Genomic DNA, 72,089 nt, shown 5'->3' with positions numbered 1-72,089 from the left:
ATTGTGCATTTATCAGGCACCTACTGAATGATTGGCTTCTTACTAGATTCTGGGGTTCTCCAGGATGCGAGACAATAAATGGTTCATATGCTCAAGCCACAGGACTAAACATCTGATCCCAAAGCTAGCAACAAATGTCTACACATAAATATATCCATGTAGTAGTTGGTTCCTTACACACAATATCCTTAATAATCCTTACAAGTTGTCTACATGAAAGAGACTTCTATAACCCTCATTTTATATCTATGTGTGTATAGTTTGAGGCATAGAGAAGTAGGTCATGGGCATGAGGCTGCATGTCTGTCAGCTGAAGAGCTGGGACCAAGCAGCCCACCAAACTCTGCCGTCTCATTCCATACATGCTTCCCTTTTTATTAACAAGCTTCTGTTCATTTCTATGATTTAAATGGTCTTTACTCCACAGAGACAAGTAACAAATGAGTGGATGCCAGAGCATCAGGAGTATCCAACATGTAGCACCTCTCTCTCTCTCTCTCTCTCTCTCTCTCTCTCTCTCTCTCACTCACTCACCATTTGTGTGTGAGTGCATGTGTGCGTGTGTGTGTGTGTGTGTGTGTGTGTGTGCGCGTGTGCGTGCGTGCGTGCGTGTGTGTGTGTGTGTGTGTGTGTGTGTGTGTGTGTAGGCCTATTGGCACATGTGTGGAGATGAGAGGAAAGATGAGTATTAGTTCCTTCTCTGACTTTATGTGAGACAGAGTATCTTGCTGTCTGCTACAGTGTATGATGAGGAAACTGGCCTACAATCTTCTAGAGATTCTCTTCTCTTCTTCTTCCATCTTACTGTAGGAGCGTTCAGGTTTCAGACAGGTGTGATCATGTCTTTACATGGTTTCTAGGGGACCAAACTCAGTTCCTCCTCAGCCCACAATTTTTTTTGTGTTTTGATTGAATTGCCTGATTCTTGAGTATGAACTTTGTAGATGATAACATTCTGTCAAAATGAAAGGTTGAACACCCCTTCATAAATCAGTGGCCATGGTGGCCCTGTGTACGGAGTTTCCATTTGGTATCATGTTAACATTCTTGAATCGGTTCTGAAAAGGTGGGGAAGTAGGGATGGCTTCAGGGTGGGCAGCTGGACAGGAAGGATAAGCGCCAATGCTCTCTAGCACTGTGGAGTGATGATTGTTGACAATGAATGGAAAATCCCAAAGTAGCCATGAGAAGACTTTGAACATTCCTATCGCAGAGAAATGGTGTGTATATGAGGTGACAGACATGCCAATCATTCTGAGGTGGTTACAACACATTGTATAGGTATATTTTAAAAAATCACATTTATCCACATACATGTATAATCACTCACTCTGTGTGGACTTAAAAAATGTACATGCAAAAAAATGTACATGCTACATACCAAGCATGGTGGTGCTTACCTATAACCCCAGCACTCAAAAGAATGAGACAAAAGGGTTTGAAGACAGCCTGGGACACTCAGTGAGACCTTATCTCAAAAATAAAATAAAAAGTCAGGTGTTCGCCTTTAAATCCAGCACTCGGGAAGCAGAGGGAGGTAGATTTCTGAGTTCTGAGTTTGAGATCAGCATGATCTACACAGCAAGCTCCAGGACAGCCAGGGTTACACAGAGAAACTCTGTCTTGAAAAACCAAAAACAATAAATTAATACATGAACCAGAAATTTAAATTTTCTTTAAAGTTTTATCATGATGACTGATAAAACATGCTTAATACAAATAATCCCAACCCATCTTAAAGTGGCTAAAATGGTAAATCATTTAAGAGAACCCAACACACACACATACACACACACACACACACACACACACACACACACACACACACACTTTTTCCCTTTAATCCTTAACTCTAGAGAATTTGAAAGTCCTCAGCAAACCTGTCTACCACTGGTGCTCACAACGGAGCCCATTTCACGTTTTATCATCATTGCTCTTGGGACAATGAAAACCAGAAGCTTCTAAGAATGTTGAAGGTCCTCGAATGGTCCTTGCCCCTGACAGCTGCTGTCTCAGGGATTTCACATGTTGACTTATTTGTTGCTATTATTGTCACCTCTATTTTCAAGAATTTGTTATTATTTTTAATTATATGTAAGTATGTGTGCCTGCCAGTGAGTATGTACATGTGAGTGCATGAGTGTGGTTGCTCCTGGAAGCCAGAAGCAGCTGATCTCCCGAATCCGTAAAATGGGGGCCCACTGGACATTAACACCTGAGAACATGAAGCTGGACCCTGGGGTTCTGTGATAACAAGGCAGGAGCTAGGACCAAGGTGAGGAGGGCCAGTGATCAGAGGCATGGGCTCAATGGAATCCTGGGACGGACTCCAACTCTGCCGCTTAGCAGCTGGGAGACTTCAGGCAAATTATTTCCTCCCTCTTTCTCAGCTTCTTTGCCTATAAAATGGGGGTGTAATAATATCTTTCTTATAGCATTGCTGTGAAATTAAACTACTTGTCTTTGGAAAGCACTCAGTGCCAAACCGGTACTCAGCACACACCAGTCAGGACACACACATCAATGTACCAACTGAAGAACATAGCCAGGACTTGATGTATCTTGAAGGAGAAGTGGGGAAGCAGTGCCCCAAGTAAGGGTTCCGCCCCTGAATCTTTGGATGAAGAAAGAGCTAGTGGCTGGTGTCCAACTGAAACTTCCCCTGCGTATCAAGCAAGCCATGTGACTCCATACGCTGCCTTGATCCTCCTGACTTCCTATCCACATGTGTGTGGGGGAAGGGGGAGGGACTTCGGGTCCCCCAGCCTCAAGCTACCTATGTGTTGATATTTAATTAATCTTTTCATTTGATCCTCACATTTGCTCAGTGGCTCCCTTCCCTTGATGCTCTCTGGGGTCTGAATACAGTAAAATTCAGCCCTAATTAAAATGGTTGAAACACCAGCAGTCTCCATTAATAAAACATCAGAATAAGACTTTTTTTAAAGAGCTTTTTCTCTAAAGCTCTGGGAAGGTGGGCAGAGTAAGGAAAGAAAAAACTTAAAAAGTGAACTAAACTCTTTTATCCAAGTATGAGAGAACAGCGTGTCTACTTCCCTCTCCCACATGTGGGCAAATGCCAGCCTTTGTCACCCAAAGAGCCATAGAGTCAGTGTCCCCAGTTACCACAACCCTCTTGTGTGGCCTCGGCTGGCACATCCCCTTCATTGGGTCTCGGTTTTTTCTTCTGCAAACTGGGACCACCATACAACTTCAGATTTTGTGAGCTGAAAACATCAAGTCCTTGCATTTGCTTGGTCAAGTTGAGGAATTCTTTGGTTTTTGTCAATCACCCTAAGAAAATGGCCCCCAGTAACCCCTGCCACTGAAATCCACTGGGCCTTGTGGTCATAAGGGTCTGTCCAGGTCAGTGTCAGTCCCTAGCAGATTCCAGGTCCATCTAAGGGGTCCTACGGGAGGACTTGTCTCAGGAATGTTCTGGATTGGATGGAGCCAGCCAACCCAACAGGCTCGTCTTTCTTGGGGGACATTTTGCAGGTATCTCTCTTGAGCAGAAGGGAGAAGATGCAAGGAACAGCTCAATGGTGGCTACAAACATCGTTCTGGGAGCCAGACAAACCTGGACCTAAAATCCTACAGGTAGCACCCTATTGTGCTCAGTGCCTCAGTTTCCCTATATGTTAATGGAGACATTAAGTCCATTGTTTGTGCCATTTCAATGAAAATTCATAAGATACATCCTGTAATCTACAGAGCAGAGGCCTGATACACACTGGCATCCACTTATGGGTATCTTCCATTACTATTAACAGAAGTAATGGAAGAAATAAAAGAGGAGGCAGAGCATAAATCACAAAACTTGGCTCCAGGAAGAAAGCCCCTTCTGAAATCCCATCTGTGTGGCCTGAGGGATTTTACCCTCTTTTCTAGCCAGAGTGAATGAGACATGGGCCCCAGGCAATCAGAGCTTCATACCCTCCCAGCTACCATTCTTGGTCCAAAAGGAGACGCAACTTGCTCGTGCTGTTTGAGTATCACCCCGAGATACCCACAATTGCCTTCTCACCAGCATCTGGGTGACTTCAAGTCCCATTGACCCTTTTGCACATTTTGAAAATCCCCCAGAAATTTGCTGGAGGATCATGGAATAGCACCAAATGGCAAAACAAGTGAATACCACCATGTTGTAATTTCATTTGTAATTTGTTCTCTTTCCCTCTTGCCAGTCAGCCACCCCAGAGCCATCTTGGAAATCTCCCTTGAGATTCAAAAGACAACCTTTATCTCTGAACACCAATCAGTGTTGTCCTAACAGAGGTAGCTACTTCTTTGGAAGCGCACTTCTGGTTGGACTAAATATACTCTTGGTCTTGCAGAAGTTCCAGGTAAGGTAATGTCTCCATCAGAGGTCACTTGTCACTGAGAACATTGCTTGCTGATCAGGAGAACATAGAAGATGGAGCACTGTATTGCCAGTCCAAATTCATCATGCCCTTAGTTGAATATTCTAGTTAGTATACTAAAAAACAGCTTTTTAGGGTATTTTTCGCAAGCGTATATCAGCGGATTTGCTCATATTTCTCTCCCACTAGCCTCCTCTGCCTGCCACCCTCCCCTGCTGGTCCCCTTCTATTCCCCCTCAGTAGTTCCCTTTTATGTTTCATGTCATTCATATATGGCATGTACATGAGAAAAAACACGCGATCTTTGGCTTTTCTTCCCCACCATCCCTTCTTGTTCTGCCTTCTCTCTTCCCTTTAGACCCCTTCCTTCACCCACATAGCCACCTTGTACTTTTCTGTCATATATGTGTGTGTGTGTGTGTGTGTGTGTGTGTGTGTGTGTGTGTGTGTGTGTGAGAGAGAGAGAGAGAGAGAGAGAGAGAGAGAGAGAGAGAGAGAGAGAATGGTATATTTGTAGTCAGAGTCTGGCTTATTTTGCTTAAAAAAAGATCACTCCAGTTCCATCCATTTTTCTGCAAATGACATAATTTCATTCCTCTTTAGGGCTGAATAAAACTCCACTGTGTATATGTACATTTTCTGCCCCCATTCACCTGTTGATGGGCATCTAGGTTAACTCCATGTCTTGGATGTTGTCAACAGCACTGCCATGAACATGGACATGTGGGTCTTGATGGTGTGTTGACTTATATTCCTTTGAGTGTTCACCTTTTATTTTGCCTAGACTTTGTTCCTATCCCTGGAACCAACATCTCAGTCAGAGGGAACAAAAGGCCCCCTCTTCAGCTCCTGGACACAGAGACTGCAATGCTCAGCTCAGCCTGTTCCTCTGGAGTTTGCAGGTCTTATTGCCACCAGAAGTTTAGAGGTTAAACATTCTGGGTGAGAGCTGGAACCGGCTTCTCCCGGCTGGTTAATATAGCGGATTCATGTGAGCGGCATCCCCCTCCATCGATGATGAGGGGCCTGCTTCTCCCCACGCCAGCCTTTCTCTCTAGGAAAGGACAAGCAAGGCTTATTGAATTCTAATACATCACCCCTGCAGCAGGCGTCAACTGAGGGAGACAGATGTGAAACCAGAGCAGGGGCCTGAGCCTCATATCCAGCCCTGGTAGTCCCTGCCGGCCCCTTCATAGCTTTCTCGGCAAATCTACTCCGCACCCCTAGGGAAGCTGGGAGTTCATTATGAACAGCAGCCAAAAGTCAATAAATACATGGCTGAGATTTCAGTCACCTACTGTGGCTGTCCTCACCACGACAAAGTAATTGCTCGGCCCCAGACTGGGTCCAGTAGGCTGCTGGGGCAGGGACAAGCAGCAGGCAGCTCAAAGGAGTTCTGTAGCCAGAATGAGCTTTTTGTCAAGGCAAATTTGATCATGTCAAATATTTCCACCTCACTCAAACCTCTCTAGTGGCTCCCTGTGGCTTCTAGGATAAGGACCAAAACATTTAATACGGCTTGTGAGATCCTGCAGATTCTGGCTCCTGGTGACCTCTTTGGGTCTACATACAGATACTGCCCTCCCACACTCCCACCTACTCCAGTAAGGTCTCTTTTGTTTTTTAGTTGCTAACTGGGCTTCCGGGGCTCAGAGCAAGTATCACTTCCTCAATCGGGAAGAAATCTTTCCAAGTCTAGTCTTGTAGAGCTTTGGGCTTTTCCCATGTTGTATTTGTCATTTTGGTATCTATAGAAATAGACTGCCAGTTGATTGATTGGTTGGTTGGTTGATTGATTGATTGACAGGTAAATATATAGATGACAGAGATTTAAGTAGGTAGGTAGATATGTAGGTAGGTAGACAGACAGACAGACATGATGTTTTCTCTACTCACCATTAAATAACATCAGGTTTCTGGTGTTCTTAGCACAGTGCTTGGCACAAAGTGAGAAACAGTAGGTATTTGCTGAAAGAATACATGAATGAATGAGCTGTAAAGAAGGAAATATTCCTGTTAAGTCTAAAGGAAGCTTCCATTTCCCAAACTCCAAAAGACAGTCCATACATCCAGAACTGAGCTCAGCCTGGACTACAGGAGGATTTCCATATCCAGGTCCATGCTGGCCTCCAGGGTCCCTCAGCTCCTACTCACAAATACCTGTCATACATTTCAAAGGCTCCACACCAATTTCCTGGCCCTTCCCTCCCTCCAGTTACCCATGTTCCTTGTTATATTCCTGTTCTCACTGTGTGTTCTCTATTTTCTAAGCCCTGTTACCCTCCCCTCTCTCACAGACAACCCTGGCCATGTCTGCTGATCATGTCCAGTCTACTGCTTTCTCTCTCTGCTCTGGACTCTTTCAGATGCCTCTGGCTGTTCTCTCTTTCCTATCTACATAAAACCTTCCCACACCATTGATCAGTCATGTCGTCAACTTATACATCCGGTGCCGAAACCCTCTTGTACACCTAGTACCAAACACCTGGGAAAGGCACAAATGGAACCTTTTCCGAATCAAATCAAGCTGATGATTTTACTCTCCTAACCTGTCACTCATTTGTTTCTTCTGGCCTCTGCCACTCCCAATATTCAACTCCAAATTCCAGAGCCCACTTCTTCAGCCATTTCTCCTCCACCTGTTCTGACCATCCTCCTCCTCCTCCTCTCACTCTTTCAGTAAGTGTCCTCTATGTCGCTCTAGTTCCTGGAGCCTGCTGCGGTCTCCTGGGGCCTGTCATGTGGAAAGGCTATGTCTCTTGGCACACTGAGACTGCTTGCTGTCTACTTCTCAACTGTGATCCAGGGCATCACTTGACTAAGACACTTACCCTCTCCCTTGATCGGAACCTTCCCTTTGGCAAGATTGCTGTTTGTAACCCTTTCCCCCCATGTCTCTCCCATCTTCTCCTTGCTCTGCTCCTGGCTCCCTCCCACCTGTTTCTCAACTCGCTCCAAAAACTTGCTTGTTCTATTCCTCTTGCTTGTCTGCTGGAGCCTGAGCTCATGGGCTCTTAATCTATTTCCCTTCTCTGACTCAAAGATTTCTTTAAAGGCTCACTGTCTTACTACAAACAGCTTGGTCTCAGTACAGCTCAATGACCAAAGAGGGCACACTGGATTTTCAAAGCCTCACAGATTGTAACAGTTTCTGCCATTGCATAAACAGATGATCCTAACATCTCTTATCTCTAAGCTTTCTCTACTCTCCACTCTCAGAAATCTCTTATTGCTAAGCCTTCTTTACACTCTGCTCTCAAACACATTTCTTAAGACTACTGTGTAAACTTTCTGTATTTCAGGATTTGTAAGTGTTTGGGGTGTGGTTTAAAAAAAGTCTATAAAATCTATAACAAAAAGTTAACTAAAAGCTTGTAACAAAAAGAGTTGATAGGTTTTTTTTTTTTCAAAAAGAAGCTATACACAAGTAATTTTAAATTTGCTACAGCATGCTTGTATGTAAGTTATATTCAGCTCTTGTTCTAAAAGAATAGATCTGAGTCAGATACAGTGGTGCACACCCTTAAACCCAGAACTCAAAAGGCAGAGGCCAGTGGATATCTGAGTTCAAGGCCAGTCTGGTCTACAGAGTGAATCCCAGGATAGCCAGGGCTACACAGAGAAATCTTGTCTTGAAAAAATAAACAAACAAACAAACAAATAAATAAATCTGCTATGGCATGCCTCATATAACTTAAATTAAATTCTTATTTATGAAAAATAGGACTTATTAACAACAAGTGATTGATGGTTAAAGTTTTTTAATTCCTAAGGTTGTAAAGATCTATTCAGGCTAGGAAAATTGACTTGAAGATGTATGTCTAGCCTCTTTGTCTTTGCTAACTTTGTTCAGCTTTAGTATTTGGATAAACTGAGTTATATAAGAAACTGTGGTATTCTGTAGAAGTACTCTATAAAAGAATCAGGAAAACAAGTTTCCCAGTCTCTCTATGGACTGTATTTGTGATTTAAAGTTTTATTTTGATGCTAATGAATCTTCAGGTAAATCTTCAAGGCAAAATTTTAAGACTCAAATTTAATAGGGATAAAACTGTAAAATCCTAATCTTAAAACAGCTACTAATGTTGTAAACTGGTAAAGATAATGAAGACATTCAAGCTAATGATAAATCACCTTATAAATGATTAAATTTTTAATGAGAGCAGAACTGTGCCTGTCGTCACAATGAGCACATACACGGACAAGCGTTAGCCTTCTGCTTATTTTGTCAAGGTTAAACCTGAAGCAAATAACTAAAAGTTTGTTTAAAATCAGGTATACTTAATAGATTAGGTGATGGCCCTCCAACCTCTCAGAGAGATCTGCTGAATATGACATTAAAGATGTTTAATGAAAAAGGCTTCCCCTGATAGACAGAAATACCGGTGTCTGGTAACATTAGCTGAGGCTATCTCCAAAGGCAACAGGCAGCAATGAACCCCACCTGAAGCTTGTTCCCAGTGCAGTAACACTGACCACTGGGCAAAGGACTGCCACATGCCTCGCCCAACACCAAGACCCCTGCCCAAACCATGGACACTGTTGGCTTGACTGTCCTGCTCTGCCTCACCCAGGTAAGCCAATTTTCCCAATTTCTCCTCCACAGGAAAATCTGTCAGACCTTCTGGGCCTGGTGACTGAAGGCTGATGCTGCCCTGTGCCCCAACAAAGCCATTGATATCACCATGGAGGATCCCAGGCTAGCTTGCCAGGTAGTGGGTAAGTTTCTGACATTTTTAAGTGATACGGAGTGTTATTTATTAAGTGGCACAATGTTATTAGGCGGTGCTGTTTACCATGCGAGAAAAGCCATGAGACACAACAAAACCCACTATAAGGAGTTTGTTAAGGGGAGGGAAGAGGGAAGATGTGCATAGGCCTATGGAATGACTGTGCAGGAAGAAGAGGGGAAAGAATATGTGGAATCCACTTTTATAGGTCCCCCCCCACATGCATAAGGGCTTATGTAGCTATGCCATGCATGCATATAGATTATGTGATCACACTGCAAGCAAATTGCATGATCATACAATGCACAGATTATGTATCATGTAAGGCCCTGGAATGACTAAGCAAGCATCTTGCCTGGTTACTGGACAGTGAATGTGCAGTCATATAGCTGGAGGAGTGGCTAGGAATTCTAACACAGAAGTCATTGGTTTATATTTCCTGCTCAAAAGCCTTCTCAGATCTCAGTGATAGTGTTGGTGGGTAGCCCTTGCTCTTTATCAGTTTAGTAGCTATAGGTGATTTTTTCTTTTTATCCTTTTGGCTCTTCAGGGGACCCACTAACCAGCTCCCAAATAAATACACAGGCTTATTATTTCTTATGAATGCCTGGCTTAGCTTGTCTTGTTTCTAGCCAGCTTTTCTTAACTTAAATTATCCTGTCTAACTTTTGCCTCTGGACTTTTATCTTTCCATGTCTGTATCCCTTTCTTTACTTCTTACTCTATGGCTTGCTGTGTAGCTGGGTGGCTGGTGCCTGATGTCCTCTTCCTTTTCTTGCTCTTCTATCTTCTCTTCCCAGATTTCTACTCCTATTTATTCTCCCTGCCTGGCAGCCCCACCTATCCTTTCTCCTGCCTAGCTATTGGCCATTCAGCTCTTTTCTAGACCACCAGGTATTTTAGACAGGTAAAGTAACACAGTTTCACAGAGTTAAACAAATACAACATAAAAGAATGCAACTTTGAATCTTTAAACAAATGTTCCACAGCATAAACAAATGTAACATATCTTAAAATAATATTCCACAAGTAGCAGCAAGCTGAGCTTAGCCAACTCCCCCACACCCCCACACAAGGCTGTAGCTTCAGGGTCAGTCTACTGAGTCTTTCCTTTTCCTGGAGCTACTAAGTCTCCTGCTGAGAAAAACAGACTAGTAGACAGTTTACTGGGCTTCATGCTGAGAAAGATAAACTCACAAGACAGGTTTCCATGAAAGACAAACTCTACCTGTCATGCTGCCATTACTAACTAAAATTTGCTTTTTACTATTCCTTTATTTAAAAGAACTCAATAATTGCCCTCAGTACTCGAGTATGAATGTCTCGTGGTAAATGATTAGATGTTTCCAGATGAAAGAGGATGAAAAAGTTTAAAGTTTATGCAAGTTGTAAAGGTCTAAGGATATGATTTGAGGTATATGAAAAATGAGACTTGAAGATGATACATGATGTTAAGATTTCAAAGTTCAGAGTTTTAAGATATTAATCAATGGGAATTCTGACAAGCTATTAATCTAGCTTTGGTAAATCCTTGGCTACTATTATCAAAGTCACAGGCTCAAAATTTTAAATTCCCTTTGGTTCCTTTCTAAATACTGGCTTAAAAGTACTTCTCACTGTGCAGAAAACACTTCTATCTGATCTATATCTAGCCAGACATACTTCTATGTTGTGGAACATTATTTTAAGATGTGTTAAATTTGTTTATGTTGTGGAACATTTGTTTTAATGATACAAAGATACATTATAGTCTTTTATGTTGTATTTATTTAATTCTGTGAAGCTGTGAATACTTTGCCTGTCTAAAATACCTGATTGGTTTAATAAAGAACTGAATGGCCAATAGCAAGACAGGAGAAATAATAAATAGAAGGAGAACATTAGAGGAATGAGCAAGAGAGATGAAGGACTGAGAAAAGAAGGGGCCATCTACACAGCCAGCCAGCCACACAGCCACACAGCCACACAGCCACACAGCCACACAGCCACACAGCCACACAGCCACACAGCCAGCCACACAGCCAGCCACACAGCCACACAGCCACACAGCCACACAGCCACACAGCCACACAGCCAGCCACGGAGTAAGACTGAAAGTAAGATTACAGAAGTAAGAAAAGGAAAAATCCCAGAGGCGAAAGGTAGACGGGATAATTTAAGTTAAGAAAAGCTGGCTAGAAACAAACCAAGCTAAAGCCAGGTATTTACAAGTAAGAATACGCCTCTGCATGTGTGATATATTGGGGATCTGGGTGGTGGACCCCCTAAAAAAGACTAAAGAATGAAAAAAAAACTACACTTCTGTCATATTGATAACTATTTACAAACACTTGCTAACTACTTTTTCTACAAGGAGAATTTCAGGGCAGATTATAGGCAGTGATCATGCTGATATATCTAAAACTTTTACCTGTGTTTTTTTTTTTTTAACTTAAAAAATTCATGTAAACTTTCAGAGAGTCACGACTTGGACTGGTCTATCACAGGTCAAAGGGACTCTGGGATGCCTTGTGTGACAAGCACTCTTACCAGTCAACAGTTTAAACTTCCTGCCTACTGCCTATCCCTGAGGTAAGCTCTTTCCTTCCTCTGGTCTTAGGGCTCCTTTCCATCCCCCAGCTCCAGGATCATGTAACAAACCCAGAAGTTTTAAGTATATCCCCATGATAAAGATTTCCCCTAAGCACCTTAACCTTCTGTCCTAGTTTATATCTGCCCAGCAGAGTGGTACTCAGTTGACAGACACCATCCAGGACTCAGCTGTGGCCTGCAAACCGCTCCAGAGTGGCCAGCACTTACAGCAGTCCTCCAGAACCAGTCAGCCCTGAACTTGCTGGAAGCCTATGGAAACCAGTCCAGTCAATGTGATTGCTCCCACTCTCTTCAGGCTGGGTGAATGAACCAGATGCTACTGATGAGTGCCTCCTGCAATTGCCCAAATACCCTCCCCTTCCTGGCCTTTGACCTGCATTCCAGCCTTCCTGAGCCCCACCAACTACCCCCCTCCCCAGTGCTGAAGCAGTCAGAGATTATTGTCATCCTTTATCATCAACAGAAGGCTGGATTACCAGGTCCAGAGGAAATTCCAGTTCTCCACACCCCAAAAGGCAGTCCAGATATTCAGAAATTAAGCTCAAGCTGGACTATAGGAGGATTTCTAACTAGGTAAAAGCCAGCATTCCTCAGGCACTTGAGAAGCATTTTCCGGTATGCCAAAAGGAGTCATTTCCCTTATTTCTGGCTAACTGGGCATATGGCTCCCCATTGGCATATACCTGCGATGCCTATCAGCATATCTAGGTCCATGCTCGTGTCCAGGCTCCCTCAGTCCCTACTCACAAGTACTTGTTATACATTTCAAGGCTCCATGCCAGGCTCCTGGCCCTCAACCCCACCCCCACTCATCCTTCTTATAACCCAGCTATTCTCGCTATCCTGGGCTGCTGCTTTTCTCACTGTGCACTCCATTCTCGACCCCGTTATTTATTCTCTCCTCTCTCACGGCATGCTGGCCCATGATGGCCACAGTCAGTCTACTTCTTTCTCTCTGCTCTGGACTCTTTCAGATGCCTCTGGATGTTCTCTCTCTCCATCTACAATGAAAACCTTCCCCTTAACTGTACAATGGAGCGGTCGTGTCGACAGTTTCTTTACTGCAGCTCCTCATGTGCAGTGGATGCTGAAACTCTCACATACAATTCCAAGAACTGCAAGCAGAAGATGCACACAGCAAGGTGGGAAAAGAGACACGAGAGTTAGCTAGAGATGATCATAGGTCGGCCATGACTAGGTTCCTGCTGTGCACCAGCTTCTGTTCCAGGCAGTTGGATTATAGCAGTGAATAAAACAGACAAAAGTGCTTGGCAGAGCTCCCGCCCAAGGCCACTCCCTTCGTGTATTGCAGGTACCCACAGGGTGGGACTCCTCTTGGCATGGCCCTATTTTCTAAGTTGTGGCAAAACATTACAATCACAGCCAGCTGTGCAGGGGCATTCCATAGGTGGCTCTCAAACAGGAGAGAGAAGTAAACACTTCAACACATCCCCAAATAAATCCACTCCATTCCCCGGTCAACAGATGTAGAAAGGTTTCCTGGGGATTGGGAGGGCCAGGGAGGGGAAAGGAAGAAGGAATAAACAATATGGCTTGCACTTTGAAATGATGCAACTTCCCTCCACACAGTACCTCTGCCTTCCCCACAAAGCTCCCAGCCACTTCTTTTTTCTCTCTCCTACAATGCTTTCTCACCTACACAGACATGAAATGGCCTTTCATGTCTCAGACATGCCCTGAATTGGCTTACGTTGCCATTCAAGTGCAGGTCAAATCTGGCGGGTCTCTCGTGAACGGCTTGCATTCACCAGAGGACCACTGTTCCCACATGGTGGGAGTTGTCATTACTTGAATAAGAATCTTGGTCTTTGTCCCAAAGACCACATGGGACAGTTTCAGCAGAAGTGTAACAACTGGGCAGATTCTCTGCCTTACCTGAGATGTTGCCTCAGCTGCCAGGGAGAATCTAAACACAGCTGTGTGTCCTCCTAGTATCAATGAGAGCTGCACCCTGGGTCTAGCTGCAAAGGAAACCATGGGGTGAACTCAGGGGAGAGGGAAAAGCACCAAAGAATCTACACACATCCCCAAGCATCTCAAACCTTCCAGGATGCATGTGTCTTCATGATGGAAGTAGAGCTGGGGCCTCCTTGGAGAAAGGGTATCTGGGTACTACAACCAGTTGTTGGCTTCTGTCCAAGAAGTGCATGGACATAACCTAGTGAAATGTCTACTGTCAGGTTCAAAGAGAATCCTCAATCCCCTCAAAAAGAACAAACCTACTCTCTGGGCCCAACATGATAGTCCAGTCTCAGCTCAAGCTGGACTATAGAAGAATTACTGGCAGATAGAGCAAAGCCTCCAGTTAGCATTCCTCAGGAACCTGTGAATGGGTTTCTGCTAGCCACAAAGAGCCAGTTCCCTTGGCATATACCTGTGGTTACATATCAAAGCCCAAAGCTAACCTCCAGGCTCCATGTCCCCGGTAACATGTTACGAATATCAAAACCCTCATGCTAGCCTCCTGGTCCTTCTTACCTCCCCAGCTCTTCCCCGACTGTGCTAGCTCTCAAGCTATTCTAGGTTACAGCCCACTCCTCTCCACAGTGTCTCTGCTCTCTTATAAAGGCAAAGTGCCCCCCCACTCCCCTGCTTCTGGCTGTTAGTCTCCCTTTGCTATTTTCTCTGCTCCTGAGAGGTAGCCCTGGCAATCACTATTCTCCTGCTCTGGGCTCCTCCAGATACCTCTGGCTGTTCTCTCTCTCATATCTCCACAAAAACTTTCTCCTCGACCATGGATGGAGTGGTCATTTCAGTAGTTCCTCCTCTGGGCCCTGCTCACACCTATAAAGTACAATTACCCTTGGTCCCCTCTCTTTATGTCCTCTCAGGCTGGCGACTGCAGCCAGGGCTCACGCTTATGACCTGGAATTGGGATGGCCCTGAAGAAAAAAAAAAAAGTATGACTACTATTTTTGAGACAATAATACTTCAATTCTTCAGATGTCATTTTTAAAGCCACTGACACGTGGTGAAACTGGGGCTAAACTCATCTTTCAAATATTTGAGAAGTTCTCCTTTAAAAGTCATGGGATTAATAAAAATAAAATTTTAAAAGTGGGGGTGGGCCAGGCAGTGGTGGCACACGCCTTTAATCCTAGCACTCCAGAGGCAGAGATAGGCGGATCTCTGTGAGTTCAAGGCCAGCATGGTCTACAGAGGGAGATCCAGGACAGGCACTAAAACTACACAGAGAAACCCTGTCTTGAAAACACACACACATACACACACACACACACACACACACACACACACACACACACACACAATGGGGTTGGAGCAATAACTCAACAGTTAAGATCATGGCTGCTTTTCCAGATAACTTGCTTTCAGTTCCCAGCACCCACATGGCAGCTCACAACTGTTCTTCATTTCACAGGACCTGATGCCCTGCTCTGGTCTTTGTAGACACCAGGTATCTTATGGTACATAAACATACAGGCAGGCAAAACACCCAAACACATAAAATAAAAAACAAAAATAAATTTAAAAGCCATGTGATGGCAAATGGGTCACTTCATTGATCTTTCTGCACCAATAACTTTGGCTGAGCTGAGTCACATGCAGTCTTCCTCTGAAATGTACCCCTACTTTCTTCTCCAAGCTTCACACTCACCATCAGGGTCTTTCTGATGTCATTCTTTGGGCCAGGGCAACAGATGTGTTCTAAGTATTTAGGAACCATGGACAGTGGAAGTCTGAGGGTCTAGGAACCCTGGGGAGTGGGGACCGTGACAATGCAGGATCTTATATCAGCAGCCCTACCCACACTAGCTTCTGGGGATTCAGCTTTGCATCCTAGCCACCCTGATTTAACACCCCAAAAGGAAAATCTGATCCCACTTCTCATCTGCTCAAAAACACCACTAGGGCCAGGACTGTGGTAGAAGTCTATCATCTCTGCTTCTTGAGATGTTAAAGGTTGACAAGTTGAAAGACCTGCCAGCATAACTCTTGAGAGCCTCTCTGAAAATCAGAACTGTTTAAAGGGCGGAGGATGCAACTTGGCCAGTGTTCAGTGCACACTCAGCATTCAATCTCCAGCACTAAAAAGCAAACAAACTAAATACCACTGTTTTTTTTTTTTCCTACTCTACAACTCACTGGTGGCCATTAATAAACATGAAACACAGCAAATATTTGGGGGGGTGGGGTAGGGAACCTCAGAGTCTCTGTGATAGTGATGGGAGTCAGTAAGAACTGGTAACACAGACTGGAGGAAGACATTGAACTCAATGAGCCAAGTCCCAAGAGAGCAGCTTAGTGGGTGACATACAGAAATCACACAGAGCAGAAACCAGGAGCTGAACTGCAGTTGGGAGTCTCTAGCTTCCATCTCTTTTATCTGCGGGGGTTATCCTCATGTTCACCTTTCACATCCACTTTTATGGGGGGTTGGGTGGAGGAGTTATAGTCACATTCACCATTCACATCGGCCTTTACCCAGGGTAGCTGCAGTAGTTACAGAGAATGACCAAAACAGAAAAGTGAGCTTTCTTTGAGTTGAAGAATTAGCAAAAAGAGACAAAGCAATAGTCGCCAGCCACCAATAGAAGTCAGGGTTAATGAAGGTCCCATGGGCAGAAGAGAGTCCCAATATTAAGGTGACGTTACAGTTCTGGTTAGATAGTGGTTTATCTAAGTTAGCTATTCTCTCATGTCATAGCCCAGGTCTAAGCAGGGCAGGACTAGCAAGATGAGTCCATTTTTTTTTTTTTAACCCAGGCCCCTTCCATATCTTTGCTCTGCTCTGACATGCCAGGTGTCATCTGACCTTCGTAGCCTAACAATACTCACTAACACCTGCCAGCAGTAGGAGGAAAGTGGTGAGCTATGATGGCTAATTTTGTCAGTTTGATCGGACCCGTGGAGACTGGATCAGCAGGTGCCCAGGAGATTAGTGAAATGCACCTCTGGCTGTGTCTGTGAAGGTCTCCAGAGACAATTCCTCCATGAGGGCTCTGACCTAATGAATAAGTAACTCTATTGATGTATTCATAATAGGTGACATTATTGGAGAGTTGGTAAAAGCAGGAGGTTTGTGGTAATTGGAAGAAGATGGTCCCTGGTTTCCTTGGATGCCATACCTTGCTCTAGTCCTTCTCTGTCTGCTGTGAGGTGATCTGCCCTTGACTGCCATGTCTTCCTGCTCCTTGATGATTTGCCTCCACAGATGGGAGCAACCCCTGAAACCATGAGCCAAATTCTCCCCTAAGATGTCCCTAAGGTGACAAAAATAACCTGATCTATGAGTGAAGGAAGCACTTCTTTACCTTAAGGGCACAACTCTGAAATCACACACTTCAATTCAACCTACATTCCATAGGCTAGGAAATACTTCCAGGGCCACACAGAGCTGCAAGGAATGCTGGGAATTATAATCTTTATCTGAACATCCATTGCCACACTAAAAATCATGAGTCTTAGTACTATGATAAAAGAGGCTATTGTTCATTTGCGGTTACTGGTCTCTCGGCCACAGCCACTCAAATACAATTAGCCCAGGAAACAGAAACAGGAATATTGCTCGGGACCCAGAACATATTCCATCTCTGTCACTCTCATCTTCTTTTATGGTCAGATTCATTATTTTCCGTCTTCCAAAATTTCTTAGCCTCTTTGTTCCCAAGGTAGGTAGAAGATGCCCACCTCACCATTTCCAGGCTGATAGATAACAAAGGAAAAAGATGCCACTTAGCTTCCCAGCACAAATTGGAATTGAAATGAACATTGCAAAACAAGTTAAGTGGATTTGTGACTTAACTCTGGGCAAGAAAGGGGCTAATGAAAACATAAGGAGGCCAGGGTATTAACTTATGAGAAACAAATGTAAACTCATCTTAATAGAAGGAATTCTATTAAATTCCCATGCAGAACAGAATGATTTGTTCATGGCAAGGAAATAAATTAACTCTTAGGGTGATATGAGGAGATCAGTGTCATCTAAGATACTATAGGTTGTAAACAAATGCTGTTGTTTGTTTTTTGGTTTCCTAGCTTCTCTCTTTGGCAATCAGTTTTCTGACAGTGATCTTATGGCTGTCTTCAGTGGCCTTGCCTCTGGGTATGACTACATCCTAAACTTCAGTCCTTACGAAGTTGCTAGGTATCTTGGACTGGGACCTATCTTGGTGTCTCATCTTAATTACCATGTTAAAAACCTAAACTCCAAAGGCATTCTCAGGGGAGGCCAGAACTGGTGGTGAAGCTTCGGCATATTAATTTTGGAAGGACACAGTTCAGCCCATAACACCCACAATGAGGAAAAATACTTGACTCTCAATTCCAATACATATCTTAAGGGAGAAAATTTGAGGTTGTTACAAAGTCTTGGGGAAGATATCCACTCCTGTCCTGCTACATCCAGTTGATTCAGGTTCATCTCAAGCAAACATGGCTGTCCAGATGCCATTCCAGTCACCTCTCAGACCGACTGAAACTCCAGGACACACAGAAGCCTCCATGTTTTGCTCCTCACTGCCTCTCAGCCTCATTCTCTACCATCCCTGAGTGGATTCTAGATTTTGTCCAAGCCAAGCATGCCTGCCTTACTATTTCCTTCCTCCAAACCTTGCACAAGCCTCCTTTCTGTCTAGACAGCTTTTCTCTCTACTTCCTTTGTCTGCTGATCACCTGAGTCCTCACATTCATATTCCAAAACCTTACTGGAGCAGTGTCTTTGGGAAATCGTTCCCAACTCCTTGCAGAACTGAGCATCCTCCATTATTAAATCTTGCTTTGTATTTATTACTTACAGCACAGTCATTTCTGTTAGATTGTCTTTCTCTTTAAATAAGCTTGTGGGTTCCAAGAAGACATTTGCTGTACTTACTCCAAATTCTAATACAAAGCATGGTGTACAACAATTTACAACTGCCATGAATGTGTGAGTGAATATTATAGATGATCATGGGGTGTGCAGTTTATGAATAAAACACAAGGAGTTGAACTTGGGAATTTCTGAGTGAGAGTGGCCCAGAAAGACACAGATAAGATGAATGATCATGTAAATAAACACAATTATTCTATAGGTGAGAGACTTTTCTTTGTCCATTCCCTAAAAGTTTGCCAATTTAAACCTATAAAACAAACTGGCAACAGATAGATGAGCAGGAGGAAAGGCATGGTTATTTATCAACAGATAGGTGCACAATAACCACAAAAAGTATGAAATTCAGATTAGATAATTGAATCACCGTACAGAGACATAGATGTGCAAGGTAAATTTATTCTTCCTATGCTAGCCAATCACTCATAAAAAGAAAGACCCTAGCCACAATACAAATTTTGTCTCTTGACAGATAAAAATATTAAGATACTTTAAGCCCCACCCCCACCCCACTGGCATTATCAGCCCATACAATAGATGACTGTTCCCTATCAAGGATTTTAAAGAGACACATAAGACACGGGGGGGGGGGGGGAGATGGATCAGCTTGACTCTATCTAAAGATTAAAATCTCTTGTTACAAGGTCAAAATAAGTTCATTCCTGCTTTCTGTAAAACTTGATAATGCTAAAGTGTCTTGATCCATTTTCTGAAATTTGATATGTTTCACACCCTCTGCCCTAACCTACACCTTCATCTCAGCACCATATGGAAGCTTCTCCAAAACTGACCACATGCTCAGTCTCAAAGCAAGTCTTAACAGATACAGAAAAATTGGAATAACCCCCTGCATCTTATCAGATCACCATGAGTTAAAGTTAGAATCCAACAATAACACAAATTACCAAAAGCCTATGAACTCATGGAAACTGAACAACTCTCAACTGAATTACCATGGGGGTCAAGGAAGAAATAAAGAAAAAAGTTAAAGACTTTCTAGAATTCAATGAAAATGAATGTACAACATACTCAGACTTATGGGACACAATGAAAGCAGTGCTGAGAGGAAAGTTCATAGCACTAAGCACCTTCATAAGAATTTGGAGAAATTTCATACTAGTGACTTAACAGCATACCTTTAGAACAAGAGGCAAACATGTCCAAGAGGACTAGGAAGGCCTCCCATGAGTATCAGCAAAACATGGTGTATCAAGTTGCTATAAAACTAGGCCTTATTTGCAAATGTTTATTGCAATGAGTCATTGGTCTGGTTCAAAGCATCTGGTTTCTTGTACACCATTATCACTGGGCCCTCACTGAATCTCCTCTTGGAGCAGGATGTAGATGAAGTTGATGTTAAGGTAGGCCAACCCAAGGTCCTAGATGTGGCCCTGGGTGGCAGCTGGGCTACTTAGTTTGAGCTACTGGGGTTGCCCCGCTCAGGTGAGGGGCAGAGCCAGCTCTTCTATGCTTATTCCATCAGGACCCACACTGTGGTGATAGGTGGGGCCATCTCTCCCAAGTGCAGGGGTTGGAGTCAGCTCTCTTGCTGCAAATTCTATTGGGGGTGCAGGGCCAGCTTTCCCAGGGGCAACAAAGGGCAGGGCTGGCTCAGTATGGCCCTCTGATTTCATCACACATGGTTCTTATGTCCCCATGTAGTAACATAGGCCACTGACATCAACACAGACCCTAGCTGCTTCAGGACCATGGACCTAGACATATTTTCCTTGAATGTCTTTAGAATTCCTTAGACAGGTATAACTCACATGCAGCCAATGTGAATTTAGTCATTATTCTAGATGTGAAAGGAACAAAACATCACAGGACCTTACTTTCTCACCATCCCAGCTTCATCACATTCATCAGGCAGGAAATACTATCCTATTTATCTTGGTGACCATCAGCAGACCACAGTTCCTCTGTATTTTCAACTACAAACTCGGGGGGAGGGTGCTGATTTTATTTTTAAAATCCTATACTCCCAGGAACCTATTTCCAACACTCTCTGTTATAATGCTATTTTAAAGGAAATGATGGAGCATCTTTCTTCAAGTTCAATACCAAGCCTACACACACACAGTACCCAAGGAAGACACTGGAAATTCTTTCTACCTAACTGCTCCTTGCCCCATCCCCCAGCAGGTAATCACACATTGCTCTGTGTTCCTCCAATGCTCAGCTCATGCTTCATATTAGCAATGGTGTCATTCATTGACCTTAAAGGTATGTCTGTGTTTGGGCATTCGTGTGTGTGTGTGTGTGTGTGTGTGTGTGTGTGTGTGTGTGTGTGTGTGTTGTGTGTACACATGTATTTTATGTGTATGTACATGTGTAAGTGTGCAACTGCCTTCTTGTTAAATGAAGAGCTCCTAAGAATACAACCTACATTTTACTCATGACACTTAGTCGTCAATTGTATTGTGTTGACATTTTCAAGTGATATCTGACCTACACAAATTACAATTTCATAAGGTTCAAGATAGTAGATACCCATTAAACATAAACATATTTTCTGTTATATAATGTTTGTATTCCTGGAAACCTTATGTTCTACAAAAGTGTTACCCAGACTTTTCTGTACTAGACTACACAATCAATGTTTCAGACTTAATGTACCATGATGTCTTTGATCCAACTCTTCAACTTTATTACTGCCACTGAAGGAAATGATAACAAATTTATAAATAAACACTATACAGACAGAAATCTTCAAGAACAAATACTACAAGACAATCCAGCAATATATGAAAAGGATTTCATAGCATGACCAAGTAGAACTTATCCCAGAAATACTAGGTTGGTTTAGTATATGACGGTCAAAAATGAAATATACCACATTAGTAAAACAGAAATAAAACACAGCCAGCTGAATAGACCATGGAGAAACATTCAACTCCCTTATAATTAAGGATTCAATAAGCTTGAAGTGGAAGGGAACGTCCTCGAGTTCATCAAGGGCATTGAAGCTAAATCCATACTTAATAGAGAAAGACTGACTGTTCTCCCCCAGAGATCATGATCAGGACAAAAATGTCCACTCTCAACTCTTCTTTTCAACATTATGCTGGAGGCTCTTCTCAGGGTGATTAGGTAAGAAATAAAGTCATCTGCATTTTTTAAAGGGGCAAGCTGGGCACAGTGGTACATATCTGTAATCTCAGCACTCTGAAGCCTTTTAACATAACACCCAAAACTTTGAAAATGCTAATGGAAAAAGCAGAGAGTACATGTCAAGATCCAGGCCCAGGTAAGGACTCTCTGAATAGAACTTCCATCACTGGGGAAATAAAGCCAGTCATTAATAAAGGGGATCTTGTGAAGTTAAAAAAGCTTTTTATACAGCAAAGGAAACCATCAGTCAAGTGGAGAGGAGACCCACAGAATGGAAGAAAATCTTTACCAGCTATATATCTGACAGGAAGTTAGTATCTAAGACATAGAAAGAAGTCAGGGAAGTAAACACCAAGAAAATAAACAAAGATAAGTGATCCTCACTCTCCCCGCCTCCCGCTTTCCACTCCAACCCCTCAGTGTCTTATCCCCAGCTTTGGAGCAGCCCACCTGTTGAGGGTTCCCCTTCCTCTCTGCCTCCATTCCCAGGGATCATACAGCTCTTCTCCTACTGCCCTAACCCTTTGCCTCAGCCACCAACAGCCAGAGGCACTCCTTAGAAACCTACTGGCCACGTTGTCCAGGGTGTCAGATAGGAGTTCTTTACTCCTCCCTGACCTCTGGATCAGATCCTGCTTCCAGGGTTTTCCTTGTTTGAGTTCTTGTCCTGAACTCCTTAAATAATGAACAGTGTTGTTTTAGTGTAAGCCCAATAAACCCTTTTCTCACCAAGTTGCTTTTTATTGCTTCCATGAGGACCAGCCTTCAGCAACTCAGGGATTGAAGGGAATCCATGGAGTCAGTGAACTAATCACGTAACTTGACTTTTCTAGCTGAAGAAATGAAACTTAACTCTTTGGAGCCAGCAAAAAAGGGGGGAAAGCCACACACACCTTTAGAGTCTCTCTATCATCTTTTCTCTGTCTTTATCTTTCTTTTATTTTTACAGCTTATATACTCCAACAAAATCTTTTAGGCAATGTAAAAATTATAGTGTGGTTACATTCTATTTTTCAAGTGAATGATTATAATGAATACAGGTGAAAAGCAACATGTTTTTCATTTCCCTTACATGATTAAACAATACCATCCCAAGAAATCACATACATTCATACCCAAGCAACTTGTTATAGATAAACAGAGTGTGAGTAACCAAGGTATTTTCCTCAGCCAGTTCTTTTGCTGGCACGTATAAAGAAAGGACCAATCACTCATTTTATTATTTATCTCAAAATGCAATCTTATAAGAAATCTAAAAGAATCACAAATCTAAACTTTTATATATAAAAACAAATAGCTCTATTTTAAATTCTCAGGATACATACCCACTCATCAATAGTTTTTGTTTTTTTGGTTTTTTTTTTTTTATATCAGGAAGCTGAGGACAGAAATGGATACAATGAATTAATCATTACCCCCTGATCACTAACCCATTCTAGCAAGAAAGGTATGTCACTCAGCAATAGCCAGACCGCCATTGTTCTTGCTCTCTGACCTTAATGAGTCCCTTGTTAAACTATTAAAAGTGTGTCTTTATAAACTTTAATTGTTCCCCAAGTTTGTCTACCTCAAAGCCATTAACAAAAACATCTTAACCTCATCTTAAGTCATTATGTAAAGCTTTGTTTTAGCTATGATGAACATTGAAACTCGTGAACACATCTCCCAGCATTAGGATTAAAAGAACTTGACTTTCCTTAACTTCTGGGACTCAGTTGTTTTTCATAATCATTAACCTAAGCCACAGTCTAGCTGCATGATACTTTCTTGGTCTTATTTTCTATCCTTGGCAGCCCCTGCTTTATCAGGGGCAGGTGCAACATCATATCTTGTCTTTAATCTATATTAATTTTTCCATTAAATTAACCTCTATCATAATCCCTTATTATATTTATTAAAAACCCTAATCATAAAAATTCTATTTAAACTAACACTATTATTGTACAAAATCATTGCCTCAGTTAAACAGTGCAGTTTAAGAGGAAATCATCTTCATAATAATCCACAAGTAAAATGCCCTGTATAACAGGATATTTCTATGATATAATCACATTACATTAAAGGGAGTGGGGATCCCCCGCCACCCTTTCACACCATGCTAGATACCAGAGAAAAATGGCAGCAGCAAACAAGTAAAGGCACAGCAGTAGCAAGAGACATTCTGGAGCCAAAACCCTTGGGGCCTTGCCTATCCAAGATTCACTCATCTGTGCATTGCTTCCTGGTGGGCTGACCTGCAGAACTTCAATTGTCACCTGCTGTTCCTCTGACATGGCCACTGGCAGCTTTTGGTCATGATATTTTTTGAAGCAATAGAAACCCCAACTAAGACACACATTCTACCCAGGACCCCAGGACCTGCACCTGGCAGGATCTCAGAAGCATTTCCTTCTAGGCAACACACAGCCACACTATATTCTCCTAAGAATCAGAGAGGGCAACAGAAACCATGGGATGGAACACCACCCAACAAAGACAAGACCAGATATCAGCACTTAGAATTACAATAATCCCAAACCTAGATGCCTATATTCTAGCATAAAAATATTATCAATAACATCCATAACACAATGTCTCCAATAGAACCTAGCAACCTGGCTATAGTAGGTCCTGAGAAATTCAATGTAACTGAAACACAAGACAAGGATTTCAAAACAGCTACTATGAATATGCTCAAGGTCCTAAAAGAGGGTAGGAATAAACTCTTTATTGAAATTTATAAAAACACAAATGGAGCAATAAAATGAAGACAACATTTCAAGACTGAAAGAGTAAATAGTATTAATAAAGAAAATCAAAAGTTAGGGAAAAGAGGAAATGAAACTTTTAGGAACTCAAACAGGAACCTGAGGCAAGCCTCACCAACACAATACAAGAGATGGAAGAGAAAAGTCAGCTTTGAAGAAAAGAAGAAACAGATGCCATGGTCAAAGAAAATATCAAATCTGAAAAAGTTCTGGTACAAAACACTGAGGAAATCTGGGACACTATGCAAAGATCAAGTCTAGGAATATTAAGAAAAGATGAAGGAGAAGAAATCTAGGTCAAAGACACTGAAAATACTTTCCACAAAATCATAGATTCCCCAACCTAAAGAAGAAGATGCCTATCAGGGTATAAGAAACATACAGAACACCAAATAGATTAGACTAGAAGAGAAATTCCCCTACGACACTTAATCAAAATACTAAACATACAAAGAAAGAAAGAATATTAAAAGATGTAAGTGAAGAAAGACCAAGTAACATATAAAGGCAGGCGTATTAGAATAACACCCGACATTTCAATGGAGAGTCTAAAAGCCAGAAGGACCTGAACAGATGTTCTTAAAACTCTAAAAGACCACAGATGCCAGCCTAGAATATTATACCAAGCAAAACTTTCAATCACAATAAATGGAGAAAGACATTCTAGGATAAAACCAAATTTATACAGTATCTATCTACAAATCCAGCTCTACAGAAGGTACTAGAAGGAAAACTTCAATCTGAAGAGGCCAAACATACTCAAGAAAACACAAAGAATAAATAATCTCAGATCAATAAATCAAAAGAGGGATCAAAACAAAACAAAAGCCCACACCACAACAATAAAATAATAGGAATCAACAAACACTGCTCATTGATAACTTTCAACATCAATTGTCTCAATTTCCCAATAAAAAGATACCAAATAACAGGGTGGATGTGAAAAAAGGATCTATCCTTCTATTGCATCCAACAAACACACCTTAACATCAAGGATAGACATTACCTCAGAGTAAAAATATAGAAAAAGTTATTCCAAGCAAATGGCCCTAAGAAGCAAACTGATATAGTCATTTTGATCTCTGACAAAATAGACTTCAAACCAAAACAAAGCAGAAAAGATAGGGAAGGATACTACATACTCACCAAAGGAAAATCCACCATGGGGTCATTGCAAATCTTAATATCAATGCATCAAACACAAGTGTACCCAAGTTCATAAAAGAAACACAACCACAGCTGAAATCACATATTGATCCTCACATAGTGGTACTGGGTGACTTCAATACCCCTTTCTCACCAATAGACAGGTCATTCAGAGAAAAATTAAACAGAGAAATGCTGGCACTAAACATTGCAAACTAAACGAACCTAACAGAAATTTGCAGAACATTTCTCCCAAATACAAAAGAATATGCCTTCTCAGTACCTCATGGAACTGTCTACAAAACTGGGTAAAAAGCAAGTCTCAACAGATGCATAAAAACAGAAACAGAAAGCTTGCAAACTCACAGAAAATGAACAATTCACTATTAACTGAAAAATGGTTTCAGACAGAAATTAAGAAATAAATTAAAAACATTTTAGAATGGAATGAAAATGAAAACACATCATACCCAAATTTATAGGACACAATGAAGGCAATTCTAAGAGGCAAGTTCATAGTTCATAGCACTAAGTTCCTACATAAAATAAAAAAGGATAGATCTCATACTAGTAACATAATGGCATACTGGAAATCTCTGGAACAAAAATAATAACACCCAGAAAGAGTAGAACAAGAAATAGTCAAACTCAGGGCTGAAATCAATAAAAAAGAAACAAAAAATTTACTAAGAATCCATAAAGCAAAGAGTTGGTTCTTTGAGTATATCAATAAGATTGACAAAACCTTAGCCAAATTAAGTAAAAGGCAGAGAAATAGCTAAAATAACAAAATTAGAGACAAAGGGAGGCATAACAATAGACATCAAGGAAATCTAGAAAACCATAAGGACATACTTTAAAAACCTGTACTCCACCAAACTGGAAAATCTAAAAGGAAAGGATAATTTTCTATATATATTCTACCTACCAAAGTTAAATCAAGACCAGATGAGCAATTTCAACAGACCTATAACCCTTAGTGTAATAAAAGCAGGGATTAAAAGTCTCCTAAACAAAATAAGTCCAAGGCCAGGTGGTGTTAGCAAAAAGTTCTACCAAACTTTCAAAGATGAATTAATGTCATTACTCCTCTAATTATTCCACAAAAAGAAACAGAAGAAACGTTGCCTAATCCATTTTATGAGGTCACAGTTACCCCGATGCCCAAACCACATAAAGACAAAGAAAAAGAATTACAGATGAATTTCCCTTATGAACCTAACTGCAAAAATTCTCAATAAAATACTTGGAAACCCATTCTAAGAACACATCAAAAAGAGATCATCTACGATGATCAAGTAGGCTTAACCCCAAAGATGTATGAATGGGTCAACATATGTAAATTTCTGTGGATGTCTTTCTGTACACTATGAATATGTGTTACTCTGATTGGTTGATAAATAAAATGCTGATTGGCCAGTAACCAGGCAGGAAGTATAGGCAAGGCAAGCAGAGATTAGAATTCTGGGAAAAGGAAGACTGAGTGAGGGAGATACCAGCCTGCCATCCAGGGAGCATGTAATAGCACACAGGTAAAGTCACAGAAAACATGGCAATATATAGATTAACAGAAATGGGCTAAGTTTAAATGTAAGAGCTAGTCAGTAGAAAGCCTGAGCTAATAGCCAAGCAGTTTTAATTAACATGAGCCTCTGTGTTTTTATTGGGGTCCTGAGCAGCTGCCGACCAGGAGGGAAACAGGAAAATTCCAACTACAAAATATAAAAAGGCTGAAAAACAAAAACCACATGATCATCTCATTAGATACAGAAAAGGCCTTTGACAAAATTCAACATCCCTTCATGATAAAAGTCACGGAGAGATTAGGGATATAAGGGACATACTTCAAAATAGTAGAGGCAATTTACAGCAAACCTACAGTCAATGTCAACCTAAGTAGAAATAAACTCAAAGCATTTCTACTAAAATCAGGAACAAGCAAGGTTGTCCACTCTCTCCATATCTATTCAGTATAGTACTTGAAGTCCTAGCTAAAACAAACTGAAGGAGATGAAGGGGAATACAAATAGAAAGAAAAAAATAAAAAAAAAATTATTTACAGATGATATGATGTGATTGTACATACAAGTTGCTGTAAAAATTCCATGAAAAAACTCCTACAGTTCATAAACACATTCAGCAAAGTAGCAGGATACAAAATTGACAAAATCAGTAGCCTTCCTTTATACAAATGACAAGTGGACTGAGAAAAAATCAGGGAAACAACAGCTTTCACAATAGCTTCAGTGCCCCCCCCCCAAAAATCAAAAACAAAATGGGGGTATCTCTAAACACACAAGTCTTTCATAAGACTTGTGTGACAAAAACTTTAAGTCATTGTAGTAGTTTGAATGTAATTGTCCCCCATACACTCAGGGAGTGGCACTATTAGAAGGCGTGGCCTTGTTGGAGGAAGTTTGTCACTGTAGAGGGGGTCTTTGAGGTCTTCTATGCTTCAGTTACACCCAATGAGACAGTTCACTTCCTCTTGCCTGTTGATCAAGTTGTAGCTCCTTCCCCGCTCTCAGCTCCTTCTCCAGCACCATGTCTGTCTGCATGCTGCCATGTCCCACCATGATGATACTGGACTAAACCTCTGAACTGTAAGCCACCAAATTAAATGTTTTCTTTTATAAGAGTTGCCATGGTCATGGTGTCTCTTCACAGCAATAAAACACTCACTAAGATAGTCATTGAAAAAAGAAACTGAAGAAGATACAGAAGACAGATAGATTAGAAGGATTAATACAATAAAAATGGCCTTTCTACCAAAAGCAATCTACTGATTCAATACAATCCTCATCAAAACTCCAACATAATTCTTCCCAGGACTTGAAAGGACAATTTTTAGCTTCATATAGAAACACACACATACACACACACACACACACACACACACACACAACCAAGACAGCTAACCAATCCTGAATAATAGAACTGCTAGAGATATCACTGTCTTCAACTTCAAACTATACTACAGAGGTATAGAAATAAAAACAGCCATGGCATTGGCACAAAATAGACTTATAGACTTATTGGCCAATGGAATCAAATTAAAGACCCAGACATAAATACATACACCTATGAATGCCTGATTTTTTTTTATTTATATAAAGAAGCCAGAAATGCACACTGGAAAAAAAGACAGCATCTTCAACAAATGGTACAGATCAAACTGAATGTCTGTGTATAGAAGAATCAAAATAGATTCATACTATCACCTGTGAACAGCTTGACTTCAAATGGGTCAAACACCTCACCTGATAGAAGAGAAAGTGGGACATAGCCTTGAACTCATTAGCATGAGAAAAAGACTTTCAGAACAGAATATTGTTAGCACAGTCACCAGGATCAACAGTTAAATGGAATCCCACAAAAGTAAAAACTTATGCATGACAAAGAACACTATCATTTGGATAAAGTGGCAGCCTACACAATGGGAAAAAATTTTACCAACTATACAACTGATAGGAACTAGTATCCAAAATATATAAAGAAATAAGAAAACTAGATACCAAGGAAACAAATAACCCAATTTTAAAGCGGGGGTAGGGTACAGATCTAAACAGGTAATTCGCAAAAGAGGAAACTCAGTTGGCTGAGAAATACCTAAAGAAATGTTCAAAATTATCAATCATGAGGGAGGTGCAAATCAAGACTACTTTGAGATTCCATTTTCCACCTGTCAGAATAGCTAAGATCAATAGAACAAGTGACAGTTCATGCTGGTGAGGATGCCAACTAAGAACAACACTCATCCATTGCTGGTATGAGCATCTACAGCCATTATGGAAATCAACGTTGAATTTCTTCAGGAAGATAAGAATCAGTCTACCTCAAGATCCAGCTATAACTCTTGGGCATATACTCAAAGGGTGCTACATGCTACAACAGAGACATTTGTTCAACCATGTTCATTACTGCTCTCTTAATATTACTCAGAGATTGGAAATAGCTTGGATGTCCATCGACAGATGAATGGATAAAGAAAACATGGTACATTTACACAATGCAATATCACTCAGCTGCTAAAAAATAAAATAAAATCATGAAATTACCTGTGTAAAAGGATGGAGCTAAAACAAAACAAAACAAACAACAAAAAGAAACATCCTTAGTGAGGTAACTGAGACCCAGAAATACAATCATGGTATGTATTCACTTATATGTAAATGTTAGCTGTTTAAGTTTTTGATAAGAAAGTTACAATCCATATAACCACAGAGGTTAGGTATAGAATAGGTGACCAGTGGACATGGATGGATTTTCCTAGGAAAGGTAAACATAACAGATAGTTATGGAGGGATGGGGACATTGAATAGGAAGATCAAATAGGGAGAAGCAGAGAAAGGGGGGATGAGGGAGGGAATATGGGGAGGGACAGCTAAAATTAAGGGCCATTTAAGGGATTGTGTGGAAATGTAACACAGTAGAAGCTTCCTAAGTGATAACATACATGAAAGCAATCTGAATGAAACTCGCAAATAATGGGAAGACTGGACATCTCTCATCACCAGGAATGGTTTATATCTCATGTACAAATGAACTCAAAGGACTAAGGCAGCATACACAGGGGCCTGCATGGGTTTTCACCAGATGGAGTCCCAGCAATGAGAGGGGAAGTGGATACATGCCCCCAACCCTAACCCAGAAGCTAGCTGCAGTTGATAAACACTTGCAAATGAAAAATTAGTTTTGGCCAATGGAGTCTCACTAGGGACACAAACTACTCTCAAGTGTAGGCCCCATGCCCAAGATACTAAGTAGCCAAAACAAAACAAACTCAATGGCATCTTTTGGGGTTCTTTTTTTTCATGTTTCATTAGGGTATTTTTTTAAACTTACAGGTCCTTTGTGTATATATTATGCTTTCGAGTTTTGTGGTTTTATGGAATTCCTGTATGTGTGAACACATGTGTCTCTGTGTCTATATGTGTTTCCTGTGGCTTTTTTCTTCTTCTGCTTGTTTTCTTTTTTTTTCCTATTCTAACTTGTTTTTGTTTTATCCTATTTTATTATAATTACTCTTTAGATGCCCTTTTTTTTCCTATGGAGAGATAGGAAGAGTGTGGATATAGGTGGGAAGGGAGGTGGGAGAGGATCTTAGAGGAGTTTGGGGACATATAATAAGAATATATTTTAGGAAAAAATCTATTTTCAATAAAAGAAAAGTAGAAAATTTCAAAATAATAGAAAAAAATCAAAACCTTGCAGTCAGGATTCATGGAGTGATGTTCCCATCTCGCAGTAACAACTCCAGCCAGTTTGTATATCCTTCCAGTGGTCCTGTGTGACTAAGGTTTAATTCTGTTTTAAAAAAGAAGAGATAGAAAAGAAACCACCACATCACAAAATGGACTGTAGAACTGAATAGAGGTTTCTCAAAAGAAGAACTACAACTGAATAATAAGTATGTTGGAAGTATTCAACATCATCAGCCATCGGGGAAATGTGTATTAACACTACCTTGAGATCCCAGCCCAGTCTCAATGGCTATTGGAAAGAAAAGGGATATTACAAATGCAGGCAAGTATGTGAGGAAAGGGGTGTGCTTATCCACTGTTGCTGGGTGTAGCCAATATGGAAATCAGTGTGGAGGTTGCTCAAAAAGCTAAAAATAGAACTACCATATGATCCAGCTATACCACTTCAGGGCATATACCCAAAGGACTCCAAATGCTACCACGGAGCTACCTACATCTCAATGTTCATTGCTGCTTTGTTCACAATAGGAAATGGAGTCAGCCTAGGTATCCATCAGCTGATGACTAGATAATGAAAATGTGGCACATATACACAATGGGATTTTATTGAGCTATAAAAAAATGAAATTGTGAAATCTGCAGGAAATGAGATTAGCTGGAAAACAGTGCACTAAATGAGGTGACCCAGGCCCAGAAGGACAAATGCCTCACGTCCTCTTCCATAGATAGATGCTAGTGTTGAATCTTGAGATTTGTGTGGTTGCTTTGGCGTGTCTGTAAAGGTCAGTAAGCTAGAATCGGCCTGTGAGAGAGACGCAGTAAAGAGACCTTAAGGGGTGAGAAGAGAGTAAATCATATAGATAAGAAAGTAGGTAGAAGGGGAATATTCAGGCTAATAATTTAAGTGGGGATGTGGGCAGAAGAGGAGGCAGGGGTAGGCTAGCCAAAGCTAAGGATATATGGAAAACTCTTATGGAAATGAATACTTTGTAAGTTTAATTAGAAATATATACTTGCCAGGCAGCAGTGGCACATGCCTTTAATCCCAGCACTTGAGAGGCAGTGCCAGGTGGATCTCTGTGAGTTCGAGGCCAGCCTGGTCTACAGAGTGAGATCCAGGACAGGCAGCAAAACTACAAAGAGAAACCTTGTCTCAAAAAACAAAAAACAACATACATATATACTTTTTTTTAAAAAGTTTTGACAAAGGTTTCCTCATGAGTTGACAATGATTCCCCACAAAGACATGAAAATCTCAGTGCCAGGCATGTGATACCTCCCTATGAGTAATAAGTCAAAAAGTTCTCAGAGACCTCTCAAACAATACAGGCTCTCGCCATTGCTCCTGGTTGCCCACTGTAACCAGACGGTGCTGAAGACACAATACACAGTGGTTGTGGGACATAGAGACAAGAAGCTGCAACTGGCCTGAAAACTTCCTCCCTGCTGACTAGCTTTCATGGTGCTTTGTGGGTTATGGTTTTACCCAGCAGCAAGACCCACAGTGCTCCAATACTCTCCTGCCAAGAAAGTTGTGCCCACTGGTGGCATGAACATTATACAGGTAACTGATTAGATTTGAGTCCCCAAGAGAAGATTCATGCCTGCCATTGTAACCCTGTTCTGAAACTCGGGCTCATAGGCACGGGATGGGGGGGGGGGATGACTCACCTGCTACTGCTGTTTTAATAAATTGACACATTGTCAAACTGCCTTCTGAATATTTATATTTCTGCCGATAGATTGGCACTGCTCTTGGCCTTGAGGAGAGAAGCTTCCCCTTGAGTGGGCAGCAGTCAATGCCAAGACTCACACCTGGTCAAGATGTTGAAAATAGTGTGTGTTAAGTGTTCAGCCCTACATGGCACATCAGTTTCCCAAGGCTCAGGGAACACTGGGGACCTAGGGACAGAGAGAATACAAAAGCTGGGAAATGGGGAAGAGGGTTCTGAAGTACTGTCTTCCGGACATGACTTGGCCATTGCACTCACCAACTCTCTGCAGCTATGGTTACCTGTGCAAGAACAAACCATCAGGATCAGTTAATATTTTAGCAGGCAGCACTAGATGGACTCAGTAAAATTACAAAAAAAAGGGGGGGGGACGTGAAAGGGAGGACACATGTTGGGGTTAAGGGGAAGTGGATGCGGGGCTGGGAATGGGTTGATCTAGATATAGTGTATGTATGAAATTGTCAAAGGATAGATAAAAACAAATTAATAAAACTTTGATAGCATCTTTTATTCTCCACCAGCTACTTCCCCAAGGCTCTTGTATTACATATGTCTATTTATTGATGTGCCTGGTTTTCTCCTTTCAAATACAAACTATGGAGGGAACAAGATTGATGGGGCTTATTCACTGTTACATCTGAAACAAAGCAGGATATCAGTACATATTTTTTGGACAAATGAACTAATGAAGGGAATTTCCAAATACAAGGAGATCAAAAGATGCTGGGTATCCAACATTTCAACCAGGACTCACTGCAAGAGCCTGGGAAAAACACAGAACCAAACACAGCCTGGAAAGACTCAGAGAGCTCCCTAGAAGAAGCAAAGCTAAAAGCTGAATCAACATGACACTCATATTAGACAAATGGGGATTAAGAGAACAAGATTTAAGCAATGTGTGGGATTCCAAGGACGTGTTATTTTATGGTTCATTCTTACTGTTTTTCAAATCATGTTTCTGTGTCTTTTCTGTATGAAGGAGGCCTAAGTGTGGACCAGTACATCTTCTGGATCCACCACCAAAGACCAAGATACAGTTATCCTGTCATTTGTTGTTCTGTGGATTGAATCTGAAATGTCCTCCAATGGGTTTATTTGTGATGTGTGTGTGTGTGTGTGTGTGTGTGTGTGTGTGTGTGTGTGTGTTTGTACCATGTGTATGCCCAGTGCCTGTAGAGGCTAGAGGAGGGTATCAGATCCCCTGGAAACAGTTATAGTAGTTATGACCCACCAAGTGGGTGCTGGCAGCCAAACCCCAGTCCTCTAGAAGAGCCACCAGTGTTCTTATCCACTGAGCCATTCTAACCTCCAAATGTTCCCTCCTCAGTTTGTGGTTCCATTTTGAAGACTGTGAAGGCTTTAGGGAGTTCAGCCTATCTGATAGAAATAGGTCACCAGGGATGGCCTTCTAAAGGTGATATGGCTGCTTTGTTCCCATTCTGAGCTCTCTGCTTTCCCAGCCCAGGCCATGAGAACAGCCACTGCTGCATGTTCTTCCTGCAAGGCTGCTCTTACCTTCCTCACTGTGATGGATTGTGACCCTCTGAAACCAAGAGCCAAGTTAAACTTTCCTCCACTAAGTTTCCTCTGTCTGATGTTTTGCCATGGCAACAGGAAAAAATTAGCCAGTATTGGTGGCAACACAATGCAGACTAGTCAGAAGAGCATGATGTTATAGAAAATTGGTAGGGACAGAGACAAATATGTAACACATGTTCTGACTCATATGTGCCATTCAAAACTAGATTTCATAGAAACAGAGAACATAGTAGTGGTTGTCAGAGAGAGGCTGGCTAAATGGCTTCCTAAATACCACTGGATAGGAGTGATATGTTAGTGCTCTATAGCACACTGTTTGAGATGAGTCTGCTTAACAATCATTCATTGTCTACTTCAAAGCAGCTAAAAGAATTTTTTAAATGTTACTAACATAAAGAATTAATAAGCATCAAAGATGATGGATAAGCTAATTATCATGATTTGATCACTATATATTACACATATATACATCAAAATATGCTTCCCCCAGAAAGATGTGTCAACATAACGTGTCAAAAATTGTTTGAGATTTTCTGAGAAAAAGTCTCCCTATGTTGTCCTGACTACTCGTGCGTGTGTGTGTGTGTGTGTGTGTGTGTGTGTGTGTGTGTGTGTGTGTGTGAGAGAGAGAGAGAGAGAGAGAGAGAGAGAATGCTTGGGGTGGTGTGCATGTGTGCACTTGCATGTGAAGTCCAGAAGTTGACACTAGGTGTCTTCTTCAATTGCTTTCTACCTGTTTTTTTGAGACAGGATTTCTCAGCAAACCTTGAACTAACCAGTTAGGCTAAGCTGACTGCCTGCGAACAGCAGGGGTCCTTCTGTCTTAACACCCCCTCCCTCCCTGGTACTAGGATAGCAGGTATGCAGTACTGTGCTCTACTTATTTTGCAGGTGTGCTGGGGGTCAAACTCAGATCTTCATGCTTGTGTGTGGCAAGGACTTTATAGACTGAACCATTTTCCCAGCCCCTTGGGTTGACTTTAGACTTGAAATCCTCCTGCCTCAGCTTCTCAAGTAATGGATATGTATCTCCACACCAGACCTTTGTAGATTTTACAGAAGAAGAATCAGAGCTTGGAAATTTGTAGAATCTGACCAGTTTTGTCCCAAGAGGTGCACACAATGGCACCTTTGTGAACCAAAATGCAAGCTTTTAGAAAGACATGGACCCAAAGAGAAGGGGGAAGGGGAGGAGGAAGAGCTGCCGCTCTGAACATCAGTTTGAAGAACAGCAATCAGAGCAGGGAGAGAATAAATAGCAACCAGCTACACAGCAAATGAGTTTTTCTTTGGCATAAAGGTGCTTGTGTTATTACCTGGATAGCTTTGTGTTTAAGTGATTATGTTGCCATAGAACTTTTCATAATTCATCAACATTCATAGGTCGTAGAAAGTCAGAAAAAGAAGAGTAGGTGGCAGGATTATTATTTGAAGTTCAATTCAATAAATATAATTTATTTTTCTATAGAGTCCTTCACATGCAATATTGCCAGTGGCTCTATGGTCTAACAAGACTAACTTTGAATGACTTAAGTTATTTGCTTTCAGGCCAAATGGGCAGTTATGAACATTTTAACGTCCCCTGTACTAAATGAAGTGATATACTGCAGTTCTTGATATGATTTCTGTCACTCCGCTCTCTTTTGTCACTACAGCTCCCTGGCTGAGCTCCAGAATGACATGAAGTGGTAATTGCTGCCAGGCATTTCTAGTGGAGGGGAATGCCTCACCTCTTCCAGCTGATTACTCCCAGAAGGGCCTTTTGCACAGTGCTAGGCAGGGGTGGAAGGAAAGAAGAAAGCTAGGGAAGATGCCACCGTCCAGGCAGTGCCTTGGACTACGCCTGCCACTGTATGTGACTGACTCAGTCACAAGCACCGGCCAAATGGTGCTCTAGACCCTGGGGATGCAAATGTGACCCAAATACAGCCTTGTCACCTTGCCTTACCACACCTCCTTCTGACACTTGAATAAACAGTCATGAGACAATTTGCATCTTTGCTGCACTCTTGGCAGAAAATGACAAGAAGAAAAGATCTGCATACTGCACAGCAAAACCCCCAAATCCTCCAGCCTCCCTGACTTCTCCCACCACACTCCTTAGAACCTGCACATCAATCAAGCCTTCCTGAGCTTCCTGAGTCCCTGCTCTCCCTGCTTAGACTCAGCTCTCCCATCTTTCTTCACTATTATCCCCCCATACCAAGAGAACAGGGGGCAAACAAAGTGGGTCTGGGGTAAGGGGGCCCTGCAAGGATTTATGATACTGCATTTTCCTCCTTCTGGAAACAGCTATTCTGAGCATGTACACCTAAACTATCAAATACTGTTATCACCAGCACTTCCCATTGCTTTAGAAATGCACCTTTGAATTAGATCAAAAAATAGAAAAAAATAGGGGAAAGGAAAGCAACTATATATAATTTTAATAAAGCAACAAATATTTGATGACCTTCCATACAAACACCTCCTTCTGGAAGAATGGAGGAAGTCCCAGGAGGAATGGACTCAATCTTCTCTCATTCTCAGAAAGGCCAGTTCTTTAGAATCAGCCTAAAAGTCATGCTGGCATTTTTTATATTTTTTTTCTTTATTAAGAAACTTTTTATTCATTTTGTATACCAACTGCAGATCTTCCTTCTTCCTGCCCCTCAAGCCTTTCCCCCTCAAACCCACCCTCCATTCCTCCTCCAAAAAGGTAAGGCCTCTCATAGGGAATCAGCAGAGTCTGGTACATTCAGTTGAGACAGGTCCAAGCCCCTTCCCCTGCATCAAGGCTGTGCTAGGTGTCCCACCATAGGTAATGGGCTCCAAAAAGCCAGCTCATGCACCAGGAATGGATCCTGATCCTACTGCCAGAGGCCCCTTAAGCAGATCAAGCTACACAACTGTCTCTCTTGTGCAGAGGGCCTAGTCCAGCCCCATGCACATTCCACAGGTTTGAAGTTCATGAATTCCCACTAGTTTGGTTCAGTTGTCTTTGTAGGTTTCCCCATCATGATCTTGATACCCCTTGCTCATAGAATCCCTCTTCCCTCTCTTTGCCTGGATTCCTGGAGCTCAGCCTGGTGTCAAACTGGCATTTTTAAAAATTTATAGTAAAATACACATAACATAAAATTTGACATTTCAGCCCTTTTTAAGGGTACAGTTAAGTGAATTTCCTACATTCACAATGACACATAGCTCTCCCCATCATCTATCTCCAGAACTTTCCTGTCACCTCATATGGGAGCTCTGCCCCCATTAAACACTCTCCACTTCCCTCTCCCCAGGCTCTAGAAACCTCCATTCTGTCCCTGAGTCTGACAACTCACAGAGAAAAAATCATACATCAATAGCTGCTCTTTGGGTTGTCATATTTCATAATTTCCTGGAGATTCTTCCAATTCTTCCAAGTGTCAAATTGTCCCTTCCCAAAGGCTGAACTACATTACGTTGAATGTGTGCACAGTGCCCTTTTCTCTTTACTCATTCTTCAGTCAATGGACCTGGGCTTGCTGCTACATTTTGATCATTGAAAATGATGCTACAATGAACATGGGTGACTTAAGTCACTTCTTTCCTCCAACAGAAAAGTCTGAAGTTCATTCCATTCTGTCCAGAGTTTTATTGGATAGAAAAATAGCACCCGCTGGGCAGTGGTGGTACACACCTTTAATCCCAGCACTTGGGAGGCAGAGCCGGGTGGATCTCTATGAGTATGAGGCCAGCCTGGACTACCAAGTGAGTTCCAGGAAAAGGCACAAAGTTACACAGAGAAACCCTGTCTCAAAAAACAAAAATAAACAAACAAACAAAAAATGTTCAAACCCTTTACCTTGTGAAGCAGATGTTTGTGGGCACTCACCATTTCTCCAAGAACTTCTTCCCATCACATCTGATTCCTTCAATATAATTGTCTACACCAATATCTGGACACATGTAATTGGATAGGAACCAACCCTGGCCAGGGGCTGCCAAAGTATTGGCTGGAATGAACCAACTAAATCTCTCCCCTTACAAGTTTGGAATCAGCACTTGTTGGGAGGTTTGGTTGGTTAATGTTGAGCCCTGGACTTGTACTGAACTTGAAGTCAGGAACAGTGGGACATGCTTAGACCAGCGCCTCTCCTCTGAAGACAGAAAAATAGGCAAAGACAGTCTGAGGAAGAAAGGTAAGCCTTATACAGAAAGAAAGATAGGAGATCAAGCGAAGCAGAGAAACTTCCGCACTCCCAAATGAGGTGCAAGCACTAAACTAGCATTTCTCAGCTTGGCTTTGCTGCCCAGGTGGGGCTCATTTCCCACCCTCTGGGTCCCAAGAGATGCCCATGTGTCTTTCCAAGAAGTTTCTTAATTTCCTTAAACTATTTGAGTCATGGCCTTCTCTGTAACCCACTGGGTCAAGATAATCCATTGAGATATTCACCTCGGTCTTGTTTCTCATCCAAAGGAAAGAAACATGAAAAGATAATTTTCTCTTTTCTTCCAACTCATGAAACAACAGCCAGATTTTTATGCACATGTGTGTAGCTCTTCTTGTGGGGGTTGCATGAGAATGTGTGTTCGTGACAACCTCAAGTGTCATCCTCGGGAACGCCATCCACCTTTTTGAGACAGGGTCTCTCCTTGGCCTATAACTCACCAATCAGGGTAGACTACCCAGCTAGAGAGCCCCAGAGACCCTCCCAAATCTACCTCCTCAGGACTTGGGTTACAAGCACATGACTACCATGCCCAGCATTCTTAAGTCGGTTCTAGACATTAAACTCAGGTTCTTGTGCTTGCAAGCAAAGCACTTACCAATGGAGCTACCTACCCAGTCACATTTTGGTGATATTCCTTTATTATTGTTACATTTCACTGTCCAATATGGTAACTACCAGACTAGTCTAATCTGTGTAGAATTAGACAATACACATTAATCAGTACCAACATTGGATATGAAGCATCTCTCTGCTAATGTTATGGCTTCGTGTTGAAGAGATGTCTTAGGATTTCTATTACTGCAATGAAACACCATGACCAAAAAGCAAGTTGGGGAGGAAAGGGTTCATTTGGCTTACACTTCCACAGTGCTGTCACTGAAGAAAGTCAGAACAGGAACTCAAACAGGGCAGGATCCAGGAGGCAGGAGCTGATGGAGCTGTTTACTGGCTTGCTACCCATGGCTTGCTCAGCCTGCTTTCTTATAGGACCCACCCACCATGGACTGGGCCCTCCCCCATTGATCACTAATGGAGAAAATGCCTTACAGCTGGATATCATGGAGGCATTTCCTCAGCTGAGGCTCCTTCCTCTCTGATGACTCTAGCTTGGGTCAAGTTGACACAAAACCAGCCTGTGCACACAGTACATTAGTTACTTTCCTCCCATGTGACCAAATACTTAGCACAAGCATCTTAAGGGAGGAGAGGTTTATTTGGCTCACAATTTTGAAAGTATAGTCTATCATGCTGGGGTAAGCATGGAGGCTGGGGTGGTTCAAGGCAGCAGGTATTCGAAGCTTGTTCTTTTTGTGACTCATCAGGAAATAAAAAGCTCTACCCAGAAGCAAAGCTTTAACTATGGCTAGCAAAGGCCTATTCCCCAAGTGACTCATCTCTACCAGCCATGCCTTCTGACCCAAAGCCTCCCAAAGCAGGCCATCCACTGAGATGGCATTCAAACACGTGAGTCTACAGGGAACATTTAACATTCACACTGTAACAAGCACTGCCATTTTTAATACATTCAGTTAAATAAAAGTCTATTAACAAATATTTTACTGTTTTAATGTGGCTGTTAGAAAGCTTTAAACTACGTAAACGATTATACTGTATCTCCATCATGCAGTGTCAATGGATTGCCAAGGTCAGTCTTGTGGTCACACAGATCATAGACACAGGTTTTTGTTTTTGTTTTTGCTTTTTTTTTAGTACTTCCCTAGGATTCAAACTATTGTTTCTGAGTTGGCTGGTGTAAAATGGAGACTAGTGCTACCACAGGAGTGAACTAGTTTTTTAGGTGACAGGATGGAGATGTAGAGTCTTTAGTTCTGGAGACCCGTGATTTTCTCTCCTGCAGCACAGACAAGCCAGTTCAGTTCTAATGTGGTGATGCCTGAACACTAGGGGCGCTCATCCTAGATCATGATGTTGGAGAGGTCTCTGCACGGAAGCCATAGCTTGGCTCAGCCACTGGAGGGGAACAGCTCCCAAAATAAACAGCTGAGGACTAACTTCCTGGCACCCAAAATAAGCTCTGGAATTTGACACGACCCAAGGGGTAGAGGAGGCAGCAGATACGACAGAAATGACACACCTCATTGGTCAGATAGGTCAGGAACTCACAGCCAGGCTTAATTTCATTTAGAAAAATGGATGTAAAGTTTTCCTCACCCTACCAGTGTGGAACAAATTCGTGGCTATTTCAGATAGTCTTTGGCTGAGAATCGATGCACCTGCAAGACTTCAAAAATATGTGCAGGGAATCTGAAGCCAAAGGGCCCTGGGCCTCTGTGCATCTGCTGGCTGCAGGTCTTGTCCTACACAGCTTTCATTAGAGCAGCAGGATACATGCTTTCCAGATGCATTTATTCCTGGAAATCTATGCAGAACAGTCAACGGTCAAGAGTCAGGAAAATTTCCACTAGTGTAGAAGCTCCCATAATGGGACTCCTGAGTCTAGAAGGATCCTAGGGACACTATAGTCCAACACTCCCTTTCTGCTGGGAAGAAGCTGAAAACCAGACAAGAGGGTAAATAGGATTTTCTCCAGGTCCACACCACTGTGTTGGAAGATGACTTTGAACATCTCATCCTCCTGCTGCCACTTCCCAAGTGCTGGGATTACAGATGTGGGCCAACACACCTGGCTTAGGGCTTCTTCATCTTCATTCTGGTACTCTATGTGTTCTTCTGGGGCACAAGGAAACCCAAAGCATGCATTTGGCAGAAAGCCAAGAGAAAGAGAGAGAGTAAAGAGGCAGCTAGATACCTAGAGGATGTGGATGTGGATCTCTCTGTAGATCTGCTTTTCCATTTCGGTGGTGGTCAGACCTCTGACTAGAAGACATCCTCTTTAATTCACTTAAGGATCTTAAATGATCCTACAGCTGAATCATAAACATGCCAACCCCAGATCTTTCTATGCCTAAAGAAGGCACGTTAATGTGATTAAATCGTTATCAGTTCATGGAATCAGCTTAATGATTAAAGGAATTTATTTGGAGGTTAACTCATAAGTCAGAAATCAGGGATTGTAGCAGGATCTTGGAAGAGTGAGGCAAGGTCTAAGCCGTTCTCTGGCAAGCTCTGTCTTGGTCTGTCCTTACACATACATGTAAGGTCTTAGGTCTTAAGGGTCGTCGATAGCCAAGCCCCTGAAACAAATACCTAACAATTACCTACTGCTTCACTAAGGGCGATACTTCAAAACATGACACAAACAACCACCCACTACACCACGTGATTAGTAAGATTCCGGGTATAGCCTTTCTACCTAGATGACACACAGGTATCTAATTTAAAACATTTCCTTCAGGAAATGAACTTTACCAAAACTGCATATGCATCCATGGCATGTAATTAAAATTCAACCTGGCATAGACGCTGCAGTCACTATAACCCAAACCAAGAAGAAGATGGCTGAGATGGGCCTTCATTATTCTCTCACGAAACAATCTGTAATAAGCAGTTAGGGGCCAGTAAAGAGGTCCCAGTGTACCCCTGTTCTAGGTCATTCTGTCTTGTAGTAACTCCACGCATAAGAGATTATCCTTCACTGTGTGGCCCAAGAGGGCTTGTCTCCATACTGCATTCCAGCCAATGAAGGTGGAGACAATTGAGGAACATAGACAGTTGACCTTGACCTTTAGAGGCAAGACCTTGCAGTCACTCTCATCACTTCTGCTCCCACACACTGACCAGAACCTAGACACATGGCCACCCCTTATCACAAAGGATATGAGAAAAACAGTCATTATTCTGAGAAGCCATGCATCAAGCAAGGAGTCTGTTACCATAGAAAAGCAGAATACTGGATATGGGAGACAGCCAGTAGTGCTTGTCACATGCCTGTGGGCACAGCTGTTCATGCACATAAACAATGAGCTCGAATGTAAACACACACTTGCAATGCACTAGCATGGGGTCCACACGAATACACATCACTCAGACACATGCAAATGCACACACACACTGATTCTGTGCATGTTTGCATATCCATTCACACACTGGTTTATGGGTAAGTGTACCAAGCACACATACAGTGAAGCCACTAATATAAGAATAAATACCAAGAGACGGGGAAGCTACCAAGTCTGTTACTCCACTCTGCAGGGCAGTGACCACCACACCCCAGGCAGCTCATTCCTGATTCAGTGCAGATGCCCCTTGTTAAGTGTACGTTTTTCTTTTCCTATGTTCAGAAAGGCTCAGAAGAGGAGAGGAACTAACAATTATTGGCATTTACTAGGCTCCAGGCTGAACAGTTGCATGGCTGTCACATGTGATTCTCAAAAGAAGCTCATAGGGCAGATTCTATTATCATCTGACCCATTTAACAGTGTGTGATTGTGGTGTTTGAATGAGAACGGCCCCCACAGGCTCATGGATTTGAATACTTGGGACTCAGCTGACAGAAATGTTTGGGAAGGATTAGGAGGTGTGGCCTTCCTTGTTAGAGGAGCCACATTACTGGGGGCAGGCTTTGAGGTTTCAAAAGACTTGCACTATATCCATTTAGCCCTCTCTGCCTCATGATTGTGGATCATAGGGAAGCTCTCAGCTACTGCCCCAGCACCATGCCTTCCTGCCTGCTGCTGTGCTCCCTCACCATGATGCCGTAGACGCTAATGCTCTGAAACTGTAAGCCCCAAAAAACTTTTTTGTCTACAGGGTGCTATGGTCGTAGTGTCTTATTACAGTAGAAAGAATTAACTAAGACAGCAGGGTTATTGTTTTGTGTTAACTGCCTGTGTTCATGGATGCCTAAAGATTGAGTAAAGAATTACTTCTTATGGCAGGATAAGGCAGGGGATGGGAAGCCAACACAAAGGGATTAGCATTCAAAGCAGTAGTCAGCCTAGGCCAAGAGTCTTTTGTCCAGTTAGGTCCTCCACGGAGGCCTGAATACAGCAAAAAGGCAGAGGAAAGACTAATGCGGCCTCCCTCCTTTTCAGCTGAGACATTCATCTTCTGCTCACAGACAGCAGAGATTCTGGTCCTTGGATCTTAAGACTTAGGACCCACAGCACTGGCCTCTCTAGTTCTCAGGCTTTGTCTTGAACTAACCCACACCTCTGTGTCTCTGTCCTCCTCTCTCTGCCTCTGCCTCTATCTCTGTCTTATTCTCTCTTTTTATCTCTCTGTGTGACTCTCTATCCCTGTCTGTCTGTCTCTCTTTGTGTATGTGTGTGTGTGTGTGTGTGTTCTATGGGTCCTGTGTCTACAGAGAACTCTACTTAATGTATAGCTAGTAAAATTGAAGCATTAAAAACTGGTTTGCCTTGGCCAAGGTTACTTGCTTAAGAGGATACGCAGAGAAGAGAGGTTAGAAGCAGGGGATTTTCTGGCTCCTGCCTGCAACCATAATATCCTGTAGAATGCTTCCTCCAACTGTAGTGGCACATGGAGCCTGGTTTACCTCTGGCTGTGTTGACTCAGGATCCCAGAGCTCTATGTACCCCTCACTTTTCCTTAAAGACACCTCTGTAGACCCCTTCAGCCCCACAAAATCACAGCAGAGGGAAAACGTCCTCCAATTGGTGTGATACTCCAGGTCTCTTCCTAACCCTGTGCTGAGGCCTCTGTATTAGTTACAGACTACCTAACAAGAGGAAGGAAGAAAGGTTCACTCCACTCCTAGTCTCAGAGGGTGGAGGAGAAAGCATGATGGAGTCCATGACCGTGGGAGCCAGAGGACACAACTCACATGGCAGTGGCCCAGGAGGGAGAGAGCTCAAGACAAAACCAGAAGCGGGTATAACTTTCAAAAGTTCACCCCTAGTGACCCTCTTCCATCGTCCGGGTCCCATGTCTCAAAGCTTCCACAAGTTTCGGGAATAATGAGGAACCAAGTGTTCAAACAGATGAGTCTATGGGGGACACTTCAGATTCAAAATGTAACAGCCTTTAGCCCATCACAGCCAGAGGCAAAATTCCATCTCCTGAAATCTCCCAGCTAACAAAGATAAAACACTATGGGCTTGACACCAGAATCCAGACACGTCTGGGCCCCATTCAGTCATCATTTGATTCTTCAGTTTCCTGTGAGTTAAACGGGCTTAATCCTGGCAACTTCACAGGAGTGGCAGTGGGTGAAATTTCAAGTGCCCCATGCACAGTCTCCTTGTAACAAATGCTCCCTAAGAGCCAATCGTTGACAGTGATGGGAGGAGACCTGCCTCAAGTGAGTGTAGTTTTCTGGAGCCAACCTATTATGTTCTTAGTCACTTCCAGGAGCAAGAAATCATTGGAAGTAAACGAAGAAGAAAGGAAGAAAATGATAGAGGATTGGATTGAGATTAAAATGCCCAATCAGCGGTTTAGTAGCTAGCTGTGTGACTCTGGCTAAGTCACTTAACCTCTCTGTGCTTCAATTTTCCCTGACTCAAATGTGGAGGACGTTTCCTAACTTTCATGATGAGAATCAAATGAGAAAAAAATATGGTGCCTCAGAAAGAATGCATAAGGGTTCCCCTTCTCTCTTGCTGTGCTTGGGCTTAGGGCCTCCCTAGGGAGCCAATCATCCCACAAGCAACCTACAGGTGTCTTCCTTACCATGCAGATTGCCAGTCCCTTCTCATCTACCATCTCTTCAAAGGTGCTGGCTTTAGTCAGTCTGCTGTGTGACAACTCCCCCCTTTTTATTTATCTCCAAACCTAGGCAAAAGAGTGGACTGGCTCTTGCCATAGGCAGACAATGCTGAGAAATATAAATTGCTCCCACAGCCAGCCCTGACAAAGAAAGATTTGAAGCCCTGGATGAATGAACTGCAAATTCCTCCCCCATACCCTTGGCCCAGGGGAAGAGGAGGAAACCGACGCTCCATCATCATCTAGCTTCATGGAGAAACAGATGAGTCGCTGCGATTCCTGGAAAATGACAGGTGGGAGGAGGCTTCTGGGACAAGCAAGACAATTTACTTACACAGTAGCATCTAACTAACAATGCCCAGCTGTCCTTGGGACACCTCCATCATCTCGGGAAAAGGAGCTCTGCACAAGGGAGACTACTGCCAGGAGGTAATTAACTACCACGTCTGGGGCTGCTATTGCAGAAGGACGGCCCTCTGTCTCCGTGGCTTGCATACTCTGCCGGATATGCATGCATAGGGGTGAAGGGCATGAAGCTTTAAGTGCAACAGCTATTGTGTGCAAGAGAGAAAACCCATCCCTGGTGTAATATTTTCTGACTGCTCACTCAAGGGCCAAGTGTTCCTCCAACTATCTTTTGCAAGAATTGACTCACCTAATTCCCCCAGAAGCTCTTGCGATGTGGGTCGTCTTCTGCTTGTTTCCAGTTGTGGAGACTGTGGTCTCCTGATTTCCAAGATTCCAGCCTGTGGTTGTGTGGTTGCTTGGCCCTATTGCCTTGGGGCTTATGGCCAAATGGCAGCTTCTGAGGGAAGACTGCTCACCTCTGGGTGACCAGGAGGCAAAGACATCACACATGGGGTTGGAAGAGGTTCCAATACCCTCTTCAAGTTATGCCCTACATGAATTCACTTCCTTCTACCAGGCCCCACTTATTAATGTGTCCTCACTGCCCACTTTGGGGGACACCTGAGATCCAAATGACAACAGAAAACAAGGCCCAGGAATCCATCTTCCCCACACATTACATAGCATGGGAGATGTAGGACCTGGCCTTGAACCAGGAGTGTTTGACCCAGAAATCATGCTTTCAGTTAGTGTATCTGAATGGTACCCAGGAGTCATTTATAGAATCCAGATGCCTGCAGTACTAATATCATTCCTGATGAGCGAAGGAGCAAGCATATCTTGGATACCAAACGTCTGGTGCTGAGCTGGATGCACTGACAGTATGGAGATGATCAGATGAAGGTGCCGCAGAGGAAGAGCTGCCAGGACTAGACATGTGCACCAGCTGTCACACCACAGCAGCCACTGTGCTGGGTGGGCACCATATGTTGACTCACTTCTTGTTAGCTAGCACTTTTGCAGCAGGTACAGCTACACCCCCATTTCATAAAGGAGGCAGGCTAGTGAGACCCAAACACTCTGTGGTTTGTCCAAGATGAGAGTCAGTAATGGCAAGGACAGAAATCCAAACCAGACAGCACAGGCACCAGCCTGTCTCCAGCCAGCCCACTTTTTCTCACACACATCAAGCTATGGCAGGCCATGGAACTATCCAGATCCAGTGTCAAGGGCCTGCAAAGGAGCCCAGGAAAGGCTTCACAGACCTAATACTGCTTGGGAAACCTTGAAGGATGTGGGGTTTTCTAGACAGATGGAGAGGAGAGATAGGGAGCATTCAGGCAGATGATGCAGCATGAGCAAATGGAGAGACAGATACTGTGTGGGCTCAGAGAGCAGGCAGTGTGCAACCTGGTTTCACTGGCCAATGAGGAGGGATCCAGAAGAGACATTTGGTAAGAGAAGACTCAAGCACCAAGGCATGAGCCTTAGACTCTGAGCCACGAGCAGGTTTGGGGGCTATTGTATCTCTGCTTTGAGGTGGAGGTGGGTAATGTGAGCCAAGGAGGGTGTCTTACTTAGGGTTTTCATTGCTGTGAAGAGACACCATGACCATGGCAACTCTTATAAAGGAAAACATTTAATTGTGATGGCTGCTTGCAGTTTCAGAGATGTAGTCTATTATCATCATGATGGAGAGCATGGCAGTGTGCAGGCAGATGTGGCTCTGGAACTGAGAGTGCTATATCTTTCAGGTAACAGGAAGTTGACTGACAGTCACACCAAGGGAAGCTTGAGCAGAAGAGACCTCAAAGCCTGCCCCACAGTGACACACTTCCTCCAACAATACCACACCTCCTAACAGTGCCACTCCCTTTGGGAGCCATTTTCTTTCAAACTGCTACAGAGGGGCTGGGCCCCAAGATGAGGAGTAAGGAGAAAGGTGCAAACATTTAGGAAAGATTTTGTTGGGAAGACAAGGGAGGAGGATGGAGAAATGGAGAGACAAGAGGAGTGTAGAGAGCCTCGTGTAGCCGCACCCTAAAGATGGCTCTGGCTTCTACCCTCTGCCTTCCCGATGGCAAACACTCTTTATGGTAAACAGTTCCTTATTTGGCTATGGCTGGATTCGTGTGTTGCTGGCATATGCGTGAACCTGTGGACAGTGCCCACGTGGCTGCTTGGGGTTGGCAGCCCAGCCCTACTTAGGTGCTGGGAGAGGCTTGCCCCAGCGAGAGAGACACAATGCAACTAATCAAAGGTCTGAATAAACTGTGATGAGAAGGATCCTGGTGTCGCATCTTCCTTGCTGGTCGAGGCGGGCACGACAGAGGAGGAGAGATGGAAGCTAAGAAAAAAAAAACAGGCATGGTGAAGAAGGAAAGTGTGGTAAAGAAAAAAACAGAAATAGAGGGAAGGGAAGGAAATGGCAGGAAGAAAGGGAAGGATGGGGAGCAGAAGGGAGGAGAGAAAGAACACTCTCAGGAGCACTTTGATACCCTGCAGTGCCTGCCACTCTTCCTTTCAGAGCCCTAGATCTGACAGTCTTCTGTGGGCCACGCTAAGTAGCTAGCTGGTGCCTATGGGTGGTGGTGTTTGGATTCTTATCATGGAACCAGATAGAGCAAATACCACTAAGCTGTTGCCCAAATGGCCAAAACATTGATTTTACATATGCAGCTATGTTTATACTTTTCCAAGAATTTAAAAACATTTATGTCTAGGCATAGCACAAAGAAATTTTGATGTGATGAGTATGACATGCTGAGAGGGGCTATGGTTTCAGGATTTTTCTAGAGCTCCCCAGGTAATTCTAAACAGCAGCTACAACTGAGAGCCTGTAGATTCAGTCTTACTGATACCATTTGCTTGCTTTAGTCATAACTTGGACATTAATATGCTGGAGATAAAGGCAAAAATCCCCATTCACACCATCACTGGGAACTGGGGGATTCCATCCTTATTTAAAGTTCAGATTAATCTCATCTATAATCATGTACATCTCCTTGTCACAACTCAGTCTTCATTCTAATACCCTGAGGGTGGATCCCAGACCACAGAAGTCTTTCATGGTCTTCTTCCTTAGCAAAGACTGCATCAAGTCACCCCATAGGAAGACACACAAGGTTTGAAAAGCTTTCCATCGTAAGCTACATTGCTTTCCAAGCACCCATTGAGCTCTGAAGACATTGCAATTCAACATCCTCAATGAAGAGCCAGGGGAATCCCCTATCCTCTCCTCAACTCAACCCAGTCCATCCATCCCTAGTGGAGCAAGCCAGCATGTGGCATTCTTTTAATTAAGTCCCACAGCAATCCAAGTGCTTCCAGATACTCAATGTAGGAGTTGTCTCTGAAGTATGAGGCAGGTTGACAAGGTGGGGGTCATGATGGATCTTTCCACAACAGAGCCAATTTGCTTCTAATGACTTGATATCCAGCCAGCATCAATCCAGGCTCACAGGGGCCTCTGTGATGCATTTGTTTTCTCTTCAAACCAGAACCAAGTTTCCACTCCAGGGAAGTTGGTTCCTAAGGATGCCATTTCCTGAGACATATTAGTCTGAAACACAGAGATGCAATCTCAGATGCTCAGAGAAGCTTCAGAAGAAACAGAAAGAAGTGGAACACTGGAGCCATGGGGAGGAGGAGAAGTCACAGTTTGAAAGCCAGACATCTTAATTACCTGTCCTTCATCTAGACTGTGATATAAAAGATAAACCTTCATTGGTTATAGGTGTGTGTGTGTGTGTGTGTGTGTGTGTGTGTGTGTGTGTGTGTGTGTGTGTTTCTTAAGGTCTGACTGAGGGTAGCCTCACTCACTGAGCCTTTCCTGATTGTTACCACATGACTCCATCAAATCAGTTGTCCCTCCCATTTGACTCTAGCTAAACAAAAATGAACCATGTCTCAGGATGGAGAAGCTATTAATTATGGTTTATCTATGGGAAGTTCCATAAAAAAGACCATCTGCCCATTCATTCCCACTCCTTGAGGTCTTTGAGGATCTCTGAAACCTGCCCTTGAAAGCCTGTAACAGGATGACTCCAAATCCTTGACTCTGCTGATCCATAGGATTTATTCCCTAAACCTGGTGTTACAATCCATTTTATGTCACTATGACAGAATACTCCAGACTCAGAGGCTGAGAAGTCTAAAGTCAGAGGCTACATTTGGGAACATCTTCCTTGCTGGTGGGGATTCTCTGGATCATTCCAAGGCAGATCAGGATACTACAGCATGCCAGAAAAAGGTAATTGTTATAACAAAGCTATTTCTTTCACAAATCATTAATCTACCGATGGATTAATTTATTGGTGAGGTCAAAGCCCTCATGCCTCAAGTTCCTCCCCTAGGTCCTACCTCCAAACGCTGCTAAGACATGAATGTTAATTTGGAGATAACATTCCCGACACAGGAATCCTATGGCAAATGCTCAAACCTGTAACGTGCACCTGGCGCTCTGCCATTGCCCTGACTGTCAGAGCCTGCAGACTCTCTGGAACCTGCACCACCTTAGGAAGGACACTCATTTCCCATTCCTGTCATACATCCCCAGTTGAGTCCCCAACCCTGGCCCTTGAAAGGTGTCTTTATCACCCCGAGAACATGCCTGCATCCAGTCCATATGGGTCAGGAGTTCCTCTTTGTTCATCTTCCAATTCTACTTTGAAAAGGAAAACTGGTTTTATTTAAATCTGCTTCCTAACTCATCATTAGCAACTGATTTTGGACTTCACTCTCAGGGCCACGGCTTATAAAGCTGGCCCAGTGCAGGGGCCCTATTCCCCAAGTTTGGGAGAAGGCTTAACAAATGGTTAAGTGTGAATTATTTAGAACTGTGTTTGGCCTACAGCAAGCCCTCCCTCCATAGCAGCTTCTGTGGTGGTATTATGTTCCCCAAAATATTGTGCACCCTAATAAACTTAACTGGGGTCAGAGACAGATACAAAGGCTAGAAAATGGTGGCACTCACACCTTTCATCCTAGCATTCCAGAGGTAGAAATCACTCTGGATCTCCGTGAGTTCAAAGCCACATTGGAAACAGCCAGGCATGGTGTCACATGCCTTTAATCCCAAGAAGTGAGCCTTTAATCCCAGGGAGTGATGGCAGAAAGCAGAAAGGTATAAGGCGTGAAGACCAGAAACGAGAGGCTTTTAGCTGGTTAAGTTCTTAGGCTTTTGAGCAGCACAGTTCAGCTGAGATTCATTTTGGATGAGGACTGAGAGGCTTCCAGTCTGAGGAAACAGGATCAGCTGAGGAACTGGCTAGGTGTGGTGGCTGTGGCTTGTTCTGCTTCTCTGATCTTCCAGCATTCACCTTAATAACTGGCCTCAGGTTTGATTTTATTAACAAGACTCTTTAAGATTCCTGCTACAAACTTCTTTATGCTGAGCTTCTTTGGCTATGAAATGTCCCCATAGGTGCTGAAGACTTGATACTGGTGGCACCATTCTGGGAGATGACCAACACTGTAGGAGGTGGGACCTAACTGGGGAAATCAAGTCACTGGAGATGGGTCTGTGAAGAGCATACCTTATCTGACCCCTTTGTATCACTCTGTTTCCTATCCACCATGATGTGAACAGCATCCCCCGCCCCCCAACATGCTCATTCTCACTGCAGGAAGCTGTACCTCAGCAAAGGCCTAGAATGAAGCCAATGTCTGTGCTGAGATTGCTGAAACTGAGCCAAAATCTCCTTTCCCTTCAGGTTGTCTTTGGTATTTGGTTACAAACACGTAAAAATAACTAATAGCAATTATCACTGTGTGCCGTTCACCAACTACATTTCACCATTTAAACTTATGAAAACCAGTATTCTACTCCCGTTCCAACAGATGAGGGAGCTGGCTGTGCTGAATAGTTTTATGTCAACTTGACATGGGTCATCTAAAAAGAGGGAAATGTCAGTTGAGAAAATGCCTCCAACTCTGTCCTCCAACCAAGCAAGATGCTCAAAGGAAAGAAGGCCAAGGGGAAGAAGATGGCCCTGGCCCCACTGTTGTGAAGAAAAATGAGGCCCAAAAGGTGGTGAACCCACTGCTTGAGAAAAGACCTAAGAACCTTGGCACTGGGCAGGACACTCAGTCCAAAAGTGAGCTCACTCACTTCATCAAATGACCCACTACATCAGACTGCAGTGGCAAAAGCCATCTTCTATAAGTGGCCCAAAGTACCTCCTGCCATTAATCAGTTCCTCTAGGCCCTGGACCAGCAAACAGCGACCCAGCTGCTGAAGCTTCCGCAAGCTGCAGGCCAGAGACAAAGCCAGAGAAGGATGAAAAGCTGCTGGGCAAAGGGGACATGCCAACGAAGAGAGCACTTGTCCTTCGACCAGGAGTCATTCAGTCACTACCTTGGGGGAGAATAAGAAGGCCAGGTTGGTGGTGCTTGCCCGCAATGTAGACCCCACTGAGCTGGTGGTCTTCCTACCTGCCCTGTGTCACAAGATGGGAGTCCCTTACTGCATCATCAAAAGAAAGGCCAGGCTGGGGTGCCTGGTCCACAGAAAGACATGCACCACTGTGGCCTTCACTTGACTTCACACTTCAGCTCAGAAGACAAGGGTGTCCTGGCGAAGCTGGTGGAGGCTGTTAGGACCAATTATGACAACCGATAAGATGAGAGATCCGCCACCACTGGGGAGGCGACATCCTGGGTCCTAAATCTGCAGCTTGAATTGTCAAACTAGGAAAAGCAAAGGTCAAATAACTCACTATGAAACTGGGTTACTGCTAAGCTTTCTGTACATAAATACAATTACAAAATTCTCTTTTAGAGATAGAAAAAGGAAATGCCCCCATAAGATCCATCTGTAAAGCATTTTCTTAATTGGTTACTGATGTGGGCAGGCCCAGCCCATTGTGGGTGGTGCTGTCCCTGGGCTGCTGGTCCTGGCTTCCATAAGAAAGCAGGTTGAGCTAGTGATGTTGAGTAAGCCAGTAAGCAGCACCGCTGTGTGGCCTCTGCATCAGATCCTGCCCTGTTTGGGTTCCCGTCCTGACTTCCTTCATGGATGAACAGCAATGTGGGATGTATACGCCAAATAAACCCTTTCCTCCCAGCTTGCTTGCTTTCGTTCATGGTGTTGCACCATAGCAATGATAACCCAAACTAAGACGCTGACCCTCTTGAAGAATTTGTCAAGGATGTTACTAAGAATCAGAGCCATGTCTTTCTGTCTCAGCTGCTACTTTGCTGGGGGAAAGAAGTAAAATGGTGTACAGGAGAAGGAAAGTTCATGGTGTGCCTACCAGTGCTCTTTGAATGCAGTTTCCATCACACCCCAACAGCACTGTGAAGGCTGGAAGAGCATCCCCAGTTAGTCCAAAAAGGAACTGACCCTCAGCAAAGTGAGAGAAATTGCTAAACATCCTCTGCTAATGAAAGTAATTAAGCTTTGAAGCCAGGCCCATTTGATTCCAAAATATACCAGACCTGGCTATATGTGTGCCATGACTCAGGGAACATGCAGCTCTCGTGGAGTTTCCACTGAGACTCATTTTATCCTCACGTTAGAAATAGGTAACAGAGGCTCTTGAGCTGAACTGGCTGATCACATCCATGAGGCTCCTAAGGATCAGAGTGGCTCAGAGCTGCAGTCTGCCATCCACACAGTGTTTATTCTTGCCTAGGGTCAAGCTAAAGAGCCTAAAGCCCTTGCTTAGTGACAAAATCGCCTTCATCTCACTGGCCACACCATAGCTCCACCACAGCCACTGATTGGTCCAGATGCTTTGACAGTAATTTGGCATTGATGACTCTCTGACCAAACCTGGAGGCTTCTCTCCATACTATAAAGAAAGGATGGGACTAGAAAATGAGATTATGGGATCTTTTTCACCTATACTAAACATGTATTCTTTAAAAAAGCATATGCTTCTGAAGAGTACACTATTTGCAGGAGTCATCTTCCAAGATGACTGAGAAGGACTTGAGGGGCCAGCTTTGGAGGCTGATTAATTGCCTGTCAGCTGGTGATACCAGAAGCTGCTGAGTCTAGTCCTGTCTGCCCCACAGATAAGAGATGCTGCCAATATCGAAGTTCCCTGCTCCCTTTCCTTGGAAGAGAGGCCAAACTAAGTATTAGCTAGCCTCCATCTTTGCCACCCTGAGGGAAGCCGGCTCCTCAAAGCAATCCAAATGCAAGTCATCAAGGACTTCTGGATCTTAGAGCTTTCCCACGTCTATTAGCTATACCCCTTTCTGCAAAAAACCATGCAAGGACAAATCACAAATGGTTAAGGAAGCAAAAGCAAACACTAAGGCCAGATGCATCTTTGCCTACATCTCTAACACCATGGGGCTAGGAAGCTTCCAGATAAGGCGGAAACTGGTGTAGAAAAGGCAGGTGTAGCTATTAGCCCAGGTTCCCTGTGGCCTTGCCCTTGCTGACAATGTCCCTGCACCATAGAAACCTTGATATCCCACACACTGCCATATGCAAAAAATCACAAAGAAGCCAAAGAAAAAGCTCCTGCTATTCCAGGAGCACATAAGGCAAATCCCACCAAGCCAAGGAAGCCTTCATGTATTTGCTTTCTCAAAAGTACCTCCTATTTTCATTCCTTTAGCTGGCTAATTGCTCTTCTGCAGCTGGGTGCTGGTAATTACAAATGAAAGGTATTTATTCATTAGAGGAGACCAGCAGGAGAGTCTCTACTTAGCAACACTCTGTTAATTTGAGTTTGGCTTCAGAAGGTCATAAAGCTGCTTTGAATGAAAAGGTTTCCAGAAGGATCCCTTTTCCCACCTCTCCTTCACCTTCCCCAAGGAGACCCTGGGTAGAGTTTCTTATACACTCTGGGTTCCAGAACTCTTCCTGCTCCGTGCTCAGAGAGTGTTGGTTAACTTTGATGTTTCCCCCAAAGCTCGTGTGTTGAGGACTTGTTCCTCAAGCTCCTGCTGACTCTGAGCAGTGGAACCTTTAGGAGGCAGGGCATAGTGAGAGGATGTGAGGCCCTCAGGAGCATGCTCTTTTTTGTTGTTGTTGTTGTTCTTGTTGTTGTTCTTGTTGTTGTTCTTGTTTCTTTTGATTATTTGGGACAGAGTGGCAGGTTCCATGCAGGCCTCAAATTCACACGAAGCTGTGATGACCTTGAACTCCTGCCTCTCCTGTCTTGGTTGTCCAGCTGCATGCACCCAGGGCACACTTTCCAGGCAGGTGGTGGGAACCCCAACCACACCCGCCTCTCTTTGCTTGGATCGCCATAAGCGAGCCATCTTGTTTGGCCATGTGTTTGTGCTGCCTTCCTCTGACCCAAAGTGACACAGACAAGTAAAGATAGGCTGAAATCATAAACCAAGTAATCCTTTCCTCTTTGAAGATGCCCTGGGAGCTTCGTCACAGCAGCAGAACTCTGACTGACACCTCACTTGGCCAGGTCAACCATGGATCCTGCTGATCCTGCCAATGCAACCACGGGGGCCTCTTTCTCTCCTATTTGCTCTTCACCATCCACACTGTGGTGTCTTAGATCTCTCCATGTTCACCAAAATTTCTGTGTGTTTCCTTACATGCACCCGCATGGTAAGTCTGGTCAACTGTTTCAATTGACAAGTTATGTGCCTGCAAGTGAGGGAAGGAGGCTGGACAAAGTCCCAGTCTGACCTTGACTTTCAGCTGTAATCTCATTCTAATTTTTACCAGAGAGCCCTGGGTTTGGAGGCGGCAAGCTGCTTTCTGTGGTCCTCCAACATCATTTCTTCTGTTACCTGCTCATGCCTGTGTGGTATGTAGTGTCCACCTGGCAAGAACTGGGGATGCAGCAGGAAGATAGCACCCGTGTCTCTGCAGCATCCTCTGCTATAAACATGCTACATTGTAATTCCACTACTACAGTATCTTGGCTCAAGGCTGAACATTTATTTCTCACGTGCAATGCCATTTTCTACCTCTCAATCATAATAACAATAGACATTTATTTGGGCATCTGCTATTGTTCTCTTTAATTTTAATGTGCATTGTCTCTTTCTCTCTGAAGAAACTCTGGCCAGTTTGGCAAGTATGGCTCTGGCAGGCCTTGCCCTTCTGCCCCCTTCCCTCTGTCTTGCTTTAAAGACACACACACACACACACACACACACACACACACACACACACACACACACACTAGATTATATCCCTACAAGGTCTGTCCTCTTATTTGGACACTTTCTTATGCCAGACTCATTCCTGAGGATAAGTACCAAAATCCAGCAATCAAAAACCCCCTTTGGTTCACCTAATTAACATGCCCAATCCAAATATCTCACCACATCCTAGCCTATTCTAACATAGACCTCCCCCTTCCCTCCTCTTAAAAATTACACCTGCAAGATCATTGGATGCTATTTTTCTGCCTGAAGTCAGAAAACAGCCATGTTGACTTTTCTTCCCTGCACAATAAAGGATCACTCTGTGAAAACAAGTGTTTGGGTGCAGTTTGTGCCTAACCTTGGGTCCAGGACGGAGCCCCCACTGTGCAGGGGTCTCCTTCACTCTCAACAATACTAATAGGAAGCACTATTATTTTTCCCCCTTTCAGATAAGGAAACTGGCTCTCCAAGAGCTCAAACAACTCTCTCAAAGTTGGATCACTACTATAACAGTGATCTAAATATTAAAATGGAAGCAAAAGTAGGTGAGGTCTGACTCCAGAGTGTTAGCAGTCTGTGAATAGCCAGGACCTTTAAATGGAAGGAAAGGGGCAGAACTGGAGAGATGAAAGAGTCAAAGCTGGAAACTGAACATCCCAAAGGCAAAGGTTCCCCAGGATGGCTACAGCATTGGCTGCAAGCCAAAAGTCAGCAGTGTTTACCACAAGGCATTTTAGAAAGGTGTATTTTTTTTAAACCAATAAAATGCAATCCATCAACACATGGAGGAATTGAGGTCATTGCAGGGATGAGACTGCAAACCTAAGAGTTGCTATTGTCCCTCTGTAAGGAGAAACCTCATCTGAAATGCAGAGAAAAAATATCTGAGATGGAAGATAGAGGCCCAGTGCTGGTCATATCTTCAGGTCCCCAGATCTAGCCATACCTATGAGTTCACCTCTTTTCTAAAGCATGTTAACAGATGGCAATCCAATTCTTCTATATCCTGGACCTAACAATTTAAGAGTCATCTATGAATTGGCTAATCTTCTGAACTCTAATCACATAAGCCAACACATCCTCTTTGTCCAGTAAACCACACAGTGGACTTTGTCATTTGTACCTACAGTACACCAGCTTTATGCTGTTGTCTTCTCCTCACTATTAATATTATTATGTTATGGAACATGGCTAGATTATTTAGCTGTACACTAAGAGGTTACTCACTCACTCAAAGTTACCAACAAACACCAACATTAATTCCCAGTCACAGATCTATATATAAAGCTACAAAAATAACATTTCTACAATAAAACACAGGAAAATACCATTGAAACAAAAAACCTCTCTCAGAGGACTTTTAAAAAGCTAAAAGTATATCATAAAACTAAAAAATATAATTAGCTTTATTGAAATTAACTTCCAGCCTTTGTGTTGTTTTTCTGTTGCTATAGCAAAGATAATCAACTGAAACAAGAGAGTGTACATTTCGTTCCTCAGTTTTGAAGACATTAATTGGTTCCAATGCTTTTGAGCCTTCAGTGAGGAGGCAGGAGGAAGTGGTTCAACAAAGCAATGTAGAAGAGGCGACCAGGTCCCAACACCCCTTTCAAGAGCATGCCCCTAACCACCATGCTTCCTTCCATTAAGCCTACTTCTCAAATGTTCTACCTCCTCCTCAGTGCCACAGGCTAGGGATCAAAACTTCAACTAGGGCTTTAGGGGTACATTTATTCAATCACAGTTTTTATTAAAAGACATTTTAAAAGTACAAAGGTAAGCGACTCACCTTGATATTCTGGAGCAAGACACACAGACTCTGGCTTGACACACTACTATGTGCTGTCTCAGACCCTGGCTTGATGGCCCACCAGATGCCAGTTCAGATCCTGGCTTGTTGGTCTATCAGATGTGGACTCCATACAAATTAATGAACCTCCCCCTTGGCTTCAATCTTTACCTGTGCTAACTGCACTTATTGTATGGGATTTATGGAGAAATTACGAAGCTAATGGTATCATATTAAATGGTGTTACCCCATCCCTTCCTACCTTCTCAAGAATTCCTAACAGCCCAGAAACTCAGAATAGCCCATCACTTGAAAATAAGGTCTTTGCAGGTGTAGTTAAGAATTGAGATAAGACAAATGGTTTAGATTTGGCTTAAACCAAATGAGAATATTCTGTTAGAGACAGAGGACACAAAAGAGTAAATGACTATTTGGAAGAGACACACATGGCAACCAAGGATACCTAGGTCACTGCATGCCGTGACCACACTAGAATGTTAATACACACAGTTAGTATGATGCCTAGAGAGTGGGTTGTTTTGCTGGCAACCATTTATCCTTGTTCCCAAAGAACATTGACCCTGCCCTACATTCCTGAAGAGATCATGAAGCTTCTGACTGAAACCTGTTTGCTCAGACCCAATAACAATTAACACTTACAGCCAGGGCATTTAATAAGCACAGATGAATTCCCTTTCAGGGCTGGTGGCTGCAGGTCCATGTCCAAGGTCGGGGCAGGGTGTAGTAGGAATCTTAAACGTTCTTATTAATGAAACCAAACCCGAGGCCAGTTATTGGGGTGAATGCTGGAAGATCAGAGAAACAGAACAAGCCACAGTTTTCTCACCTCACCAGTTCCTCAGCTGGTCTTGTTTCCTCAGACTGCAAGCTTCTGAATCCTTATCCCAATGGCTCTCAGCTGAACTGTGCTCGAAAGCCTGAATGCTTAACCAGCCAAATGCTTTACTCACTACATGCTTTTTTCTCCCCGAATTTGTGGTCCTCACACCTTATATACCTTTCTCTTTCTGCCCCCACTCTCTGGGGTTAAAGGTTGGGTTTCTGGGATTAAAGGCGTGGGTCACCATGCTTAGCTGTTTCTAAAGTGGCCTTGATCTCACAGATCCACCTGCCTCTGCCTCCCAAGTGCTGGGATTAAAGGCGTGTGCTACCACCGCCCAACTTCTGTTATGGCTTACTCTTCCCATTTTCTAGCCACCATTTTTGGCTTTGTTCTAGTGGCTGTCTGTTCTCTGACCCCAGATATGTTTATTTCGGGGAACACACAATATTTCAGGGAACACAATACCCACTACAGCAGGGTAGTTTCTTATGTGGTTTCTCTCCTTGGCTTGGAATTGACATCCTCTCTCTCAACATTTCTTCCTCTTGCATGACTATGTATGCCAGGTTTTTCTTCGTATGAGGTCACTCATTACACTGTAGTAATGGCCTCATTTTAACTTCATCACTTTTCAGGTCCCCTTTCCAAGCAGACAGAGAAGCACTAAGGCTGAAGACTTTAATGTGATGTTTGAGAAGACACACTTCAGCCCTTACCAAGGTTGATAAACGCTTATTGTACAAAAGCATCCGAGCATAGAGTCTATAGCCCGCAAAGACAGTTCAATTACATCAAACAAGGATTTATGGAGCTTGCTGCATGGACCACAGACATGTCCCACTCAGGTCCTGCTGCAGGAAGCGGGGCTGACTTACAGCATCCTGCCAGCACACCCTGGTATTTGTGGCAGTGTCCATGTAGCCGCCTTTGGCTGGGAAGCTGTAGCCAATGAACTGCTGAGAGAGGGAGGAGGGAAGGAAGGAAGATCCAGGACCTCAGCCACTCCAGCGGCCACAGATTCCTCTCCTGGACAGCGACTGCTCTGGGTTTCCCCATCAGCCTGGTAGACACCACACCCCAGCCACACTGTGAGCCGAAGTTCTTCCCATCCAGCCCATCATTCCCTCTGTCTTTGCACAGATGTCAGACACGCTTCGTACTTGAAATCTCTCTTTGTTGACAACAGTCTCTTCTCATTTATCCTTCACAGAAATTTCCATCAAACGAATCACTCATATTTTTGTCTTAGTCTGCTTGGGTTGCTGTAATAAAACAAAACAAAATAAAAAAAAAAAAAAAACAAAACAGACTGGGCATTTGAAACTGCACAAGGTTATGTCACACAGCTCTGGTGGCTAGGAGTGTGAGATGTGGTTGCCAGCACAGTGGGACTTTGGTGCATATGGCAGATGCTGACTTCTCATGGTTCCCTCATATGACAGAGAAGGGACAAGACCACTATCTAGGATCCCTTCTACAAGGGCACATCCCACATCCAGGAAGCCCCATCTCATGGCCTTATCCCCTCCTAACATGGCTGCCTGGTAATACCATCATCTGGGGATTCAGATTTCAACATATGAATTTGAGGGAGGCATAAACATGCCGTGTATAACACATCTCTTGGACTTCTGTTCAGAATTTGGGAGTGAAACATGATGTGGGATTCAGAAAAAGCCCCTAAAAGTACAAGACTATTTGGTACAACATTTACCACTAGGTACTTTGGTTTCTCTCCTACAGTGGCTCACAGAGAAGGCATAAGCCCTTCATTCTAAGTATTGCACATACATGCACAATGGAAGTGGAGCTCAAGCCTACCCCCAGACTCCTTTGTCCAAAGTCAGTCTTATTCTGTAAAACTCATATAGATCGGACATTGGGCAGGTAGGAAGGGCTGTGACTCAAACCAGACCAAAGTTTCAGAGTGTGATGGCAGCTGTAGGGACTAGGAAGACCATGCATTGGAATTCACACTTTTTATTATTTGAGAATCTCATAGCCTCTTCAGGGTATTATCATGGCTTCCTCCCCCACTTCATCATCATCATGCCTCCTCCTCTCTTTGAAAATCCTTTTGTGATACTAGATTGTGAACTCCTACCCATCCTTCAAAGCCTTAGATAGATATCACTTATTATTGCACTTTAGGGAAGTTACTGTTAGTTTGAACATGAAATGTCCCCTATGGATTGAAGTCTTAAAGGGTTGGTCTTAGCTGGTAGCACTATTTTGGGAAATAGAGAAAACTATAGGCTGCAGGCAGCATGGGCCCAACTAGAGCAAGCGAATCCTTCATGGCAGGACTTTGAAGGATTTACCTGGTCCAGATGCCTCCCACTCCTCTTCCTACCACTACCCTTTCTGGCCACCAGGACATGAGAATGTTCGCTCTGTGAAGCTCTTTGCCATGATGACCTGCCTTACCTCAGGCCCAGGAATAACAGTGCCAGCCCACCTCAGACTGTGGCTTCTGGCATCACCAGTCAAAATCATCCTTCCTTCCTTTTAAATAATTTCTTAGGTATTTTATCACAGCAACAAAAGTTTGATGAATACAGTTACTCTAACGAAATATCAGAGGGAAGCTAACTATAAGAAGGAGAAGATGGCTGAGCTCACAGTTAAGGAAACTGAAGCCTGGCATTGAGCATCCCATTGGCTGGACCTCTGAGGAGGGCAAAAGGACAGCATGGCAGGAGCCAAAGAGCAACTTAGGGGTCTCACAAGAGAAACTTCTAGCCCTCTGACAGCAGCACCCCAGTGACCTAAGGGCCTCCTCCTCTGCCCTTCCCTTACATGCTCTACCGCTTCACTTCTCCCACACTGAGGAGCAAACTTGCCCAATCTGATGCTTTGGGGGACACTTGCATCCCAGCCCTGTCACCCATTCACAGCCATCCTTCACTGGCCTCACTTGCCCCATCACACATGCACAACTCCATTGCAGCCACAGATCATTCCCTGCAGGCCTACCTGCCCCTCAAGATGACAGGCTCCTGAGGATGGGCCTGTCCTTCCAGGTCCTCACTGGTCTTTGGGGAAGGGAATGTATTTGAGCTATGCACATGATGTGGTGATGTGCAATCTGTTCCCACCCCTCCTCCTAGCACGGACAAATCCCCCACCCCATCTTACGAAAGGAATTTGAAGTTCCTGAAACACAAAACCACTTGGCCCAGGTCCCAGAACTTCCACAAGAATTCTAGGCCAGAATTCAAACTCAGGTGCCCTCAAAACCAACTCTGCCTCCTCTTCTCTCATACCACGTGCCCACCCCACCCCACCCTGGGACAGCCATGGTACCCCTGCCACAAGACCGCTGGGGTAGAGAAGGGAGGTTATCAGGACAGTCCTGCCCTTTCTGCATGCTGAGGGGGCTGAACTAACAGATATTTAGCTCCTTGCCTGCACTGACATTTTATTCTAGGTTTCTTATCTCTCCTTTTGACACCACCTGTACTATTTGAGACAAGTCCCTGCTTTAAAAATAATGATAAAACTGCCTGTCAGTGGAAATAAGCTGCACATACTATCTCGTTAATAGAAAGAAGCAGGGGGATTTCTGAGACACCTCTGTGGGTTCGTTAGGCATGCAAGATTAAACTCGAATTCATCTTGGCCCAGCCAGACGCGTTCAGAAACTGAATTGCCAGGGATTGAATTTTCAGCCTCTCTGGGTTCACCGTAAGGATGAGGAGAACCCAGGCAAACAGGCAGTAAGCCAGCCATCGGAGGACAGTGTCCATAGCCCAGTGAATCCTGACTCACTTGGACTCATCATGGGAAAACCTCAGGGGGCACACGGCTCCACCACCTGCTAAGTGAGTGGCCTGAAGCAACATTCTCAGTTCCTCAGCTTCCTCAACTGTAAATTGGAGCAAAATGATAGTATACCTGTCACTGGTTGTTGTGGGGAATAAATAAATAATTGCACATAGACAACATGAATCCTGGTATGTGGGGAATATTTAATGATGTAAGTCATAATTACTCTACAGGGTTTTCCCAAATGTGTTCTAGAACCCAGGATCATACTTGTAATATCTTGCACCCTCTGAGCCTGACCACCCCTGGATCTTGTCTCTTGCTTCTGGCTCTACCCCACCCCATCATTCCTCTGCCCATCTTCTCAGCATCCTGAAGGCCTGGTTCCAGGAACCCCAAAGATACCAGCAGCATCCAAAAATGCTCAAGTCCTGTATGGGAAGTGATGTGGCATTTGCATCTAAGCTAAGCACATCCTCTGTAGACATGAGATCCCCTCTGGATGACTTTCTGTTATGGTTTTGATCTAAAATGCTCACAAAAGGCCACTTGCAAAGGGCTGAGCTCCCAGCCTGGGGTGCTATAGGGAGGTGGTGCAACCATTGGGAAGTGGGGGAAATCTAGGAGGTGGCACCTAACTGAAGGAAGTAAGACATTTTTGCCCCAGAGGAGATAATATTGGGACAAGACTCCCCGCCTCCTTTCTCTCTCTCTATTTCCTGGCTGCCATGAAGTAAGCAGCTGGATTCCACACATGCTTCTGCCATGATGCATGTTCACAGCATGGACAAACACAATGACTATGAACTGAAACACTGACACCATGAGCCAAAATCAACATTTTTCTTAGTATGTTGTCTCCCTCGATTATTTTGTCATGGTAACGAAAAGCTGGTACAGTCATGTCTCAGACACTGCCAATGCTGCATCCGGATTTGTTATGCTATGTTCTTTTGGGAATGATGACAAGGGGGGAAATCCTTGCAAGTTCAATGTGGACAGTTTGTTTCAAATCTTTTTCATCCATCATGGTTGAATCCACAGACACAGAACCCTCAGATATGGAAGGACTTTCACCCTTGCTGGACCCCAAATGCTTTCTACTTTCTCCTCACATACAAACTCCTCTTCACTCCTTGGAGGCTGCTTCCCTTGAGAATCTTCTGCCTCCCTGCCAGGCAAGAAGGCTGGATTTGGGGCTGCAGCAAGGTCCCATTCAGCATGAGGCTCTGGTTGGAGAGATTGGCACTGCAGGGAAACTGCTCCCCAGTTTACCTTGCTTAAGTCAGCATGAGGGAATGCACTGGTGTAGCCACAGTGTGCATGTGGTGGGCAGCTGTGGAAAGGGTTAGCACTCTCCCACTGTCTGGAGGGGCTGGCACACCATAGCGAGGATAAAGGATGCTTCTCTGAGGACCAAACAACATCCTCCCTGTCGTCTTGAATAGGATTGTAGGTGACTGGGAACCTTCCTGAGGTCTTAGAAAAGCACGAAGTTATTTATTTTCTAAATTCTATCTTATTTCTCTCTGACGTTCAGCGTCGCATCTCTCTACCCCGTGCAATACTATCACCCTCGAAGTAAACACACAGAGAGCCTCATAACTCTATGCATGTGTCTCTTATGGCCCTCCCCATGCTGTATGTGGCCAGTGGGTCACAGCGTGGATTCAAGAACCAGTCTGCGAGTGTCCTGATATAAGATTCTCCATTTCCTGGCTGTGTGACCCCAGGGGAATTACTTAACCTTTCTGAACTTCAGTTTTCTCATTTGTTATAACTCATACTAATAATACCTTTTTCATTGCATTGTTTTCAGAGCTAAATGAGTCAAGATGTGAAACTCTGAGCATGGGACGCAGTACACAGATCTTCCCCAATAACTGCTGGCAATGGTTGTATTCCTTCTAATCTGTGTATTCTTCCCCTGTCCCCACTGGGTTGTAAGAGCCAGAAGAGTAGTTAGTGGTTATCAGCATCATTGATCCTTTGCCCCAGTACAGGGCATAAGACAAATAAAAGACAGGAGATCAGAAGGAAGGACAAGGAGAAAGAGAAGAAAGAGGCGAGGAGGGGGGTACCTCTGAATTGAAACAAGCCCTCCCAGGGGGGAGGCTCAGAAGGTCCAGAAACTCACCACGAGGCTCAGAAGACTCTGGAAACTATAAATCTAAAAGGACCATCCCTGAAGTTGCAGAAACAGTCATCACTTGCTAAGGGAGGGGAGACTTTCTCCAAGCTGCCTGAAAATGGGCAGGAACTCCAGGGACACAGTTTTCTGGGTGGTCACCCATGCTGGGGTGGACTTCTCAGAGACACAGCTGTAAGAGAGTCACCTATGCTTCTGCAAGTAACTCCAGTGAATCCTCGCCCCCCTCCCACGCCCACCCACTCCCCTCCCCGCTCAACTAGACCAGGGTGGAATAATTTGCTCTATTGTTAGTGCACTATCTGGAGTGAAAAGTGTTTGCTCTCATCTCCTCAGGAAATGCCACACAACAGTGAGGGAGCAGAGAGAAGGAGAAGGGAGTAAGCAAGGGGCAGGAGAGAAAAGACAAACAGAGGGGATTCCTCAAACTTGTTTGACTGTGACATGCATACCAAACCATCTAATTGTAGGAAGTTGAATTAACTCCACCCAAGCAGAACTGGTCACTCCATTACTTCGCCAAAACAACATAACTGCTTTAAACTGCAAAATAGTTCAAAATCCCTTACCATGAGTTCATCGTTGGTCATTTTAAGGGAGAGATGATAGACACGGTAGAAATCACTTGAAAGCTGAGTCACACAGTCCAAGATGGCTCCCTACAGTGGGCCAGGATCCAGGCAATCTTGCCAAGACCTTCCTGAACACATTTCAGTCTCTACGCAGAGAGGCCAGGGGCCAACCAGCAGTTCCTCCAGTGTTTACCATGTGGTTAGTCCCACAGGCACACCTCAGCTTAGTGGGTCTGACACTCAGTTCCTCAAGCAATATCAACAGCACCTCTGTTCTCATCCAGAGATTCCCATCCTCTAGATTACCATTTAAAACCAATATGTGAATTGACGAGTTTTCAGTGCAAAGAAATGTTATCACACAGATCGATTTCTCTGACCCCATGTAACCAGCGTTTTCTCTATCTGTCAGCAACTACATGATGGTTGGAAGCTCAGAGTGAGGAGAGTTACAGCAATTAAACATCCAGCACCACTGAGTTCAGATGGGCTCACAGGAGCAGAGAGTTTTGCTTTGTCTTGTTTCTATTTCAGCCATCAGGTACAAGGCTATCTGCTGTGCCTGCTGGTATGGATATCTGTGATCATGAGAGAAGGCTTCCAAGCAAGCCCTTTACAAGTAGGAGCTTAGGGCTGCTGAGGACTATGTCTTCACAGTAAGAAGCAGTTCTCTTGGCCATCAAATAGTTCTGCAGTAGCTTCCTCCTTTGTTTCAGTTTAAGGTTTTCAGAAGTCCATGGTCACTTGTCTTTGTTGTCTCTGGGCCTGCTGAGGCAGATCATTATTTTAGGGGACCTACAGTGAGCAAAACTGACCACTTTGTGGTGGCCAGCAATGGGAGAGAAGGAGAGGCACTGAGAGGGAGGAAGAGATGGAATTTTATAGCAAAGAGCCTCTTTCTCAACCCTCCAAGCAACCATCCATCAATGGATTAGCTCACTGATGATATCTGAGTCCCGATTCACCACCTCCCAAAGGCCCTGACTTTGAACGCTGTTCAGCTGCCTTGAGGAGGATCAAGTTTTCAACATGTGAGCTGGGGACACTTAAGACACAAATGACTTCTAAAGTTTTTCTGGTCAAAGGGAAACAGAGAGAAGATACCACTTGTGCAGAGAAATGTGAAGGTGTATCTGTCTTACAGAATTCTGCAATTTTAATTTTAAATATGGACTATTTTTTTGTATGCCTGGGTCATCTACTCTGAAAATCTTGACCTGTACTAAGTTTGGCTTATGCTCAGATTACCAAGCATCCAGGGTACCCATAAGCAAGGGAATGCCTACACAGTCCTCCCCTCTGCTAGGGATCTGTTGACACCCATTGATATAATGCATATTTTCACTGACCAGAACAAATAGTACACACAATAACAAATAACACAAGAGGCTCCCAGGACATCAGAATGATCACCATGGATACTTAAGTTCTTTATTCCTCTCTGTCAAGGTTATTGATTCCTCTCTTTGTCAAGAGTCCTTCACCACCTTCATCCCTGGGGAAGTTTTAACAGCAACCAAAGTCATATCTATTCATTTTATACCTTGCACAAATGTCTTCCCTGTGCAAAGCCCCACTCATTTGGTAAAAAGAATTCACTTTCAATGCCTCTTTTCAACTAGAAAGCTAGCTCTTAATCAAACCAATTCATTTATAGGATTAAAGGTCAGCTTTCTTGATAAATCATTTTATATCTATAATTCATTAATGACTATAAATACATAGAAGTTCTGAACCATTTTTCAGAAATGAAATGCAAGGTAAACACAAATAAAAAAGACAGTATCATTAAAATAGAAGTCAATGTGTTTCATTAAAGGTACTAAAATTGAAATGTTCTCTTTTGTAAAAACAACAGAAAATACAGAGTTAAAAAAGTATTAGGGCTGTAATAGCATTACACTCAGACTCTCTCTTTGATATAAAGAGACATGTTTTTCAACAAGAGAACAGAGTGTAGGAAGTAACATTATGAGAGGGGGGAGACAGGAATCCAGAGCTATTTGATGTTGCTTTAATGTAGTAAATAGGATCATGTCACATATCATCAGCGGATATCCCCAATAATCAAGAACATAAGCTGCATCATTGGAAATGAAATATTCAGCCCCCTGTCACACATGAACCTCTGAATCCTGTTTGACCTTAGAGGTGGTCGACTTGCCAAGTCCCCTGCTCACCTCAACATGATAAAAGCCATGAGAAGAACCAGTAACTGACATTACACTCAACAGTGAGCCTAAAGGCTTCCCACTAGGATCAGAAATAAGGCAAGAATTCTTGTTTTCATGTCTGCTGTTCAGCACAGTACCATAAACACCAGCCTGAACTCAAGTGTAACTAGTGAAGCAGGGTTGAATGTGTAATGTGAACTTATGAGATGAGACTCCTGAAGATCCCCCCAAACTAACCACTAAATCCATTGAACTTCCAGGACATACAATCAACATGTAAAAATCAGTTTGAGTCCATATGCACTAGTAATAAAAAACACGAAAAGAAAATCAAGAGAACAATTACACTTTTAATAAACAGTGTTACAAAGACCAAAATACTTAGAAGTAAGCCATAAGAAGATGTACTTACAAAGCATTACTGAAAGAAATTAATGATGACATAAGCATGAAGGTATCCCATATTTGTGGATCTGAAAATTATTACCCTTCAGGTAACAGTACTACTCTAAGCCATCTGCAGATTCAGTGTAGTCCCCTAATAGTTGTTTAAAGAAATATAAAATATTATCCTAAGAATCTTGTTAATTTTCAAGTAATTTTGAACAACCAAAAAAATGTTTAAAAGAAAAAAAGAACAAAATTGGAGGAGTCACACTCTTCTCTTAAAACTTGCTACACAGCTACAGTTGTAAAGATAACTCAGCACAAGGACTGACAGATGGACAGATGTGTAGAGACCACCACACAGACCACAGACAGGCTGAGAGTCTAAGAACAAACATCTATGGTCAATTGATTTCCTAAAAGACAGCCAAGAACATTCTGCACAGAAGGACAGTCTTTTCAGCACATGATGCTAGGAAAACCATAATTTAAAAATTAAAATGGGACCTTATATTACACCTTATTTTAAAAACTCAAAATGAAGACTAACTGTAAGAGCTAAAACCCATAGAACTCTTGGAGGAAAAAGGAAGAGAAAAAAAAAAAGATCCATGATATTGCATTAGATGATGGTTTGCTGGATTTGCCAAAAGGCATAAGCAGCAATAGACAGTTCATAAAAAGATCAACAACTTTCATGTGTAGGTTACTGTCAATAGAGTGAGAAGAGCATAGACAGAATAAGAGATGAAATGAGGAAATGACACATGTCACAAAGTGTTATTATACAGAACACGTGAAGAATGCTCAGTGTGAGTAACAGGAGCAACTGGTTCAAAAGCATGTAAAGGACTTCAATAAACGTTGCTTTGTAGATACAGAAACATCTCATAATCAGACAGAAAATGTCCAGCATCACTGGCCATAAGGAAAATGTGCATCAAAACCATAATGAGATGCCACTTAATACCCGATATGACAGATTTTAACAACAAAAACAAAAATCTAAAAATTACAAGTGTTGGGGATATAGAAAAATTGTAAGGAGCCCTTGTGGGTTGCCAGTTGGTATGTGAAAATCACCATTTTCCATAGAAAAGAGCATAGTGATTTCTAACAAAATTAAACAAAAACTGGCATGTACATTAACAAATCTATTTTTGCACACACATCCAATTAAAAGCTAGGAAGACGGAGGATGTCTCAGTGAGTAAGAACTCTTGTTGCTTTTTTAGAGGATCCAAGTTTGCCTCCCAGCACCCACAAAGGATGGCTCACAATACCCTATAGCTCTAGCTCCAGGGGATCCAACTCTCTTCCAGCCTCTGTGAGCACCTGCATGCATATGCACATTGTACTGACTGGTTTTGTGTGACAACTTGACACAAGCTAGAGTCATCAGAGAGGAAGGATACTCAGTTGAGAAAATGCCTTCATGATGTCCAGCTATAAAGCAATATCTCAATTAATGATCAATGGGGGAGAGCCTAGCCCATTGTGGATGGTCCCATCCCTTAGCTGGTAGCCCTGGGTTCTTTAAGAAGGCAGGCTGAGCAAGCCATGTGAAGCAGGCCAGCAAGCAAAACCCTTCCATGAACTCTGCATCAGCTCTTGCCTCCAGGATCCTGCCCTGTTTGAGTTCCAGTTCTGACTTCCTTCAATGTGGAAGTGTAAGCCAAATAAACCCTTTCCTCCCCAACTTGCTTTTTGGTCATGATGTTTCATTGCAGCAATAGAAATCCTAACTGAGACACACTTACATACACATAAATAAAATTGTAATAAATAATTATTTTTTACAAGCTTGAACTCGGCTTTTCTTAATGTTCATAATGTCATTATTCATAATGTCCAAGAGGAAGAAATATTTAAAAGGTGTCCATCACAGAATGAATGGATAAATAAAATGTGTTCTGCATACATATATACGGAATGTTATATACCTATACAGAGAAATGCTACTACATGAATGAACCTTGAGAAGCAGGCTAAGTCAAATATGCCAATCACAAATAGGGAAATAGTATAGTAGTATAGAATTCCACTTATATGAGGAGCCTACAGTAACTGAATTCATAAAGGTAGAAAGAGGGAAAGAAGTGACCAGGGGCAGGAAAGAGGTAAAAATTAGGAATTGTGATTTAATGGATCCCAAGTTCCTGTTTAAAATAATGAAGAATTTTCTGAGTGGATAGCAATGATGGCTGTGCTGGTTAGTTGGGGATTTTTGGTTTTTGTTTTGTCAACTTTTATTTTAAACTAAAAAATATCAGAAAGTGTTTTCCTGAAGAGGTGGGAGAGTGGGAGAGCTAGGTAGCAATGCACTTTTTAGGGTGCTATATTGGATCGTCCTACTGGTGGCATATAAAATTATCCAAGTTCATTTGACCAAACTGAAACTTTTATTATGTGTAATGACATCTGAAAGACAAAGAAAATTCTACTGGTCACGATCTCTCTCTAGCTGAACAGTGCCTAGCTGAAGCTCCCAATAGCCCCTTGCCTTTCTGTTTTCTGTCTCCATGGCTACGTCATCTCCTGCTCATCTCTTGCTGATGGGCAGTTTCTTTCTTCAGCATTGTCAATATGTTCAATCAGGTTCCATTATCATTCCACAGGTCTGATACCTACTCAGTCTTTCTGTGGTGATTTGTCATGCCACCTTCTTGACTCTTACAGAGTTATGCAACTTTTTTACATAATCCCTTCAAATCCTCCTTCTCATAATTGCCATGTTTGAAGGATTTTCTTCACCACAGTCCAAATACCATATTCTAAACTATTTCTAGTATTTGAGTACCAATAGCTTAATTTATAGTCAGATAGAATGATTAATTTGGACCACATGATGATTACACATGGCTTAAAGTTTTGAAAATTGAATAATTTCAAACTTTCTGTGATGGACAGTCATTCTAAAAAAATGTTAAAAATTAACAAACAAGAACAAATAACTAAACAGTTTAAAACTGAGTTAAATAATAGGAGTAGCTAGATAATTAAGTTCGGTGAAATAACAACAACTAATTAGGCAATCTGCTGAAATGATGGAATGTAGATTTCAGCAGCTGTTAGTCAAATGCACACTTGCTCATGGTGACACAGTGTTTTTCTAATGGTCAGCGTGCAAGCCCCAGTGTCGTATCCTTGGCTTTATTCTTCATACCCAGTAGAGTGTGTGAAGATAAGTGCTCAGGGAATGTGTGCTGAGGTGAGCGCATGGGAAGGAGGGCTTACTGGCAGATGGACCATCAAGTCCCACAAACATTTGTCCCCAGTGTCATTTTCCTGAAAAAAAAAAAAATGAAGCTCGGAATTATTTTTGTTACAATTTTTCCTGTGGCCACATCATACCTAAATTGACCTTCTTATTTCTGACCAAGTGATTGCAGAAATCCACTTCCAAAGAAGAAAAGCTGTTGGTAGCAGTGACTAACATTTTCAAACTGCATCTTCTGTGTGACTCAACTGAAAACCAACACAGGCACTGGAGAAGCAGCTTGCTGCACAGTCATGAAGCCTAGAATGCACATCCCAGGACTGCAGAAGAAGCCATGCGTAGACAAATTTCTAAGTGGTCTTATTAAAATAAAAAGCACAGAGCCAAATATAGGAGTGAAAGCCTTAAAGATCAAGGAAATAGTGAGAGTCATCAGCTAACCTTAACTCATCATGCCATAGCTTCCAAAGAGAGCTACTTTTTGTCTACACAGGCTTTTATTGTCTTGCTGTTCTACCCTCTCATTGGCTCTTAGTCCAGCTACCTCACTTCCGTGTCACTTCCTGTCTGTTCAGACTTCCAGGACTCTGTGGGATTAAAGGCATGTGTTACCTCGCTTGCCTCTGTTCCCTTGAACACATAGAGACCCTGCCTGCCAAGTTGATTGGATTAAGGGCATGTGCTACCACTGCCTGACTTTTGTGTTAATGGCTTGGTATTCCTCTAATCTCCAGGCAAACTTTATTTGTTAACATACGAATAAAATATCACCACATTTTAGCACAAATAAAATATCACCACAGCCATGGATCTTTGATGTGGCTATAAGCCAGCTCCAAGGAGGGCAGAGCCAGGACGATCCCAACAGCTTGCTGTCTTCCATGCTAGTCAGGAAAATGTGATTCCCAGGTCATAAATGTGACCCTGACTCAAATGAATAGAGAAGGCATAACAGAGGAGGAATTCTGTAACCTCTCCTGGTCTTCCAGAGTGTTTTCAGTGGCATGCACACCCACACATATATGTACATGTAGGCTTGCAAACAAGCATAAATAAGTACTTAAATAAATAAATCCTCTTTGAAAAATATAGAGTGGAGAGGACCTGTGGTCTGACAGTAACTACAACTTCCCCCAAACACAGATGATTATAACTTCTGCTGTGGATATTTAATTTAATGGGGGCAATATGGAGATCTCTTAGGAGTACAGTACTTATGTGACAGGCCTGTGTTCAGAGTTCAGCTTTTCTCCTTATGGACACTTGATGGATACATAGGCTCTGTAACCTCTCCCAGCTCTGGTTGTTCATCTGTGAAATGGGGGGTGATGGTTCAATTGGTTATGCATTCATTCATTCACATGAACATTGGCTCTGGAACTACAACGGTCAACAAAATCAACCAAAAGACTTGTACTCCTGGAGCCGCACTTGAGAGAGAAGAAATGGTAAATTAAGTGCATAAATTATAGGCTGTGTTTAAAAATGAGGTTTTGGAAGACAGGGGTTCTGAGTGAATGCGTAACAAGCAAACCAGAGGACTTTGAGCAGTCCTTGGTGATAATGTTTCTTGTAACAATGGGAAGCTTAGAGCAATTAGCCACATGGATATGAAAACATGATCATTGCTAGATGGGCAGAGCAGAATGATAGAATGGGTAGACCAACAGGGCAACATATGAACGGAGGAGAGAAATGGACAGACAGACTGACTGAACAAGACTGACATAAGTGTTATTTCCAGGAGCATCATAGCAGCACCTGCTAAGAGGATGAATCTCTGTTGTTCTTGCACTTGTGACAAGCTAGTGTATGTGTGTGGGGGGGGCGCATTCGTCTCTCTTCTTCACTGAGCCACGTGCATCCTTGTAAAGTCCTATCCATCCTTCAAGGAGACCTGGAGGAACTGGCCTTTGCTGAAGAAAGTACCGCACAAATCCACAGCAGACAGCTTCCC

At 43.0% G+C, this 72,089-nt stretch overlaps 1 pseudogene; it reads left to right on the top strand.

The window, feature by feature from the left end:
• The first annotated feature begins 51,102 nt into the window (after positions 1–51,102).
• On the top strand, positions 51,103–51,890 carry LOC118577250 (annotated as a pseudogene).
• Positions 51,891–72,089: the final 20,199 nt, after the last annotated feature.

Source organism: Onychomys torridus, chromosome 1, assembly GCF_903995425.1.
Source record: "Onychomys torridus chromosome 1, mOncTor1.1, whole genome shotgun sequence".
In the NCBI taxonomy this organism is placed as follows: Eukaryota; Metazoa; Chordata; class Mammalia; order Rodentia; family Cricetidae; genus Onychomys; species Onychomys torridus.
The sequence above is the reverse complement of the archived record's forward strand: the minus strand, read 5'-3'. Positions and strand labels throughout refer to the sequence as shown.